Source organism: Acomys russatus, unplaced genomic scaffold (assembly GCF_903995435.1).
Source record: "Acomys russatus unplaced genomic scaffold, mAcoRus1.1, whole genome shotgun sequence".
Taxonomy (NCBI): Eukaryota; Metazoa; Chordata; class Mammalia; order Rodentia; family Muridae; genus Acomys; species Acomys russatus.
In genome coordinates, this window is record NW_026131404.1 from 175,075 (window position 1) to 246,831 (window position 71,757).

At 44.2% G+C, this 71,757-nt stretch overlaps 2 protein-coding genes across 3 annotated transcripts; one reads left to right on the forward strand and one right to left on the reverse strand.

The window, feature by feature from the left end:
• Window positions 1–10,204: 10,204 nt before the first annotated feature.
• Nsdhl (NAD(P) dependent steroid dehydrogenase-like) lies at window positions 10,205–24,241 on the reverse strand. Its single transcript, XM_051142644.1, has 6 exons — window positions 24,005–24,241; window positions 19,068–19,214; window positions 15,981–16,109; window positions 13,786–13,928; window positions 11,809–11,911; window positions 10,205–10,939 (listed from the first exon to the last, which is right to left on the reverse strand). Exons 1-6 carry the CDS (start codon window positions 24,224–24,226, stop codon window positions 10,607–10,609), a joined length of 1,077 nt encoding a protein of 358 aa, XP_050998601.1. The 5' UTR covers window positions 24,227–24,241; the 3' UTR covers window positions 10,205–10,606.
• Window positions 24,242–35,731: 11,490 nt separating this feature from the next.
• On the forward strand, window positions 35,732–40,807 carry Cetn2 (centrin 2). 2 transcript variants are annotated; one of them, XM_051142648.1, is made up of 5 exons: window positions 35,732–35,850; window positions 37,892–38,050; window positions 38,353–38,481; window positions 39,701–39,838; window positions 40,263–40,807. In XM_051142648.1, exons 1-5 carry the CDS (start codon window positions 35,848–35,850, stop codon window positions 40,350–40,352), a joined length of 519 nt encoding a protein of 172 aa, XP_050998605.1. In that variant the 5' UTR covers window positions 35,732–35,847; the 3' UTR covers window positions 40,353–40,807. The 2 variants fall into 2 exon arrangements, with proteins under 2 accessions (XP_050998605.1, XP_050998606.1); XM_051142649.1 differs by lacking the exon at window positions 35,732–35,850 and adding an exon at window positions 35,859–35,986.
• The last annotated feature ends 30,950 nt before the right edge of the window (window positions 40,808–71,757 follow it).

Genomic DNA, 71,757 nt, shown 5'->3' on the forward strand with positions numbered 1-71,757 from the left:
CTGGGTTGGGTATCAGTCCCAGCAGCAAAGAGCAGCAGCAGATCCATCCTCACAGACAGATCTACTGAGAGGACTTGGCTTGTGTGATGGTGTGGGTTGCCCAGGGAGCTCTAACTTTCAGAGCATTAGTCACCAGGAAGAGTAAGCTGGGCCTTTTGGATATGGGTCAATGATGCAAACCACAATGATCATTTCTTCTTTCTCAGAAAAGCCTCCCTTCTGCTCTTAACTCTTCTGGCTGATTGGCTGAGGCTGAGCTTCCAGAACCCTCTTTCTACTTTAGTGTCAAATCAGAACAGACTTGAGGCACTCACTGCTGCAGGATAGCTCACAGGAACACCCAGATTACTGCTTGATTGAATAACTGGATTCTCAAAGGACTCATACTGATGCCTCCAGCCCATATGTGCAGGTGTCTCCCTCTGTCCAACAACTGGGTCTCTAGAGAACAATGCATGCTCTGTAATGAGATTCACCACTGACACAAAGCTACCAAGAGTTAGCCCACCATGCACAGGGCTGCCTCCACTTCAGATGCCAGTTCAAATCCTAAGTTCCTACCTGCCCTTCCAGATGGCTGGCTACAAATTCAGGGCTCTTATCACCCACTCCCCAAGTTTAATAGTTTACTTGAGTGGTCCACAGAACTCAGGTTTTGATGTTGAGTATTCATCAACGGACTACGTGTTAAGGGGTAGTACTGGTGGGTGGTGATGAGAGTCTTTAGAAGATGGCTTTTCATGGCAGGCTTTCCATTACTGTGGAGAGGGCCCTAGAAAACTATTATGGTGTAGAGGAATTTTAATCCAGCAACATGGCTGCTCTGGCAAGGAATCATATCCAAAGACCCTCTAGCCCTATGAAATCCAGCTGGAATGCAGACACACTCTGGATTACAGTATGATCTGGCTGGAATACAAGCACTCCCTTAGTACATGCCTGTACTCCTGAACAGTGAGGGTAAGGTCAGTCTATAGAAGGATACTGGGACAGTTTCACAGTGAGAGCAAACTAGACACAGGTAAAGACAGAAGGAGTCAGAGAATGAGAAGGGGCCAGAAGATTACAACATCATACCAAAGTTAGTTTGGCAGAGCGATTCAGTCAGAAGCTGAGAGAAGGCAAGAGAAGCCAGTTTGAATCAGTCAGTTTGGAGAGGATTTTGGGCCAGAACAGGTGAGTTGTATCAGCCAGTGAGAGTTCAAAAAGAGCTAGAAAGGCCTGGAGATGGCTCTCAGCTCATCCCTTCATCTGAGGAAATAAAAACAACATTTACATTATGGATTCTTTCAGCCTCTTTCTGTTTTTTTTTTTTTTAATGACAAGATGAGTGGTTTTGTTTGTCACAAAGTCCCATCATATGCTACCTCATAGGCCCAAAGTAGTGGGGCCAAATATTTATGGTCTGAAGTCCCTGAAAGTCAGACACAAAGCAAAGCATTTCCAGATCTGGGTGCTTGGGAGCAGCCATCAAGATGAAACGTTATGCATGGCTGGGCTCTCCTTTTCTGTGTTATGCTTTAATACAGAGTAAAAACAAGAGCACATGGTTTTGAGGTTGGAGAGTTTAAGCTTGTCTTTCCCTTCATAATGCGAAGCACAGGAAGAGAATCCAGCAAGGATGGCCTCCCTTCCTTTGCTTGTGAACAAAGAGAGTCTTTCCATCACCAGTGATGTTCAGGTCTGCTGGGACACACAAGGAAGTTCTCAGTAAACTGAGCCAAGAGCGGATTTGCCTGGTACGAAGTGATCCAGGCTGATGCATGAAGGGTAAAAGGATGATGACTTGGAGTCTGGGCTGGCGGCATCAGGCTAACTAGTGGCACAGTTAAAGGCAGTTTCCTGGCCCTTACTGATTATGACATGGTGGGGACAGCCCTAGGCCTGGCACTCCTCATCAAGGCCCACTCAATCTCTAGCTCCCAGCAGCCGTCTTCCTCCAGGCCTTGCAAGCAACTTCTCACCCACTTCAAATACTTCCTGCCTGTTGAGATCCTGAACAGAAACACCAGAGGGATTCTTCTCCTTTTGGTTCTATTAGGCAGGAGCCTCACGGGTCCTCAGGGCTCACAGGGTAGAATAAATGGAAGAACAGGAGTTTTTGTGACTGAAGCACCAGTAAGACCGCCTTGCTGCTGTGGTGTGGCCGAGTGCGGGGCATGTACTTAACATCCCTGCACTCCTTGTCATTCTCACTCACAGAAACCATTTGTGGCCTGTGCCGACTAAGTACACACATAGCTAGCCAACCTTAAGTCTGTGGAATGGAGGTGAGTGGAGGGCCCTCCCCAGCCATTTCTGTGGGACAGCTGGGAAAGGCTCAACATGTTACCACAAGACAGGGCTCCAAGCCCAGCAGTCACCAGACTGTGCTTGTGGCTAGATCTGGGCACAGGATGGAGATGATGTCACCAGAGTTTCACATTATTTCACCCAATTAAGTGAGAGTTAATTAGTATTTCCAAGGTGCTTTGAAGGGGAGGAGTGCTGCTTATTCACCGTGGGAGTGGCAGCAAGAGGCTCACTCACTTGCAAGACATGCAACACTCATCCCTCGGCACACATACAGCACAGGGTAGTGATCCAGGGCTGCCGGAACAAGGAACCACAAAGCAGGGTGCTTGAGCCCATGGAAGCGGAGTCTCTCTCAGTTCTGAAGGCCAGAAGTGCTGGCCATGCTATGCTCCTTAGAAAGCGCGTAAGGCTGCTTCCTCTGTGTATCTTCCAGCCTCAGGAGCCCGAGTGTGTCCTGACTTGCAACCACATGGCTCCCATCTGTTCTTTCCTCAGTCTTTTCTTCTGAGAACACCATCATATTAGAATTCAGGCTCGTCTAATCTTGATTTTTATCTACAAAGACTATATACTAGAAAGGCCATCTCACGGGGTTAGAACTTTGACATGGAACCATGGTCATGAAGTCAGGCTTGGCAATGTCTACCTGTCTGCATATTTTCCTTCCTTGTTCTTCTGTCCTTCATTTGAACAGCCTCCAGTGACTTTTGGCATCGTAGCTCTTATTGCTGTCATTGGTGCAGGGCTTTTTACAGTCTTGTTGTCAGGGTCACATAGTCCCAAGTTGGAAGCCCCTTCCCCACCATGTTAATCACAGCCCCACATAAGGTACAAAGGTGTATGCCCAAGTCTCGGAGTCCCATCCTTGCTGGCGCTGGAGACCTGGCCCTAGTGGCAGAGGCTCCAGTCCAGAGGCTGCAGCCGTGTGGAAGGAGCCCTTGCTCACCCTGGGCCACTGGAGTCTGGAGGATCCACCCACGCCTCTCAGCTCTGTCCTCTTGGTGACCTCTATTTATGTTTTGCAGTAATCAAACCAGCCCAGTGGATGATCTGAATCGTTCTGGCTTGGGGCTGAAGGTATCTAAGTTTCCTCAAGGTCCTGAGCCTAGTGGGCACCTAGCAGGTGTCCCTGTGGGGCAAGGAGAATAAGGGAAGCAGCCTTTTAGCACTTTCTTTTCTGAGCACCAACTTGCCTGGCTTCCCTGACCCAGAATTGTGGCAACTGAGCCTGTTAGAACTTGCCTGCCCTTTGACCTCTTTTCCAAGTGGAATTTAGCTTCAAAATGGAAGCTCCAGTATATTTCATGCCTCAGCAGGTGGCTTGGTACTATTCACCTTTTTCTCCCTAGGTTCCTTTGGCTTTTGGGTCATCTGTGAATCTTCACGGTCTGATCTTTCATCTGCTTACACTCCTACAGTTGCAATAAGAAGCCAAAGCGCTGCAGTTACCTCTCCTGTCTTCTAGACTCTTATATGTAGAAACTCCCAGGTTCAGCAAACTTGGCAAGGCTAGGAATTTGACTTCTTCTTTGCCAATGTACAAATCCTGTCCCATTATGGGTGCCTAGTCTACTTAAAGGCATCACTTACCACGAATACTTGGAGTGATGCTCCCAGATAGCTTAGCCTCATCCCTCTTCCTTAGTCCTACATGCAATTAATAAGCAGCCAAGTATTGTGTATCCTAGTGTCAGAGCACTCCTCAAATGATATTGTCACCCTGTTACACTTAACATCAGTCCTCTAGGTTAGATAAGTATACTTCTTCCTTTATTTCCTGGCCTCTGCTCTGCCTCTTTCCTTGCACTTGCTCAAGCATCCAAACACAAATGTACTGGATCTCTCCTTCTTCCCCAGCCCCTGCCACCAGCACTGTCCTACTCAGTATCACAGCTGTTCTATAGAAGTGGAATCATAGGTGACTTGTTCTTTCGCAACTAGCTTTTCACTCTACATAATGTTCCACAGTTCGTCTGCGTCGTAACATGTCTAAATTCTCTTCTTTTAGAGGGATGCCTATCACTGTATTGCACATGTACCACATTTTGTTTATTCATTCTTCTGTTGATGAACACAGGCTGTTTCTACTTTAGGGCTATTTTAATTAAGCTGCTACAAACCTGGGTCTACAGATATCTCAAGATTTTGTTTTCAGATTCCTTGGATATGTATCCAGAGGTGGGATTGTTGGATTACAGCATAACTCAGCAGTGGACAAAGATTCCAAAGCTTATCAACATCTGTGCTTCTGCATTTGTACATGTGTGTGGGAGTATATATGTATGCCCTCTGGTCTGCATAAAAATGTACATACATGTTATAAATCTTCTTTTGTTGTCCATCTTGGTTTTTGAGGAGGGGTCTCTCAGTGGGCTTGAGGTTATTTAGGGTAGACTAGCTGGCTAGTGAACCCCAGCCATCCACCTGTCCTTCCCTCAGCAGATCAAGGGTAACAAGTGTGTGCCAGCATCCCTGGCTGATTTTAAACTTACTTCTTCATGCTTGTAACACAAATCCTGAACTATTACCCTTGCCCATGAATACCAGCAGCCCTGATAGGTGTGAGCTGATGTTAATTTACACAACGGAGTAGAGCGCCTTTTATATTTTTTAGGTAAAAATTTTCATATATTTTGGCCATGTTTTCCCCTCCTCTTACTCCTCTGAAATCCTTCCAATGTGCCCCCCATAACATTTTGAGTGTCCTTTGTCCTATAAGTCTTTTTTCCCCCAGACAGGGTTTCTCCTTGTTAGCCTTGGCTGTCCTGGACTCTCTTTGTAGATCAGGTTGGCCTTGAACTCACAGAGATCCACCTGCCTCTGCCTCCCAAGTGCTGGGATTAAAAACATCTTAATTAAGCAGCAGTTTATACATCTTTACTGTGAAAGGGAGACCAAGAATATTTCAGGGTGCCTATATAATGCACAGGTGAACAGCTGTGGCTGCATACCAATACAATGCTACACAAGCCGGTGTTGATCAATGTTTGAGGTCAGCAGTTACCCATGCTTGAGCATAAGAGGAGGGATGCTTGGGCTCTTTGGCATCTCATCTCTTTGGTGGGTATGTGGACTCTTTGAAGGCAAGGGCTGCATTGCTCCTTCCAGTTTCCTTTGACTAGAGCTAAAGCTTTCTCTCCTCCCATGAAGAACAAAGCTTTGTTCCAGGATCTCAAAGGACTCACTGGGAGACAGCATGCCTTCACCTTCTTCCCGCTTTTGTGTCTCTGCTCAGGACATGGTGACATTCTCTCCACCCATTGAGCTGATGGGAACCAGCCTCCTGGCTAAGGGAAATCTCTGCTGGCCATCAATCATCATGTGGAGCGTTCCAGCCAATGGCTAAGCAGTGCTAAAGAGAGGAGCATACAGCAATGAGAGACTCCAGTGCCTTTCACAGTGTTTCTTTTCTTTTTTCTTTTTCACAGTTGCTATATGTGCTTATGTGTGCATGTACACACATGTTCAGGTGCACACTCCTGTGAGTGCATGTGTGGTGACCAGAAGAGGACACCAGGTATCTCCCTCCATTGTGTATCTTCTTCAATAGATTTCTATCTTATTTTGTTGAGACAAGGTCTCTCAGTGACCCCGAAGCTCACTGTTTTCTGGCTAGGCAGCCAGCAAGTCTCAGCAGTCCTCCTTCTTCTGTTCCTCACTCCTAGCACTAAGAATGCAAGCACATGCGACCATACCCAGCTTTTATGTGGGTGCTGGAGATTTGAACTCAGGTCCTTACGCTTGCATAACAGTCACTCTTACTCACTCGGCCATCTCTGCAGACCCTATTTCTGCTTTTGGAACCTTCAGGTTAGAACGTATCAGATTGAAACCTGACGGAGGCTTAGGAACTCTTTGCTAGATTAGGCTGGCTGAATATGAATGTGAAAAGTGCTTTCCCCCCTAAAACAAGTGGTCCCCATCCTGGTTCCAAGAAGGATCTTTGGGACTCCCTCAGGTGGCTATTGTGGGAACTATTGGTTCCCCCCTGCCCTGCCAAGAGTCCTCAAGTCTTAGCATACTTGCTGGGTACCTTTCCTGGGATAGGTAAGGAATAGGAAGCCCTTGGCCTCTGGGTAGCAAGGAAGTCTATAATGGACGGTGGGCAGTTGGGCTAGTGGTTATTATATTATTGAGGGTATAATTAGATGGACATGTTAAGAAGTGAGGGAAGCTCTAAGGAAGAAATTATGTTGGAGATAGAGTTTGAAAGGCAATCAGCTGCTGCCTCCCCCATAGTGAGCTGTATGCTGGATATAAGAGAACGCTGCTGAGGCAGCAGGTGGAGGGGGCCACAAGCTGCACTTCCTGGGGATGAAAGAGGAGAGTTGGGAGGGAGAAAGCATATCTTCCAGCATGTGCTACCTCACAGCAAACCTGGAACCTCTGAAGGACAAAAGACCACTTCTGCCCTTCGCATGGGTTCCATGACTACCATTTTGGAGTCATATACCCCCAGTGGAAGAGCTAGTTCAGAGACTTGCAGACAGGGATGCCTATTGACCCTTGGTTTCTCAGTTTCCCCACAGCTGCTGAGCCTCAATTCCCTGGCTTGCAATTTTTATTAGGTCACAATCTTGTCTGGCCCGTTGGTGACAGACACCTGGTGAAGGGCTAACTTATGGTACTCAGAGGTTGCAGACCCCACCACATGTATGCTCACATGGTGGCCCTGCTCTGTCCCAGCCTGGCTGGCTGTTCCCTTTTCTGGTTACTGCTGATCCACTAGGATACAGGATACTAGGAAAGACGATCACCCGTGCTTATTCTGTGCTGACAGGAACACTGGCTAGCTCTGGCCCTGAAAGAGCTATTGGCCTGGTGGAAGTGGAAGAAAGTGAAGCCACAGAGCAAGTGAAATGAGGTGAAGAGCCACATGCTGGGATTCTCGGAAGGAAAGGACTGGCTGGCTACTCTAGACCTGGAGACAGAGCCACAAATTTTCAGTGAGCAAGCAGGACAACCTGAGCAAGGACCTGGATGACAGGGCACGAGTCACAGTACAGCTTTGTTGGACTCCAGCAAACGTCAGTGTAGTGGTGGTAGTGGGAAGGTAGGCTGGAGAACAGTGAGGCCTGCCAAAGCACTGTTGGGTAGTGAAGCAGAATTTACAATTGTTTCAGCTCTGACATACTGGGTGGAGAGATTGGACTGGAGAGGGACAGATCAGCTTGCTGTCACAGCACACCTGACTCAGGTGCACATGGGCCAGGAAGAACTAGGTCAGCAGCCATAGAGATGAGAAAAGGGATTGAAATGGGAGATCACCCCAAAAGACACACAGGGGTTCAGGGAGTTAACTACTTTCCTCTGGCCTGGTTCTGCAGAGAAAGGACCACACGAGAGGTAGAGACCTCCATGCTCTAGGCAGCTGCTGTAGGCCACCAGTCATCAGGTGGGATGACCCCTAGGACTTGGGCCTGTGAAGAGAGCAAGTTGTGTCTTGTAGTGGCTAAGGTGAGGCTCTAGCTGGACTCAGTGACCGGGAGAGGCGACTTCTGTGGTTGGAACTATCTGCAGGGCGTGTAGACATAGTACCAGGCCCACCCTTAGTCTCGGGTCAGTGTGTTTGGGGCGTGGTAATTGCACTTCCTCCAAATGGACCTGAGTGAGGCATGCAGGGCATGCAGGGACAGAGTGGCCAGCAGGGAACTTAGGGTCTGTCTGGATGACTTCCCCAGTCTCTTCCTAATTAACTCACCTTATCTTTTAGGTTTCCAGTTTCTATCTGAATCAGGTTCACTCATAGGCCCATCTCCTGCCCATGGTACTGTGTACTTTTCCCTTTTATTTCATGTACATTGGTGTTTTGCTTGCATTTGTCTGTGACGGTGCCAGATCTTTCAGAACAAGAGTTACAGACAGTTGTGAGCTGCTATGGGGGTGCTGGGAATTGAGTCTGGAAGAACAGCCAATGCTCTTAACTGCTGAGCCATGAGCCATCTCTCCAGCTCCTACTTTTCCTTTAAAAAAGAATATATATAATACATATAATTATATATAATATATAAATTATAAAAACAAACATAGTATATATATATATATAAAATGAATGAGTGTTTTGCCCGCTTGCATGTACGTATGTGTATGCATCTCATGCATACATGGTACCTATGGAAGTCAGAATGGGCATTGGACCCCCAGGACTAGAGGTACAGGTAGCTGTGAGCCACCCTATGGGTACTGGGAACTGGGAACTAAACTGGTCCTATGCAAGAGCAACAAGTGCTCTTTACCACTGAGCCCTGTTCTTAGCCCCCATCTTCCCCTTTTGGAATTTGGGACAGTTTTCTGTTATATATCATCGTGTGATGCTACTCCAATGTCCACGCTACACTGGCAGCATCTACGCCTGTTGTACTCACTGCAGGAGCTCAGAGCAGCACCTGCTGAAAATATGTGGACTATGCAAGTAAACAAAAGCCATAGTTTGTGAGTCTTGAACATTCCCTACAGGCCTCTGTGTTGAAGGTTTGGACTCCGTCCCACGGAAGTGGTGGATTCTTTAGCAGATGTGGCCCAGTGGGAGGAAACGAGGTCTTTGAGGTACCGTCCTTCAATGGGATAGGGTACTAGAGTCCCAAAAGCAACAGAGCCAGGTGACCATAGAGGAAGTTCTTTAAAACTATGTTCCGAAACAAACATTTCCTTCTCTCAAGTTGTTTCTGTCAGGCATTTTGTCACAGCGAGAGAAGGAAGAACACAGTGGACAATTGGGCTTGACAAGGGCTCCAAGAGCTGTTAACATTTTCGAGGAAGTTTCAAGGCTCTTGGTTCTTAGTGTTTGCTACCTAGGGCTACTGCCTCCTCATGCAGCCTTCTGAGCTTTGCTCCCATCTAAGGTGCATCTTCCTGGCTTATGTTGAACTATGATTCCCTTCTAAGTACTTTCACTAAGTGTGAAGTTCTAAGTTACTGTAGTCAGGAGGACTTTCTTGATCTTTGCCCTTTACTGAGTATGAACCATCATAGGTTGCCCATATTTACAGAATAAAGGTCACTCCCTGCCTCTTTTTTAGCCTGACCAATGTCTTACTGCTTCTCAAGCCAGCCTTCCACTGTGTCTTTTACTGAACTGAAGTGATACCAGTAAGTGCAAGATACACTATTATTTCATATACGGTCAAGAAGCCCATGCTGCTGAAAGCTCTTGAGTATGAGACTGGCCTCCTCAGTTGGAAATACTAATGGGTGGGTCTGCACTCAGTGACCATTTCTCCATCCCTCCAGGTTCAAGCTCAGTGCATCACCTGCTCTGAAGAAACCATGCCACTTCAATTTGTCTTGCATAAGTGCATAAACACATCATTTTAAAATCATATTTCAGGGGTTTATGAATATAACTCCATTGCTGTGAGCTTTGTTTGCAAAGATGGCATCTTAATTACATTTATAGCCAAATGCCTTGGCAGCTTAGTATGGTCTCTCCCCCAGCAGAGCTAAGAAGCCAGAAATACAAACTGTATGGCTTTTATATCTTTATTATACTTTCTTCCAATCACCTTTGTAGCCTTGAACAATGATGAAAAGAACTTACAATTCTTCAAGAATACATTTCAATGAGTTCAGAGAACAGAAAAGGCAGGATTGTTAGATGGGTTGTACTCTTTGGAAGGTGGCCTGATGTGTTCTGCATCATTTCATGGAGGAGTTTCTCTCAGACATCATGGAGATGAAGGAGGCCAACAAGCCCAACACCCTATGTTCACTGGGAGCTGACCAGCTAACACAGCACACGCTGTACCATATCAGCACACACTGAATCACATTACCACTGACCAATAACACTCTGTGGATAAAGGGAGATGTTTTATGGAAAAACAATGCAGGCAGACACTGTGACCATCTTTGAAAGTGGCACTGACAGCATACAAAGGAGCAAGGACCCATTAGTGAATTTGTCCTTAGGGATTACAGTCATCAATACTTAGCTGTTTTACTGTGAGTACATGAAATGTATGTCTAATGTCTTACTCTCTTTACAATTTCTAGTTTTGCTTCCATTTTGAAGACCTTGTATGAAGTCTTGTGGCTTTCACTTTAGTGTTGGTGTACTTAGGGCTGTCTTTATGATAATGAACCCAGGAAAGAGAAGTAGGGGGAGGAGACATAAAGAATAGGAGTCTGCCTGCATAAAGAAGTCCAATGATCTCCTAGAAGAAATGTCTCCTGCTATTGTCACCTCCAATGTCATGGGGGGGGGGGTTGGGTATGCTACCATCTAACTAGCAAGGGCCACATAGTTCACTTAAGGATTATTAGTTCATCAGAACAAAGAGGAGAAAGTTATTGGTGAAGGCACTGAGGGACCTCACTTGTCTTTGCGCAAGTGGTGAAAACTTTGCACAGTCCTTTCCACGGCGTCATCCATGCTGACCAGTGGCCGGTACCCCATGAGTTTCTTGGCCTTCTCACAACTGTAGTAATGAAATGTGCCAGCCAGTGCCACCCGCATTGGTGTAAAAGTTGGCTGGATTTGGATGAAAGGACGGACCACCATCACCAGCAGAGACAGCAGGAAAGCAAGGTAGTAGGCCACCCAGTAGGGGATGTGGTACTTGGGAGCCTCATAATTGAGGCCTATCAGAATGCGGGACAGGAACGTCCAGAAAGGGATTGGCTCATCGTTGGTAATGTGAAATGCCTGGTAAAGGAACACAGAGTTAGAGAGGCCTGCACAGCTGCAGAAGTGAACAGGCCACATGGGTCCCCAAGCTCAACTAGCTGCTGGCACCACCTTCATTCAACTCTGTGGGAAAGCAAGGGCATGCTGCCCTGCCTGCCCTCTCTTCTGCTGGGGCACCAAATGGTTTTGGATGTGGTATTATGCCTCACATGCCTAGCTGCGGCAGTGTAACACGGCCTGTCTTAGACTCAGAACGGGCAGTGTTTAATTAAGGGCAGAGAGGGAAGGTGCTACAAAAAGGCCAGGACTTTCAACGAAGCTTAGGTTGGTTTTAGGAAGTTACATTTTGTTTTATCTTTGCATGTAACAAATAGTTCTTATTGGATCTTTCAATCCAAAAGCTATAACCATGCCATTTTCAACTACCCCCAAAGTAGTAAGTGGGAAAATGGAAAAGGTTCAGGGGAGAAAAGAGCGCTGAGTACTCAGGGGATTACGGAGCTGGCAGTGAGAGTCAGGGACGAAAGTGAGCCTGAGAAGTGGGAGCAAGGTGAGGGTAACCCAGTACATTTTCTCAACTCTGCTGCCTTCTGGAGGCCAAACGTCAGGGGATTCTTAAACCTCACTTGCTAGAGGAGTGTCAGGCTTGAGCAATGTGAGCCATGCGTGGGTAGAGAGGGAGGATGGATGTGGCATATAAGGAGGAGAAAATGGAAGAGGACACATCTCCCTAAGGCACATGTGACCACACCTGAAGTGAGCATGGAGCGCTAAAGAAAAAAGCCTGGCTCTCGGCTTCTAGATTTTGACTGTCCAAAGTAATGATGATGCAATGGTGTCAAACTTCCCAGAGGGTCCTAAAGCGCTGGGAGAAGCAAGTGTCTCACCTTCCCACCTACAGCTGCATCTCTGGAGAGGTGCTCAGCAGCCAGGATATGTCCATGAACCACATTCTCCACGAAGGTGAAGTCCACCAGGTTCTCCCCATTTCTGTCACACAGGAACCATTTCAGCCGTGCTGAGTGCTTGCCTGCCAGCCCCACCAGGTCCCAGCCCCACCAGGTCCCAGCCCCACCAGGTCCCAGCCCTGGACCTCAGCAGACTAACTCACTTCTACCTCAAGAGTGCATGCATCTGGGCCACCTAAATGATTGCAACAGGGAAGGAAGTGTGGCCATACAGAACTCCTGGGGCCTTTGGGGGCAGTGAACTACTGACTGTGAGCGCGTCATGTCCTACATGCCCCAGCAGGACCAGCACCAGTGTGTCTTCTTGGGCTCTGATTTGGGGTGTAGATCTTGAACACTTGCCCAGGATATACCCTGCCAATGGTCTTGCTGTTTTTTAGCACTGCCTCTGTAATTCCTCACAGTCTTAAATCAGGACATTAGTGAGAGTTAGTAAGTACAGGAAGACAAGACACTGGGAATACAAGAAAAACAAGAAATGCGAAGGAAAAGGCACTGAGCATGGTGACGCACACCTTTAATCTCAGCACTTGGGAGGCAGAGGCAGGTGGATCTTTTTGAGTTCAAGGCCAGTCTGGTCTACATAATGAGTCTAGGACAGGCAGGGCCACATAGAGAAACCCTGTTTCAAAAACAAACAAACAAACAAACAAACAAACAAACAAACAAACCAAAAGTTGAGCAGCCAACCATACCCGTTGTCATCTACTTTTTAAGTACACTAACTGTCTTCTATGAACAAAAGGGTCAAGGGTCATTGCTTCCCTCTAGAGCTTCAGCTTCTTTAATTTCTAAACAGGGTCACACATCTTGTCCCAGTGAACTTGTAAGACTATACAGCACCGAATAGTGTCATTCCAAAACGTATACCACACTGGAGATTGTGCAGGCGACCTTATGATTCTGCAGATGAAATCAGTTATGCACAGACTAGAGTAGAAGTCTTAGCTCAATGCTGACGTCTTTGTAAGAAAGGGAAAGTTGCCCACAGATAGCACAGAAGATGGCTATGTGTAGACACAGGCAGAGGTAGGAGTGACGCAGTGGCATGCAAGGAGCAGCAAAGAGAAGGCCAGAGCCTGGAACATATTCTCCTCACAGCAGCCAGAAAGAGCCAGTCCTGCCTGCCAACAGCTGCATTTCACACTTTCGGTTTCGGTAAGTGAAAATCCATTTTGTTTTAAGAACTGTTTGTGGGCGTTTGCTACAGCAGTTCCAGGAAATCAACATGGAGGACAACCGAGCAGGTCACATGAATGGCCTGCATGTTTCTGTTTACTCAACACTCTTGTCAGAACCGAATCTTCACTGTGCTGGTGTTCTGAGGTGGAAACTTTACAGGGTAATTAGAACATGAGAGCACTGCCCTCAGGAACGGGGTCAATGCCCGTATAACAGAGGCTTGAGGGAGCCTGCTTGTCCCTTGGCCACATAAAGATACACAGCAGGAGCCGGGTGGTGGTGGCGCACGCCTTTAATCCCAGCACTCAGGAGGCAGAGGCAGGTGGATCGCTGTGAGTTTCAGGCCAGCCTGGTCTACAGAGTGAATCCAGGACAGCCAAGGCCACACAGAGAAACCCTGTCTCAAAAAACCAAAAAACCCAAAAAACAAACAAACAAAAACAAAACAAAACAAAAAGATACACAGCAGGTAAAAGGACTAGACCCTTAATAAATAGCAATTTTGCTGATGGCTGATCTTGGGCTTCTCAGTCTCCAGAACTGTGAGATGGGAGTTAACTCATGCTTGTCAAGTTGCCCTGGCTATAGTATTTTGTTCCAGAAGTCTGAACAGACTCAGGCACTTATACAGTGCTGTTCGGCACTCTCAAATTGTTTTCTGCATGTGTGCTCACCCACGCAGAAGGGGACAGAGAACAATGGGAGTGGCCTTACCCAATTATGAACTTCATTTTGCCCTTTCTAGCTGCATCAATAAGGATGGGGACCATCTGGGGGTCCCTTGGGCCGAAAATGCCATGAGGACGAATGGCTGTGGTTAAAAAATTCTTCTCAGGGTTGTTGGCATCCAGTACTGCCTGAAAGAGAGCAGGAGAGAGGGGGACACTGTAAGACTTTTCCTTCCTATAGGCGACAGACTGAAGAGAGTGCAGGCCACTGGACACTTGTAGCTCACACTATCACTCTATCCCATCTGGACATGAATAGCCAACAATGCAGGAAAAAACTGGCGAGCCCCTGCTAGGATGAAATCAGAAAGCTCAGGCTGGCTTCAACGGCCATGTAAATGTGCAACCAAAAGGTGTAGCCCAGCTTCAGGCTTCAGTTTATGGAAAATGTCTGAGAATTCTAGAAGCCTCCAGAAAAGCTGCTACCACCAAAAGAGCTCCTACATTCAGTGGCATGCACAAAGCTTCAAGCAGACTCACGCATCATGCACCGAATACTCCGGGTGACAACAGGCACAGAGTTGGGGAGCTGGCTCCGTCAACAAAGCTTACTTTGCAAGCACAGGGACATGAGTTTGATCCCCAGAAACCATGGTAAAAATGTGTGGAGACAGACACAGGAGGATTCCCTGAGGCTTGCTTGACAACCAGTTTAGTCCAACGAATAGGCCTGTCTCAAAGGAGGTGGACAACATCCCAGAAGATGACACCTGGCTCAATAGAAACATATACACACACATGTCCATACACATCTGTTGTTGTGTAGACATACACCTAGACACACAAAGACACATACCGATGGCCTCGTATTGCTAGAGGTCCCATAGCTGTCAGAGCTTGCTCAGGTATATATTCTATGTTCCCACAATGACAAGTCACTCAATGATGCATTTCTCTGAATATGTCTCCATCCTTACGGTGCATGACGATATGAAGAAACGGATTTTGCCTCATAAGTAATTTCCCAAGTGATTTGTTATATTGTTATTAAAAACAGGGTGGCAAAATACGTCTACAGGTTATAGTCCCACCCACTTTAAGCTAGTTATAAACTGAGTGTACGGCAATCCAAGCTTCCTGAACCCTTGGCCGTCAAAAGGCTGCTCGGTGTCTGTGGTGCTGAAGGGAATGACCAAGGCTTCAAATGGCTTCTGTCAGTCAATGGCATCTCTATTACTAAAAAGAATGGAGTTTGAAGACTTTCTAGACTAGTCCCAAAGTTGATTCATTATTATTAAGAGGGTTTAAAGGGGTATTGATCCAGAAAGCAAGGTAACTTACTGTTGGAGTCACCTCCAGTTTTTCTGATTTCTCGTTGAGTACCCAGAAGTCTATGCCAGTGACACACTGATGGCTTGAGCCCAGGTGACACTGCACAAGGCCTCTGAGGTAACTACTATTATGTGGAGGCTCACTGTATGAAGGCTTTGGTCTCCCTTAAGCCTAGATCCATGGAACAGGAGGGCATAGCCTGGACCTGGGACTTCAGCATGCCGACGGTCTCTTAACTAGTTACGACTTCCACATGACTGTGTCCTGTTCTGAGCTGGGAGTAAGAAAAGCAGAGCAGGAAGGCCTATGCAGTTCAGTGGAGAGCTACAGTCTATGGGGACCAGTTTGGAGATCCCCAGTGTCCTGATAACACAATCACATGGAAACTATGGGACCCCTGATGAAGACTCTGGATCCCTCTGGGAATCAGTGTATTTTCCTGTAATATGTGATCATTTTGGAGTTTAAAGGAAGTAGTTTCCAGAAAATACAGAGAACAGTATTTGGCCACATTACATTATTCTGTCCTCTTGAAACTTCAATTCGCATGTGAAGTTACATGTCATCTTGGGTTCTCGGGCCTCAAAATACTAACTTTCCCATGTTCACAGACAGTTTTCTTCAAGCATCTGCTCAGCTAACCGGCTTTAAAGTACATACTCTCAGACTGGAGAAATGGCTCAGTGGTTAAGAGTACTGTCTGCTATTCTTGAGGTCCAGAGTTCAATTCCCAGCAACCACATGTGGCTCATAACCATCTATGATTAGATCTGGTGACCTCTTCTGGTGTGCAGGTTATACATGTAGGCAGAGCACTGAACACGGTATATGTAATAAATGTTTTTAAAAAAGCAAGAAGAATGTTAACTTAAAAAAAAAGAAAGAAAGAAAAAAAAATAAAGTACATACTCTCTCTTGCAAGATCTTGGTCTCTGTGTAGTAGTCAATGGGCCTCACGGCATACGGGAGATCTTCAGTTCCATTTTTTATGTCAACACCCTCAAAGACGACACTGGCACTGCTGGTTAAAATGAGTTTCTGCCAGAAAACAATTTAAAGGAAAACATAAGTTAGGAGTTACTGCTATTCCAACTGGCTAAGGGTCATGTAGAGCAAGTCCTACCTATAAGGCATTTCCAAGTCACTGGCTAAGAACGCGTTTTCATTTAACTCTTCTAAGATAAATCAGAGATCACCACCTTTGTAGACATAGGGATTCTAGAGTAGATCTTGTTTTCCCCATCCTATCATGTCTGAGGGAGAAAAGAAAACTAACACTATTCATGGCACATCTTTTGGAGAGTCTACATGGATGGAAGGATGGCCCACCAGCCTGTAGGGAAATGTCCACTTACAAAGTTCCACTGGATACTCTGATACCAATCTTGCCACGTGACCATATCCATCAGTCCTCATGTTGTGGTAACCCCAAACCATACAACTATTTTCACTGCTGCTTCATAACTGTAATTTTGCCATTGTTGTGAATCATAATGCAAATAGCTGCTATGCTGAATTCACAACCAACATAGGTAAATTAGGGGCTGGAGAGATGGCTCAGAGCTTAAGATTCCTTAGTGCTCTTGCAAAGAATCTCAGTTGGATTCCCAAGTGAGTATGGCACGTGCACATGAGCATGCACACACACACCAATAAAAAATCCAGAAACTATCTATCTATCTGTACACACACAAACAAATAAATACGAAATAACCCCCGCAAACCACAACCATCTTTATGTATATATGTATAAAAATTAGCCATATTCCTAAACATTAGCAGTAACTGATAATTTAGTATAAGTTGGTGATTAACAAATGATGAAGTTCACTGAGTACCACTGCAGATTGAGAGAGATTTCATCTTTATAGTAAGGAAGACTTGCTGGGTGGTGGTGGCGCAGGCCTTTAATCCCAGCACTCGGGAGGCAGAGGCAGGTGGATCTCTGTGAGTTTGAGGCCAGCCTGGTCTACAGAGTGAGTCCAGGACATCCAGGACTACACAGAGAAACTCTGTCTCGAAAAACCGAAAAAAAAAAAAAAAAAAAAAAAAAAAGAAAGAAAGAAAGGAAAAAAACCCTCAGTATTAGAAAGATATCAGCTCTTTTTAAAATTTCCCAGAACATAAGTGCAATTGCAGTAACAATCCCAGCAAGCTTCATCGAGGATCTCAACAAGCTGATTCTGTAGTGGATGGGAAAATTTGAACAAAAGGCTCAGAGCCACTGAGGGAGCTTTGAAGAAGTTGGTCAAGGAGTGAGCTGTAGAGGTACTGAGATAGAGCCTACAGCCATGAGGTCAGAGGTCAGTGCAGTAGACAGAAAACCTAGGAACAGAATCAGGCAGGACAGGATGCCCAAAGTATGCTACAGGCAGTGTATATTTGCACAAAGGTTGGATTAAGCCATCAGTATGCTGAACTGGTTAATTATACGGAAAAAAGTCAATCTTGACCTTGTTGCATATAATCATAGATTCCTGGTCAATTGCTGTTAAATATGGGAAGTAACACTTTAAAACCTTGACATAAAAGGCATTAAATACTTTTTCTTTTTGGTGTTGGAGAAAATGTTCCGTAAATCAATTTCTTTGCCCTTACATACCAAGCTATCTACCTCTCAGAGGATGAATCAGAGCTTCATGTATCAAGATACCTAAAGCTTCAAAACTCAAAACTAGTGGGAGAAAAGTTTCAGAAAGACATGTTGAGTGTGATACCATTGCTGTAAATTTCTATGACATGCAAGCAAGCCAATACCTTATACTGGAGGTGCATGGAATTAATAGCCCCTGGCTAGTTAAGAAGAGGAGAAAAAGTAGGTGACAACTGCAGAGGGTAAGGTGTCTTGCCAAGTATAAAGCACGGCTGAGTACGACAGTCAGTTCTGATGGTCAGCTTGAAGGGGTTTGAAATCTGGGAGGTACACCTCTGGGCGTGTCGGATTACTGGGAACTGGCCAGAAGCACCCCGAGGAGAAGAGGCCTGCTCTCGGTGCCCTGTTTCTCAGTTTCAGAGTATTTTAGCATGTAGCTCTGTGAACAAGTGAGCTGTTTCATCAAGGAACCAGATTTTTAACAGTGTTGTAAACTGATATGAGAACTTTGCATGCCCTTAGGTCTACGTCAGGACAGGCTTCCATCAGATGTAAGCAACAGTGCTTTCCTTTTAAAATTGAAATAAAGCTAGTAAACAATGTGATGATTTGTTTTGAAAGTTCAGCAAAAAGTTGGTCCTTATGGTCCAAGAATTCCACCTCTGGGTAGAGACCCAAAAGAATAAAAATCAAGGGCTGAGGCAGGTATTTTCATGTCCTATTCACAGAATTATAATTCACAACAGTTCAACGGTGAAAGCAACACAGACGTCTATTGATGGATGGATGAATAAATAAATTATGGTCCATCCATAAAATGGAATATTAGCTTTGAAAAAAAATGAGGGAAATTCTGACATGTTCCAATGTGGACAAACCTGAGAGACACTATTATAAGTAAAATGATAAAAAAGCGAATGTATTTATGTGAGCTCCCTAAAGTCATCAGACAGGTAAGCTGGAGAGTGGGGGCTGCCAGGCGCTAGGGAGCTGCCAGAAGGTAGAACTGCTGCTGCTGATGTGGGTAGAGACGGACAGTGCTAATGGTTGGACAGAAAGTGAATGCATGAAAGGGTTACAGTGGTTAAAGGGTATGTTGAAAATGTTAAGTATCTGTTGTTTCAACAGAGAAAATAAGCAACGTCTAAATTTCATAGTGTTTAAAGCAAAGGTCAACAGGCCTTAGCCTGTCTGAGCATTCAGTGGTCTATCTGTATTGGAAGAGTATGGCCCCAGCTGGCCCTCTGTGACAGCAACTGGTGTCCAGGACTTACTTTTTATTACCTTTTCAACATGTAAACCTGGGTAGGCCCAGGGAGACAGTAACAGGAACTACCGCCCCCCCCCCCCTTAAAAAAGCCTGCACATGCTTCTGGTACTCGTCACTGTAGCATTCCCCTTACCTGAACCCCAGCCTCTTTGCAGGTTTCAATGACATTCTTAGTGCCAATGACATTCACTTTATAAAAGAGTTCCTTGTTGTTACTGGACGGTGGGGGTGACGCACAGTGGAAAACTGTGCTTACACCTTTCAGAGCTGGGTACAGGTCCTGGAAAAGCACACAAAGACAAAAGAATCATTCCGGCTTAGGGCAGGTCAACAGCCTCCTCATGGTCTCTGTCATCTGCGGCCTGTAGGACTTCTGGCTTTTTATAATTATATAAGCAACACAAAACACACTCTTTGTAAAAAACTCAAACTACACAAAAGCATGTGGGATAAAACCAAGTTTTGTTTTGTTTTTTAAATTGACCCCTTGTTATTACCTTGTCCTGAATAAAAAGAGTATGAGAAGCCAGACAGTGTAGTGACGGGAAGGAGGTTTATAAAGCGAGTCAGTCTCACTTGCTTCTAGAAGGCGCCTCTTAAGACAAACAGGTAGCTACAGATCTGGGACAGTAAACATACTAAATGAACTCGTTCTATCACACCTGCAAGTACAGAGGCTCTCCACGCCTGCTTGGGGACTAAAAAGACGTTGGCTTCTACTGGCCAAAGAAGAGACAGTTTGGTCACCAGTAAGAGTAACAGTTGTTAGAGAAAGTAGGGAATAGAGGAAAATAAGCAGATTAACTCTTGACAACAAAGAGCTGAGGCATGAAATGACCAGGACAGCAGCACACTGCCATTGTGCCAAGTCTCTACAAAGGGGTAGGTTTTAGGTGTAATTCATGGTTATCACCAGAAGAAAATCACCAGATGACATAAAATCCCTTGTCATTAGAGACAAACATGGCAGCGCTGGGAAACCACTTGAGAGTAAGGTGTCATCTTCTAGGTATGCAGACTTTTGCCCACATAACTACCAAATGATGAACAGTAGGCACATTCCAATAGATAGGGTATTCTTTTTAAAAAATTAAATTTTATATTGCGGTGTGTGTGTGTGTGTGTGTGCATGTGTGCGCACACGTATGTGCACATCTGAAGACCAGAGGAGGAAGTAGGCTATCTTCCCACCTCTATTTTCCCCCCACAGGGTCTCACTATGCGTCCTCAGCTGGCTTGGCACTTGCTATGAAGAGTAGTCTGCCCTCAAACTCAAAGAGATCCACCTGTCTCTACTGCCTACATTTTAAAAAGATGCCTTGTTATTTCAGGTCAGTTGGCTCGTCAACAAGCTCCTGAATGTCACCCATTTCTACCCTTTTCATGTTTGTTCTGCAGGCCTGCATGGCCATAGATAACTTTTTGTTATTTGTGGGTTCTGTATCTCCTTAGCCCTTAGCGACTCTTAAGTAAGTTAATACATATTTAAGCTTCCCTAACAATAGCCTTTATACCTGTTTCTATTTGGAATCCAAAAGTGGACCGTGCATATGTAATCTGTTTTTCCATTTGATTTAATTTGGAGCGATTCCCTGCAGTTTACTTTCTGCCTTCTGTAACCCTGTAGTATTCACAGGGCCAGACATGTTATAGATTTCACAATTTGCATTTGTCTGTTCATTCATAATTTTACTCAGGTTTAATAGCTCTGGCAAGCCTACCACATCAGTGCTGCTGTGTCTGGATCAGGACACTGCTGGCAATGCCAAATTGGATCATTCAATGAAGGCGATAGCCGCTAGATTCTTCCCTAATCTGTAGGGTGATAATTCCATGGGCTGGTTACAGCACCCACTGATGGCTCTGTCCTGTAAATTTCTCAGCAAATGATGACAATCTCACTTGAGAGTGCCCTATACATTTATTGAGTTGACATTTATCTGCCAAGTAGACCCCTGCCCATCTGAATGTTCTTTTTAGTAACTATGGATGCATAGGTTCCCTTAATAATGTGTTAGATAAAAAGGAGTCTATGCACACAGAGCTGCTACACTCCTAGCTTCTCTTTATGGCTTTGTTTAACTTGCACATGTGGTTAACAGAACTCAGGTGAACACATTTCCTGACTCACTATAAAGGAATTACAAAGGATACAGGTGAAGAGATGCACAGGGGGACGTGTTGAGGGAGTGCTGTGGAACTTCCACGCCCACCCTGCACCAGCCTCCAGTCTCATGACTGAAGCAAATGAGAAAACCCAGCAAGGCCTGTCTGGTGAGATTCTTCTCAGCTGCTCTGTGTAGCATTCCTTCTTCCTAGGTGTGGGGATGGGTCCCTTCTGACACTGGGTGGGGAGAAGAGCAAATGACTCATCTTTAGAAAGATGAGCTGTCGTTTCTGTAGCCTGCCCTAGAGAAGCAGCTGTGAGCTAGGAAATGTGGATGAAAACAGATACTCACTCTCCTCTCTAACATATATAATATTGCTAATATATCTGTTTCTTTCTCACATGTACACATGTGCGTGCACACGTCTGCGCACACACACATACACACATGCGCATGCACACTTACACACACGCATACAGGTTTGTAGTCATGATGCACTAGGATGGGGGACTTGAACTACATCAAATCTTTACCTTGTTCTTATTTGGGAGATGGAAGCAAAAAGATCACTGCGAGACTGGGTTCAATATCCTTGACATAGTGAGTTCCAAGCTAGCCTAGACTACAAAGCAAGACCCCATCTCAAAGGTCCCCCTCGGTCTTAGATCTAGGGGAGGGGAACAGGGTGAAAGCGGGAGGGAGGGAGGAATGGGAGGATACAAGGGATGGGATAACAATTGAGATGTAATCTGAATAAATTAAGAAAAGTAAAATCAAAAAGACCCCATCTCAAAAGAATGTATGTGAGTGTAAATCTATCAAAGTCTAGATTTTATAGCACCTAGACATAATCAATATAAAACTATTGAGATACTTATTCCGTGCACAGGAGCATGTCTGTAACGCCAGGGCTGGGGAGGCAGAGACATGTGATCCCTGGAGTTCGCCAGCCAGCCAGCCAGCCAGCCAGCCGGGCTGAGTCTCAGCAGTGCCACCCTGCTTGATGCATGTTGCTTCCGCCTGAGTGGCTGAACGTGACTAGAGAACACGCTGTGCTAGGAAGGGCTTCCTGTGGAATCAGATGCAGGTGTGGGCAAACTGGGACGCCAGACGGCACCATAGGAGGCCGAGGGCCATGCCCAGAATAAAAGCAAGCAGTAGTGAGAATTTATTTGCTAGCCAGGGAAGCAGAAGGAGAAGACATCAATGGGTTTCACCAGTGCTGGGGTTATGACCTAAAGAAAAGTGTCATGTATCGCCTGGTCCGTATCTAGTCCCTAGTGACGGCACTCAGAGCTGGTTTAGGGGGTCACTGTGGCAGAAACATCAACAGTCAGGTGGCTCAGACAAAAGAACACATTATCTTTAAAAGTCTTAGTGAAAAACCCTATGAACAAAGCAGGTTTCTGTAGGAGGCAGGGGTTCTGACCGGGGCACCCAGTCAGTTCTGCCCTACAATCTTCACAGTTGTCCCCGCAATCACATAAAATCATTTTGTGAATTCAATCTCAGTCTTTCTCTCTTTCCTGCCCTGTGCACTGTCCCTTTCCTTCCCACTCGGGGTTGTTTCTCTGGATAACCCTGGGTGACAAGAAGAGACCGGGGCAGGGGGAATCAAAGTTACACAGGACAACAAGGAGGCTCTGGAGCCAAAGCTGCAGAGCGCAGTGTGTGCCATAGATACAGGTCCGGGCTAGGAATAACGATGGGAATAGTGGACTAGAGTATTCATTCCAACGGAAGAGACAAGACCAGTAAAGTTATTTTCTTAATCATCCACATCAACGGTAAAAGCAGAAATGTTGATGGGGCCACCATGGGTAAGGAGCTGAAACCACTGTGGAATGCAACAAGTCACCTTGTGGCTGTGGACGGCTGCCATAAACAGACCCAGCAGTTTTGCTGAGCAGCTTGGCAAAACCTAGGAAGAATCAGAATATAAATACCTCATAGAACATGGATGGAACTTGGTAAAGGAAAGAAGCTGCAGACCAGAGAGATGGAACGCTGAACATGGAGGAGCAGTGCTCAGGGCCCGGGGCAGAGGGGAGGGGAACAGGACGCTTGCCCTTTGAAGGGAAGAAGATGTCCTGGAAGTAGATAGTGGCGAGTGGTTGCTGAGTTTTGGGGAGCTGATGAAAATTCCTTCAGTGTGCATGTCAAAATTGTAAAGTTAGGGCTGGAGAGGTGCCTCTGCAGTGAAGAGCATGTCCTGACTGATCCCAGCACACACATCACATGGCTCACAACCACCTGTAACTCTGGCTGACAGGGGGTGGGATCTACCACCTCTTGCCTCTGCAGACACATGTGCTCACATGCACATACCAACATAGACATGCATACATAACTAAACATAATAAGATATTTTTTAAAATAAGAATTTTATGGCATGTGAACTATATTTCGGTTAAAAGGAAGGAACACCATATCACCTAGCACCTGCACACTCCAGGACAGCAGCTTGCATGTTGCAACCCATAATATGTCTGGAAAAAATGTTTTTGTAAAGTCTGGTTGGCATACAGCCTTGTCTGGCCCATGGGTGCTTTTGTGTCCTTGTGACACAGACAACAGCTGTTCATTCTGAATATTGACAACATGGTACGTCAACTTATTTCCTAAAACTTTTACATTTTTCAAAATAGATTTTTAATTTTTTTATTTAATTAATATATTCAGATTACAACTCAATTGTTATCCCGTCACTTGTATCCTCCCATTCCTCCCTCCCTCCCGCTTTCACCCTATTCCCCTCCCCTAGGTCTATGACTGAGGGGGACCTCCTCCCCCACTATATGGTCATAGGCTATCAAGTCTCATCTGGGTAGCTTGCTTATTCTTTCTTTGAGTGTCACCAGGCTCAAAATAGATTTTTTTCTCAGTATAATTACCCTGGCCTCTGAGCATTTAGTTTCCCTTTGGGGTCGGGCAGATTGGTGAGGCTGAGTGGGTCCTTTACCTGTTGGTTGCAGAGGTCGCCTATGAAGAACTGCACCCGTGGGTTAGCAAAGCCTTGGTGGATATCAAACACATTGACAGAGTAACCTCGCGCCAGCAACTGCTCCACCAGGTGCTGCCCCAGAAACCCGGAGCCTCCGATCACCGTGCATTTCTTAGGCTGGAGAAAGAGGATCAGAGGGTCAGACTTACCTGCCCTGAGCCATTTCAATGACACACACATCTGCCTGAGCTCAGGGAAGCTTGATATAATTGTGTTTGCTTACCACTGTTACCTCTTTTCCTGGGTTCAACAAGGAGGAAGAGAAAACAAATGAAACTACATTAGACTGGGAGATCTGATGATGTAATCCACCCTTTGTATTTACTGGAAGGGAATGAAATCTCCTATGGTCACACCAGGGCAATCTAAACAAAGGAAAAAAAGAGCCGAAGGCAATGCTTTTTTGCTCCTGATTGGTGATCCCCGGCCAGGGAAAAAAACACCCTAGCCATTTGAGAGTTTGGAATGAAAGCATCTGCCCCCAAACTCACAGGATGGTGATTTTTCTTTGCCTCCATTCCCACAAGGAGGATGGATTTTCTGGCTGTGAGCTGACTACTTAACCCCTTCATGCCTCAGTCCATGTATTAGGGGCCACTCTGATGGGATCTCTAGGCAGAAGCAGGCAGCCATTCATTGCTCAGACCCAGGGATTTGTGGTGCCTTCTCTGAACTTGGAGGAGCTGATGACTCAGCACTGGGGTGTGGTATGTGGACTCCAGCCTCCCCAGCGCGCACCCAATTTCTTGGCTAAACTCCAACTATGGGAAGTGGAGTAATGGACGGACAGCATGCCACCTGCAGGATGGCAATGCAAATGCCAACTGACATCTGTGCAGTAATCTGGCTCCTTGCACCAGCTACCTGCTCCCATCACGGTAAGAAAACACCTGCCAGCTGCAGCTCCAGGGCAGATGGGCTTCTTGTGGCTCAGGGTTTAAGGGAACTGCCCATCATGGTGGGAAGGCATGATGGCAGGAGAGGCAGGTGGCTCCACTGCATGCCTTGTCAGAAAAGAAGGGCACACTCACACTCACACTCACCCACCTGGGATTCTAGCACATGGGATGCTGCCACCTATATTTAGGGCAGGTCTTCCCTCGCCAGCTAAATATATCTGGAAACAACCTCACACACATTCCCAGAGGCATGTTTCCTAGGTGATTACAAATCTAGTTATAGTATTAATGAAGATTACCCAGCACACTGTCACTGTCCCTAAAGGAGTGCCTGGGGTCTTTCCAAAACTATATCTAGGCTTCCCTAAGGTGACAGAATCCATGTTTCTTAGCTTATATACTGTCAATCAAGGTAGGCTATGTGAACAGTCAATATAAAAAAGAACCTGTTTCTTATTACAAAAAAAAGTATTCAACTTCCCCTCTTTTTTAATAATTTTAAAAAGGTTACTTTATCTTTATGTGTATGGATACCTGTATGTGTACCTGTGCACTGTATACATGCAGTTCCTATGAAGGCCAGAAGAGGGAGCCAAATTGCCGGGAACTGGAGTTATGGATGGTGGGGGACCACTATGTAGGTCCTGGGAACTAAATCTGGGTCTGGAAGAGCATCAGTTGCTCTTAACCAGCCCAACCTCCCTCTTGTACCTTCAACACTGGCATAATTAGTCAGGTGCCTTCTGTAGATTTACCTGTCTTACTCTGGGTGTCCATCCAGTTTACAAAGTATAGTGGCTTAAAGAATGTTCCCCATAATCTTGGGCATATGAGTACCTTGTTCCCAGCTGGTGATGCTTTTTGGATAGGTTTAGGAGATATGGCCTTGCTGGGATGGGCTTTGAAGTTTCAAAGTCTTGTCATTCCTAGTGCTCTCTCTCACTTCATGGTTACGGTTCAAGATGTGAGCTCTCAGTTTGCTGCTCCAGTCACCATGCCCGCCTACTGCCATGCAGTGATGGTGATGGACCCCGTTTCCTCTGGAATCAGAGGCCAAATAAACTCTTCCTTCTGTGATTTGCCTATGCTATGGTATTTTATCACAGGTATAGAAGAAGAATATGGTAAAAGAAAACAAAGCAGAGGGGCAATAAAAAATACTCAATGTCTTCCTCTTGCCTCTTTGTGTAAACATGGGTGTGCACACCTGCACACTCATGTGCATGAGCCATACAAGTACAGGCATGCACACACACATAAAAAAGTAAGTAAAACACCTTATAATTTTGCTATTGATTTCTCCAGTGAAATTTTATTTCCTGACTTTATATATTTATTTGTTCATGCATTTATTTATTTTTCAAAACAGGGTCTCTTTCTGTACCTCTGGCTGTCCTGGAATTCCTTATGTACACCAGGCTGGCCTTGAAACTACAGAGATCTCTCTGCCTCTGCCTCCCAAGTCCTAGGATTAAAGGCATGCGCCACCATGCCAGGCTCTCACTTCCTGATTTTAAATGTGACTAATCATTAATCTACCTTTGGATAGGCTAGAGGAGACCATGTGAAATAATCACTAACTTTTGTCACCATAGCAGACAAAAGGCAGAGTAAGTACTGATAAAAATGAAATCCCAGATAGGAAGCAAGTAGTGAGACTCCATGGATTAAATGAAGAAAATGAGCATCTTAGAGACTGTTAGTGTTAAAGAGGACTGGGCTTAGAATGGGGTATAGAGTTCAATAGTAGCGCATATCTGTTAGGCTATATGTCTGATTCCCAGCACCACAAAAGAGCCGAATTAACTGTAATATAATCTCAAGAGCATGGCTAGTGCCTCTGAGTTTTCTCCAATCTTCCTGGTTTTACTTACTCTTCAGCAGGATGACTTTTAGAGCAGCCCAATGTAGAATTTGCAAGTGTTAGTAGCTTCAGTTTAGACACTTATGTCTTAGGAAGCCACCCAGCAGAAAACAGAGCTTATTCCAAAGCATTAAGGAAGCTGAAGCCTGATGAGCCTAGCAGCGTGTTATGATGATTTTTGCATCACCATTCACAGTAGCATCTTGCTTTACACAAAAAGGACAGAGCACTGGTGCCCGGCTTCAACCAAAGGTGGCCAAATGAACTCTACAGCTGAACTAGAATGATTTGGAGGCCCCAGGATTATCTTGGAGAATATCTAGTTTACTAATATTTGATAGGCACATTTTGGAAATGTGATGGTCATAAAGAGTGAACTACATCACAGTCAACTTGATGACGTATGTTAAGAACTTCCGGAAGGCTTGACAATGATGGGACGACAATTCCTTCAAGTCTCCTCTGAAACTCGGGATACTAGATCTGAGCAGCTACTACCACCATCTGGGAACACTTTGCCACTCTACTAGGAAGTCAAGGCTACCATCCTGGAGGCCACATGAAGACCATTCACCATGTCTAGCTGACAGACAGCATTTACCACAACAACATACATTAGTCCTCTGTGGTTGCAGTTACACGAAAAAGCCCAGGGAAGACCAGAGTCATGAGCAAAGATGTTACTGCTTTAAACATTTATTATTATATGTATCGTATGGATAGGTGTTTTGTGTGCATGTATGTCTGTACACTATCTGCATGTAGTCCCCTTGGAAGGCAGAAGAGAGGGATCCTCTGGGACTGGAGTTGCAGGTGGTGGTAAGTCGCCATGTGAGTGTGGGGACTGCACCCAGGTTCTCTGCAAAAGCAGCTGGTGCTCTTAACCACAGAGCAATTGCCCCAGCTCTAATTATTGCTTTTAAAAACCCCTGCTTTCTCATTTTTTTGTTACATAGAAATAAGTAACTGGCATATCTTAAGCCAAGGTATCCAATACATAAAAATATAACCAGGCAGCTCTGATTGAACAAATGGATTAAATACACTTTACAATGTACAGGTAAAGCCTTGATACGAGGGTTTGTGCCTAGTCTTATTGCATCTTCTTTTTCCATGTTCCTTTGAAATCCCTGGGAGGCCTGCTCTTTTCTGAAGGGAAACAGAGGAGAGTAGATCTAGTGTAGAGGGGAGGTGAGTGGGGACTGTGAGGAGTGGAGGGAGGGGAAACTGTGGTCTGGATGAAATACATGAGAAAAGAATAACGACATTAAAAATTAAACAGGTAAATATCAATGGCTTGACTTTCCCTTACTTCTTTAATATTAGTACTTACTTTGTAAATGTCCTTTGGCAAAAGGACCTGGCCTCTCTTTGACCCACCACAGACAGCTTGTTCCATCATGGCTCAAACTAAGGTCTTGGTGCAATCAACTCTTCTTCCTAAAGACATAAGTAGAGAAAGACATTAATAGTGTGTGAAGCAAAGGATCTTTAGCCATTGTGAGTGTTTATACATAGCTAAGCCATAGCCATTATACCTACTGGCCAAAGTGCCCTGTGCATATCCCCATTAACTTAAAGTGCTCTTGGATTAGAGGCAGGGCAGGAAGGCAGGTGAATAACCTCCTTTACTGGTCATACCAGAAACTTTTGGGTAGTGGTTGGAGAACATTGGGGACCAAGAACTTCATAATGGGAGACAGGAGTAACCAAGTGCGATGATACTACCAAACAGAAAAACGTACCCCAGGCGCAGGCGTTATCATGTACTCCTTTCTTTCTTTACCCACAATACCAAGTTGCAAACACGAAGAATATATTTACTGATGCAGTATTTGTATTTGGAAAAATGTATCAGAAATAAGAGCCTACCCATGAAAGAACATGCAGAGAATGCCACTGGGGAAAGAAGAGTCGTGCTGTCAGCCCTGACTGAGTCTTGTGAAGGCTTTAATCCAATTTCCACAGCTTGACACTTTCAAAACAATGGTTGCCATCATATGTCTCTATAAAACTTGATTTATGAGTGTAGAGATTTTGTGGTCATATCAAAGGCTCAAATGTCCTTGCAATGGATATTACAACTCTCAATATTTCATAAGTCATTTAGAGGGACATCTTCTGAACTCATAACGGAAGTTATCAGTTGTAAATATGAACCTTGTCAGACTGACAGGACTTCGCGCCATCTCTAGGAGACTTCTAGGCATGCCTGGGAGGGCCTTTCCAGAGAAGCTTAACTGAGGTGCAAAGGCTACAGTGAATGTGGATGGCACTATCCCATGGGCTGAGACCCTGGACTGAGTAAAATGAGAAAGCATTGGCGATGTGGCTTAGTGGTTAAGAGCACTTGCTCCTGCAGAGGAACAGTGTTTGGTTCTCAGTACCCACATGGCGGCTTACAACTGTCTTTAATTCCAGTGTCGGAGGATCTGACACCCTCTTTTGACTTTTGTGAGCACTGGGCATGCTAACCATACACGGTGTACATATATACAATGCAGACAAAACATTTATACACATAAAATGAAATGTGAAGAATCCTAATCTTTTTAAATAAAAAAGAGAAAGTGAGCTGAGCGCTAGCATCCACCTGCCACCTTTTATGTCTGCTGTGATGACAGGCCTCATCATGATACACTGTACTCTCACAATGCACTAAAGCTCTGCCTTCCATAGGTTGCTTTTCTGCAGGTATTTTCTCCCAGCAGTAGGAAAACACATAATATATCGGAACTTGCCTTTTTGTGGGTCTCCGCCTAATCCATCTAATGAATATGGATAGTTAACCTGCAGCACTGTGCCTGCTCCATCCCTTTCTTTATAGCTCACTGCCCCAACAATTGCATGGCCCTGATGTCTACCCACCTCCAACATACGTGGCAGTGCCTGACTCATGGCTCTACATTTAGCAGGACAGAGGTGGCTGGAGAATGAGACTTTGTACCAGTCTTCCAAGCAGTCTTCACTGGTGTGCTCACCGCTGAATCACAGGCTTGCGAGACAGAGCCTATCACACAGCAGGCACTCGCACGCAGGCCTGAGGGCTGCATTGCGTTTCTATATGCAGAGCCTCTACTGCTCTTCCTCATGTCTGCAGTAACACCATCTAGAAGCTTCCCTGAGCAGCTGATTTTGTTCTTAAGCTAGTGTGCTACCAGTCACGAATGCCTACTCTCACTTTGCAGAGAGATTCTTCAGATCCTCAGGGAAGCATAAGCAAATGAGAAGATGGATGACACTGATGGATCAAGAGGATTCTCATGTCCAGCTTGCAACCCTGCCAAAGTCACTGTTAGCCTCTCTAGCAAGGGGCTGAGTTGTGTATCTGGGGCCATGATGGTCTTCCCCTGCCCGCCTGTGTGGAAGAATGCGTCCTACAGGTTTGGAGCCCCTGTTGTTTTAGGTCATGCTGTATGTGGTTAGGTGTTCCACAGACGTAGGGGATGAAGGCAAGCTTACCAATCAAGTCCATCCCTGCAGGATGCTGTGCTCACCTACACTGCCCAAGCAAATATCCCTCCACTCTTTAAAGCTATGGACTAATGTACCCAGCGCCTGTGCCTGTCTTCAGATCTCAGTTCTCCCGTGTAGTGGTAAGTTCTCTTGGGAGTCATTAGAAACAATGGCACCTGCGTCTTCATTTGTAAAACAAACAGCCTTATAAGATCACATTGAGAATTAAAGAAAATTAAATGGAAAACAAAGACAAAGGCCTTAGAATAGTGCCAAATACCCATTAAGCACCCTGTTAAAAGCAGCTATTATCATTATAAATATTATTTCCCTAGCAGCAGCCTACCTTACTTCATCTCCCAATGGTCCTCCTCTGAACTCCTAAACCACGCTATACCCGAGGCTGTGCTGTGAACACTCAGTTCAGGCCGCTTAACGTGCACAAGGCCCCAGCTTCGACCCCAGCCCAGAAAGACGAGTCAAAAAGCTAGAAAGTCTCAGACAAGCATGGGTAGACTCCCTTTCCCTTCCCACTTCAGTCTTGGTAGAATGAGCACCACATTCCACCCAAAGCACTTCACTCTCTCTTTTTTCCCCTGCTGTTTGTTTATCTATTTCTTACATCTGAATGCAGTTTCCCTTCCCTCCTCTCATCCCTGCTCCTGCCCTACCACCTCCCCCCACATCCACTCCTCCTGCATTTCTCTTCAGAAAAGGGCGGGCCTCCCATGGATATTAAATTACCAAGGCATATCAAGTTGCAGGAAGACTAGGCACCTCTTCTCCTACTGAGCATAGATGAGGCAACCCAGTAGGAGGAAAGGGTCCCAAAGGCAGGAAACAGAGTCAGAGTCAGAGGCCACCCCTGCTCCCCCTGTTAGGAGTCCCACAAGAAGACCAAGCTACGCGACTGTAACATACTTCACCCAGTTCTTTTGTTTGTTTGTTTTTGTCTTTTGAGACAGGGTTTCTCAGTGTAGTCTTGGCTGTCATGAAACTACCTCTATAGACCAGGCTGGCCTTGAACTCACAGAGATCAACCTGCCTCTGCCTCCTGAGTGCTGGGATTAAAGGTGTGTGCCACCACAGCCTGGATATTCACCCAGTTCTTTTTTCTTTTCTTTTCTTTCTTTTTCTTTTTCTTTTTGATTCTTTGAGACAGGGTTTCTTTGTGTAGCTTTGGCTGTCCTAAACTCGCTTTGTAGACCAGGCTGGCCTCCAACTCACAGAGACCCGCCTGCCTCTGCCTCCTGAGTGCTGGGATTATAGGCGTGTACTACCATATAATCATCCCACTACTTGAATCTTTGTACGTACGAAAAAATTGGGCTAACTGGTGGGGCATCTATGGATGACAAAAATCCACTATGGTCCTCCAGTGATGGGGAAATAAGTGACCTCTTCAGTGAAAATCTGTGAGAGTTGCAGGGAGGGAAAACTTTCCACAGGTTTGGTGTCATAATGCTTTAAGCCATGCTGTGTTGTGTCTGGTTACAAAGATCTAGCAGACGAATTCTGTGCAGTCTAGAAACACAGGGCCCAGCTGCCAACCCCTCCCCCACTACTAGTCAAGGCAAGAGGCCAGAGGAGGATATGGGGGAAAAAGTAACATGCCCCACCCTGGTGCAGCCGCAATGCTCAAATGATGATCACACAGGTCTTAGCACACCAACTTCTTGTCCAAATTAAACCTTTACTACCTCAAATTGTACACCCTCTATTGCTGTCTGTGGGTCTTGGGGTATCAGAACTAGTCTAAGAATAAGTCAAACCCCACTGGAATTCCCTTTCCCCTGTCTGCTGTCTGCAATATAAGGGTGTTTTCTCCTCGGTTCAAATGCGTATCAGGAGTGGCTCTGAATGAACACTTAACAGACTGCAGGCATGAAATTGACAACACTACCAGTCACTAGAGAAATGCCAATCAAAATCTCAATAAGAGCACCCCACACCCATTGGGAGGACTACTATCAGAAGTCAGAGAACAGAAGGAAGTGTAAGTGAGGTCATGGAGAAACCCAAATACTTATGTGAGGGTTAGGGTAATAGAAGATGGCTTATCCACTGTGGAAATGTGGCAGCTCCTTACAGACCCCAACAGAATTACCATGTCATCCAGCAGTTTCACTTGAGAGTATGAACCCTGTAAATCGTATGCAGGGATGTGGTGTTGACTTTCCTATGTCTAGCTCCACAGTAGCATTGTTCGCTGTAGCCAAAAGGTGAAAATATTCTAAATTTCCACTGATGGATGAGCTGACAAAATATGGTTCATTTAGACAATACAGCAGGCTATTACACAGACATAAAGAGGAACAAAATTCTGAATCATGCCACAAGCTGAATATACTCTGACGATACCGTGCTAAGTGAAATGAGCCAGGCACAAAAGAATAAGCACTGTCTGACTCCATTACCACGAAGTACTCAAACTCACAGAAGCTGAGAGTAGTTGGCAGCGGTGGGATGAGGAAGGGCAGCTCGTGCAGTTTCAGTTTTGCAGCCTGAAAATATTGGAGTAGAGTTGCTGTCAGCTGCCCTACAGGAGGAACAGAGTACACACATGGTCAAAATGTTGCATTTCTGTTACACATATTTCATCACACACCGAGAAAAACAGAACTGCTTTGAACTTCTGAAAAGTGGACCTCAAAGAGCAAAGTCCTAGGGGCTTGTGGGCCGACAATTGCCACACCAGAAGCCTCAAGTCTGCTCCATTTGGAATGGACTGTGAATCCATTAAAAGCCAAGATGTACCTCCACATCTCACCCTGGGAAAATGGAAGAAGCTAGGGACTGTTTGAGACCACCAATTGCTGAAGGCAAAAGGAAAGGACAGTGTGTTTCCAACCCCACAAGGATGGAAGCGCCCCTCCTTTTCTGAGGAAAAGGAACACGGAGGGCGAAGCTAGATTGTGGCCACCTTCAGCTCTTTACTACCTGAGGGTAGACTGTGCTGATCTGTGTAAGAAATACACACTCCAAAGACAAAATACCCTTCCGAGGCGAGCCATCAGTGGAGTTAGGAAGCCTTGGAGACAGCTGTCTTAGTAGCACTCACCTCAGGCTTAGCACCCTGTACAGAGCGGGTTTGCTGAGCCAGTGAAAAGGAAACAATCCCCACGAAGCTGGCACCTACTTACCCAATGGAAATATTGTAAAGCAGGGCTCCTGTAAAAAAAAAAAAAAAGCTTGCCTACTTACTTTAGGACATAGAAGGGACCCAGCTTTGACTTCGCTGTGCATCACTCTGAGGCCCCTCGCCATGCCTGAGCCTTGTTTCTACTGTTCCTTTCATATTTCCTCTCCTTGCCAAGGTGAAGTCCCCCCTATCCTTCAAGGCCTGGCTCAGCTGGCCACTGCTAACCCTGCCTCTACCCCCTCAGCGCCTGTCCCCGGGGCTCTCTTGCAGACTTAAAGTGATTTCTACTGAATCCCTCTGTTGCTGTTGTTTTAGAGGCTGCACCTGGAAAACTCACCCCTCCTGCCTACCTCAGAGTTGTTTGGGGGCTCAAAGCAGTCCACAGGACTGAAAATGGGGTTGCAACTTACAAAACACCACTCAGACCGTCAAAGACACCAGCAGCTTGGGAGGAAAACAGAACGCTTCCAAGAATGACAGAGCTGGGTTTGGATCCTAAGGAGGCCAAGGCCACAGAACTAACGTAGGCTGCTTGGTCACATGAAGTAATCTGAAAACTTGAGTTCTAAGGCCCTAGGAAGAGAGGATGTGGGAGTCTTAAAAGACAGATTACACCCAAGGCTGGCAGGAACATGTCCTGGTAACGATGATAAGTTCTATCTACACAAGAACAAAGCAAAAGCATTTGGTCAGGGCCACAGAACTGGCATCCAACGCAGGAAGAAATTTGTTTGTCCCTTCTTACTCTGCTGGGCTGCCACCCCCAAATTGACTGGGAAGCCGAGTGGTCAGTCACTATCTTCATTACTATAACACAATATCTGTTCAGTCACTTAAAGCGATGCAAGTATAGGTCAGCTTATGGTTTTAAGTTCAGGCTGTGTTTGGTTGACCCCGTTGCTTTGGGCCTATGGTACTACATCACAGAGAGGGTGTGGTAGAGGGATCTGGAATCTGTACACCTTTCAGTGGCCAGGAAGCAAAGGAGAGAGAAACAAGGACCCCATAATCCACTTTCAAAGGCATGGCCCTAACGACCTAGCAGCCTCCCAGCATATTCAGGACAGCCAGGGGTACATAGTGAGAATTAATCAAAATATTATAGATTTTAAAAGTTCCTGGGGACTGTATAAGGAGTGAATCAGCCAGAAAACCAGTGTCCTGAGTGGGAGTGAGGCGGAGGTGAGAAGACAGGTAGCAGCCCGGGTATGAGAGGAGGAGCCGGTCCCTGCTACATTTTGCATACTATGGTGAGAACTCCCACTCATATTGCTGAGGAAGGACTGGGGCGGAGCAGAGGGACAAAAAGACACTTCAAGGACAGAGCTGAGAGAACCCAGAGGCTGGATATGGGGGAGTGCTGCTGCAGGGAACAGAGGAGTCAAACAGGACACAAAAGTTTTGAATCTGGTTCCTGGCTCAAGGGAAACAGGGCAAAGGGAGTACATTACATTTATGGAGAGCTGTTAAGTCTCATGCTTTTCTCAGTTTGAGAGACTGATGCTGGGCCCTTAATATTCCTAAAGTGATGTGTGCCTCGAGGGGAATCTGTGGCTGACTGTGGACCTGCATTACTCCTGGCACAGTTCCAAGAAAGCCCATCCCTTGCACATATTAAATCCCTTTAATTCTCCATGCACCCCACACTTCCAAAACTCTTGTGGCTTTGCTTTCAAGGGGTCACATTCCCATGTTACTTGAGTGTCTGCTCATCTAACGTGGACACATTTTGAGGACTTTTGTAGATCCAAAAGTTCCGAGAGCTTAAGCGGTTCTTGTAGCGCTAACTTCAAAGACACTGCCTCGCTTGGACTGAGTTTCTAAGCCCTAGCCCAGTGTACGCTCTGCACGCCCACTCTGCTCTCGAGCCCTCAGCTGCACCACGCACTGTTACCCCTCCAAACCGTTAGGTCTCCTATCTTTCTTAGCCCCTTAGATGTTCTATGTCCCCAGGTCAGTTTTAAAAGGTCCCACCCATCCCCTTGCACTTCCTCCCAGTTCGGTCGCCCACATGCAGCAGCCTCCAAGGGCAAGGCCGCAGCTCTTACCCGGTTTAGACGCTCCAAAGGTCGGACTCAACTTGCAATCAACCAGCAACCAGCAACCAGCAACCAGCAAGCTCGAGTCTAAGACCGGGCACCCTTTTCTACCGGGAGGTATGAGCCCACGGTCAGCCGAGCTTCCTTCATTATGTTCATTGGTCTAGCTCGGCTCCGGCGAAGCCAATTGTCGCTCGCAGCGCGATTTTGCCCAATGAGGCCAGCCTTTGGCCGCCGCCGCACCGCCCTCTTGTCCTGGGGCGGGCTTTGCCAGGTTAGTCCCACCCGCTTTGTCCCCAAACCAATGGGAAGCGGGTTGCTCGCGCGCGGAGCGGTGGGAACGGCGCCGGGGCCGCGAGTACGCGGTTGCCCTAACAACCGGTTGCAGAGTCCATTCGGTGATGGTAAGTGACGGGTGCTCCATGGACCCCACGCGGTGCCCGCGGGTCTTTCCTAGGCCTCGGTGCAGCCCTGCAGCCTTTCCTGCTCGGTTCTTGGCGTTGATGCACTAGTTCTTCCTTGGAGCTGTATGCCGGAAGGGTAGGGGAGAAAATATAGCCGGCGGCTGCTTGGCAGGCCTGCGCTGAGCCACTGCCCCTTCCCTGCCCGCAGTAACCTTCAGCCCCCGCCACCCCCACCCCCCACCCCCCGCTCGCTTTCCGGAAACCTTAGGATGGCCATTCTGTTGCTTTCCCTAGACTCCGGCCCCAGTCAAACAAGGCCTCACGGCTTGTGCCACCAGATAAAGTTTATGCATGGTGCGAAGAGGTTTACTGTGTGTGTTCTGATGGTCGCAAAGGACTTTTCTGGGGATGCTTGGAGCTTCTCCGAGAAGGCACGGGACTTGTTCTTACCACTTTATACTGGCATACTATTTATTATAGTAGCTTTATATTTGGCCAAATTTAGGCATAATTAATTGGGACAGCATAGTTCATGGGAACCAGCACCACAAGTAAATTTTGTTGTTGTTGTTGTTTTTGGAGACAGGGTCTCTCTGTGTAGCCTTGGCTGTCCTGGACTCACTCTGTAGACCAGGCTGGCCTCGAACTCACAGAGATCCACCTGCCTCTGCCTCCCGAGTGCTGGGATTAATAAAGGCGTGCACTACCACGCCTGGCACAAGTAAATGTTTTAAGTACATTTCTACAACTGAGATTCCCGAATTCGTGGACACTTGGTCATCTATATTCCACAATTGATTTCTCAGCTAGCTTCTAAAATCAATAGTTTTTGTTTGTTTGTTTGTTTTTAAGAAGAGGTAAAGAGGTTCATGGAAGGATTATTTGGTCTTTCCAGCAAACCTTGTTCTCTCTCAATTTATTAAGCAGAACTTTAGACTCAGTTGGTATAAACTGCTTTTTCATTAATTACCCAGCTGTCTGAGTTAGCAGTGGCCTTCGAACAGGGATCGTTTTCCTTTTCATCTTTGATACTGAAAACTGAAGCCATACCACATTTCCTAATTGAATATGCAAATGGAACAATCTATTCATAATAAAATGATAAGCTTGTTCCTTACAAACAGACACAGTCTCACTTTTGCTGTTTACTAACTTTGGAAAAGAAGAAACTTCAATCATGTTGCTCCTTTAGGCATAAATGATACAGTCATTCAAATAGCTTTGATGCAGCTGCTTTATATTGAAAAAAATATTTAAGAAATTCAATTTCCTAAAGTGACATGTCAATTAATGGTACAATTGCATAAACTTTCTGTAGTATAAACTTTAAGACAGTAGACATCAGAATTATATATATCCCATTATAAAGAACTGGTCATGTTAACACCAGAAATTATATTCATATATTCACTTGCTTTATGTTGATCCATATAGGAACAGGGAGAAAAATAGTAATATATTAATTTAAAACAAAAAGTCACTTCAATTTGGTGGTTCCTCAGTGAAATACAGTTGGGTTAAGTCATGGGAGACATCACATTAGTAGCAATGATGATTTAAGCTTCAGTTACATTAGAAAATAATCACATTTAACTAGTGCATTGCTGATTTTCTATTTTTTGCAACGTGGTGGTAAAAACTAAAATATATCAATTAAAATAGTTTTTTTAAGTTGAGAGAAAAATTTTCTCTTCACAGAGGTTTATATATATATATTTTTAGAGTTAGGATTAATTTTATTTTACTTTTTACACTTATTTTTGGAGAGAGAAGGGAAGCACAATGTAGCCTGAGTGTGATGGTCAGAGAACAACTTGGAAGAGTCTTTTTTTTTCTACCATGTGGGTCCTGGGTTCCCACTTAGGTTGTCAAGCTTGACAACAAGACATCTCACCAGCCCACAGAAGTTTATATAATAACCTAAGTACATTACAAAGAATGGAGCCTAAATGAAAAAGATACGGATGTCTAGAACCATCATAAATAAAATCTGGACTATGGCTTGTAATACTGTGCTTCTGTATTTGCATGATGTCTGAAGGCCTCTAATTTGAAGAAGACAAACATGGCATCCAGTGGCCAGAGAAAAAGGATGAGCCCTAAGCCTGAACTTACTGAAGAACAGAAACAGGAAATCCGGGAAGCTTTTGACCTCTTTGATGCTGATGGAACTGGAACTATAGACATCAAGGAACTAAAGGCAAGCTAGCTCCACACATTCCTGCTCTGCGGTTCTGTGCTTCCCTGGAGCTTATCCTTTACCTGGCACCTTTCTTCTCTCTTCTTCCTGTAAAAAATAACAGAAAAGGGTACCCTGTGTATATCTTACTTAAAACAGTGATCTAATTAATAAAGGGGACTGCAAATATCAATTAAGTCAGCATTACCCTGTTCCCCAATCTTTTTCATCTTTTACCAGGTGTTAGGTTAAATCCTCAACAGCCGTTTTTGCTTCTATACCATTTACATGTGTCTATTTAAATGATCCTGTTTTCATTGTAGGTGGCAATGAGGGCCCTGGGCTTTGAACCCAAGAAAGAAGAAATCAAGAAAATGATAAGTGAAATTGATAAGGAAGGGACAGGAAAAATGAACTTTAGTGACTTTTTGACAGTGATGACTCAGAAAATGGTAAGTGAGCCCATAATGGTAGATACATGGGAGTCTAGACATAAAAAGAACTTCATTCAACAAAATCTAGACCATTCACATGGAAGAGGATTGGATTTTGATTGAGAGGATCCCTAAGTTTCACTTGGCTTTCTTTAAGGTCACAGCATTATAGAATGCTTCTCATTCTTATTTTTAATTTTATTATTAAAATTAAATTAGCATTCAATAAAACAGGTATCATTATGACATTTTTAGGCAAGTGTTTGATGCTCAAGACTAGTTCCTAGATTTCTCTTCCGAGGGGCTCTTTTCTCCAGTTGTAGCTTCTGGCAAGGACCTTCCCAAAATAGTTGAGCTTTGAATGCTTTTGGAAATTTTACTTCCTTCTGTTGGAGTACTCAGGGCCCCAGTAATTCTTTGAAGGCCGTTGTGCAAAAACACCTCTCTCCTCTGCCCTTGTCAGTAGGTGTGTGTCTTCTGTTAACATAAGCAGTGTATTTTCCCTAATTATAACCCTACTTACTGCTTCTGTATTTTAAAAATGAATCTTGTGTCTCCTTGGCTTGTACAGTATTTTAGATACAATTACATTTCCTCTGTAACCTCTGAGTTTATGTTAAGTTTACGAAGTTTGGTTTTCTACAATGGATCATACTTGTCTTCCTGTGACCAAAGACATATATCATGACAGCTCTCGCCAGGACCATGTGATGATGGGGATGGAGCTAGGAAATTAATCTAAGAAGGTAGTTTTCCTACAGCTCCCCCCCTCAGCTTTAGAACTGCAGAAAGTTCTAAGTAAGTCAAAGCACAAAAGGGACAGTCAGTAGTACAGCTCCCTGGTGATGGCCAGTGTTGGTGTTGGGAAGATGCCCTAGCTCCCTTCGGGCGTTCCTGTCTTCTACCTGTGAAAGTAGCATGTGGCTGTCCAGCCGCACCAGGAGCATGTCTGTACCACATGATACTTTGGCCCCCAAAACAAATCCTCATGACCATTTATTTTTCAGGGCGTACTGGCGTTTCCAAAAGTAGCCATCCTTTCCTACTGAATTCTGAGCTGATTATGATAGATGGTGGGGTAGGAACTACACAGGGACTGTATAGCGCTGTGGGGAAGCGAGCCTGGCTGGCCTGTATTCCAGCATTGCTGAGGTCAGGCTTTTGGAGACAGAAAGAAGACCAGGAAGCAGCAAAGCTGCTAGATATGAGTAACTATCTGTTTTATGTTCTACTAAAGTCCGAGAAAGACACCAAAGAAGAAATCCTGAAAGCTTTCAAGCTCTTCGACGATGATGAAACTGGGAAAATATCGTTCAAAAATCTGAAGCGTGTGGCCAAGGAGTTGGGCGAGAACTTGACTGACGAGGAGCTGCAGGTGAGAAATGCCTCAGGCAGAAACCTGAATGCCCACCTTGCAGCCCCTGGCTTTCCCAGGTTCTGTTTCTCCACTAGGACAGCTTCTCAGAAGGAAAGCTAGCATCCCTTTATGCCTCTGGCGATCTTTACCGCCCATGGACCCTGCTTCCAGAATACACGGAATACAAACTTCACTAGAATACAATGTGCAGTTCAACTTATTCTTTTGGGTTTTAGGTCAGGGAGACTTTCCAGCTTCTTTTCAATTGATGCATGTGACAATACATGTGATTTGTTTTTCAAATAGCTATCATAAAAAGGGGCGCACTCACATGAAATGGACCATAGCTATCTTTCCTCATAGCATTACTTGAAGTTTCTTATTAATGACTTTTCTGTTTAGTTTGTGACTTAACCTGAGATGAACCCTTACTGTCATGCAGGAAATGATCGACGAAGCTGATCGAGATGGAGACGGGGAGGTCAATGAGCAAGAGTTCCTGCGTATCATGAAGAAGACCAGCCTCTATTGAGATCAGCGGTTCCTTTTCTGCTGCAAGCACATGTAACTAGATTTAGTGCCTGCCATTTTGTGAAATATGGCTTTTGATAGCCCCCTCCCCCCCAACCTCTGGGGTAACTTTAGCCATGACCTTGAATCTATTTTTGACTTTTGGAAGTGGTCTTTGATATTAAGTTCTTTGTACACTTACCTGCTGACTAATTCAATAGGGCAGAACTAGAGCACACAGAGTGGGGAAAGGGTCTGAAAGTGTGACTGCAGATACTCCGTCTCCCATCACTTTACATTGCTCATGAATTCCCATACAAATACACAATGGCTTCTTAGATGTCCATGTAGCCATGTCACCATAAGCAGTGGTTGTTCTAAAATGGTTCTGGTTTTTGTTACACCTGAGTGCACTTTACTCTTATAAAACCCAATGAATGCTTGCTGTGGCATTTGTATGTGTGTTAATGCATTTTTTTGGTCCTAAAACAATAAAACCTTTCTTAATTTAAACGCTCATTCTTTAAAGGATTAGTATTTTTAGCTGTGAGTTCATTTTGTAAACAATTGTGTTGAGGGCAGCTTGGTAGATGTATAAAATTCGCCATCATGGATAAAAGGAAATCATTTTTTTTGTCACTTTTCTGTCGTAAGTGGTTTCTTGCCTTCAGAGTGTGTGCATTTTTATAACTGGCAGAATTCCCATATGACCTGAGCCTAGCAAAATGTGAACCTGATAGAGCCTCGTGGGTCATTTGGTTGGCCAAAATGGAGCGAGACAGGCAGTATGTAAGACTGAGGCAATCTTAGGAGTTTATTTGCTTGTAGCATTTCATAGAGTCGTGGGGTTGGATTGAGAAGGAAATGGGTTATTGTCCAGGTGCCATCTGGGCCCTGCACACAATCACCTATGAGACAGGCCCAGGTATGTGATATTAAAGTCCACTCTAGGGTAAGGAATAGGAAGGGCTGAAGGGAAATGGAAAATGAGCAGTGATTGAATGAACACACACACACACACACACACACACACACACACGGGAGCCAGGCAGGTGATCAAGTGTGTAATCCCAATACACAAGTGGATGAAGCAAGAGGGTTGCCATGAGTTCACGGCATGCTGGGGGTACATAATGAGTTTCAGGACGTTCTGGGTCACAAAGTCTGATCCTGTGTCAAAGAAGTAATAAAACCATATATAACTAGGTCACTTTGACTCAGACCATCAATGGGCTATATCTACATACATTTTTATATTTTTTTAGACTTATTTATTTTATATGCATAAGTATTTTACCAGCATGTATATATACATACTGTATGCGTGACTGGTGTCTGCAGCAGTCAGAAGAGGGTGTAAGATCCTCTATAACTGCAATTAGTGTCTTAGCCGCTAAGTAAACTCTCTCCAGCCTCTTCCCCTCTCTGTCTCTGTGTCTATCTCTGTCTCTGTGTCTCTGTCTCTGTGTCTTTGTCTCTGTCTGTGTCTGTCTTTGTCTGTCTGTCCGTCCGTCCCTCCCTCCCTCCCTCCCTGTCCCTTCTCTCTCTCTCTCTCTCTCTCTCTCTCTCTCTCTCTCTCTCTCTCTCTCTCTCTCTCTCTCTCTGTTTAATAGTAAAGACCTCCTGCTCCTCTTGATTGAATATCAACTCACCTAGGCATTTTGTATTTTCAGCTGGGAGCCTGTTAAAAAGTTGTGCTCCTGGACGCACCCTTATACCTGGCAGTCTTGAGGATGGAAAGTCATTGAAACGAGTGATGGATTACTCCTTGAAAACACAGGGAGGGAGACAAAAAGCCAAGAGGAACCTCAGACTTAGGTTATAACACGGGGCTCACTTAGTTCCCTGATGAACAATTTGGGGTAAGTTGCTTCTGTTGGTGCCTCAGACTCCTTGTTTGTACAGTGGAGAGAACTGTTTAATTGAGAATTTCTGTGGTCAAATGAAAATTTCCCAACAGGACCTTGCTTTATGGTACTCAAGAGTGTGATGGTTCAGAATGATCTCATTCCTTTGTTGTTGGTGTTTAGTTTGATGTAGCCACAGTCAGTTGATAGGCTTTTTTAGAAACATGTCTACTTTATAAAGTAGCAGAATCAAGCTAATTACCCTGAAAACATTCTCCTCCTACTTACTGTTCCCAAGTATGACATCAAATCTCTTTAGAATTTCTTGAGGGAGGTGAGAGGGTGGCAAGTTGTGTATCATCCACAGTGATAAAAACAAATATAAGGAAGTCACCATGTCCTGCTGTGCAGCCATCCTGTAATTATCAGTGCAGGAAACAGACAATAGACAAGGTGAGACATCCAAGGAAGGAGGTGGGGCCGAAGCACAGGAGCCATGTAAGTTCAGTTCCTGTGGAGCCAGGCAAGCGGTACTGTAGGGATTGGGTGTGCAGGACAGAAAAATAACTAAGGAAAAAAGATGGGATGTGCAGTAGAGGCAATTTGACGTACCAGAGCGATGTGGGCACCCAGGAGGAGATGGAGAGGCTCAGCCGTTCATGTCAGTGGGAGTGTGTGCACAGAAGCCGGAGAAGCATCGGGTAAGGGAAAGGAGGGGAAGAATGGACCAGAGATATTTTAGAAAGTAGGAAGGGAACAGAAGGGGCAGCAACCAAGGTGAGTGCAGTGCATTCAGGACAGAGCACAGTGGTGGCTGCTGGGGAAGAAGAGAGAGAAAGTGGAGAACATAGTTCATCTTAGGCTAGAGCACATTTTGCTTGAGTGGGAGTCAGTTAAGATAGTAATGACTAATTGATGCGAGGTTGGGTCAGTTGTGGGAATAGGGAGGGAGCAGATTTGAGTTTTGGAAACATGGTCTGGGGAGCTATAGGGGAGGAGAAGAGGTCCATTCATGTTGGGCTTTGTGCCTCCTGAATGACTTAGAGACATAGTAAATGTTCATGAAAGACTGTCTCAGTAGACCAGTCTTTTTCTCTCTAAGGTGTTATGGAAGGCTGGACTCTGAAGACACTGGGGTTGAGTTCAGAATCTAGCGGACATAGCTGTTTAAAGACAAGAGGCAGTTGCGTTGCACTCCTTGCAAGACAAAGACACTGGAGGAGGAGGGCTAAACGCAGGCTGGCTTCTCTAGCCGTCTTCAGGTCCTTTTACCTTCTAATAGGTCTGACGTTGTTTGTGTGGGGACTATTTTGCTTCGGTCTCATATGAACAGCATCTGCCTTTTCTTGCTCGGCATGCTACAATTTCTGTGATGACTGGGATAGCAAAAGAGAGCAACGCTTTACTGTTTCCTGGTAAATTGCCTCTTTGGGAAGCCTAGTAGTTAAGAGCGTGTGTTTAGAACTAGGCCATGTGGCTACAATCTCCTGGGCATGTCCACCACCTCCCAGGAGGAACTTCCCTGAAGTTTAGTGGCCTTGCAAACCCAGCATCAAGCGCAAGCATTTTGGCTCCCCTCCATTTCTGCTTTAGCTACACTGTGTGCCAGGGCTGCTCAGTTGGCTTCATTTTTGTTATTCTTTTAAATGCTAAAATGTTGGCAGCAGGGCCAAAGAAAGTAATAGGATCAAACCCACAGTTTAATTACAGTTGTGACATAGTCAGTAGTCCCAGAAGACATCGCAGTGCTCACCACTAGAGAGGCATCCATCAGTTTTGTCTAGCATTGTTCATTGCTCTGATGGTGTTTCCCTTTGAAGCCAAGATCACCACCACCACCCTCACCTAGTCCAGGAAGTGCCCTCTCTGAGCCCTTTTCTATGATGGACATTGTTTTTTGTTTGTTTGTTTTTGTGTTTTCAAGACAGGGTCTCTCTGTGTAGCCCTGGCTGTCCTGGACTCACTCTATAGACCAGGTTGGCCTCGAACTCACAGTGATCTTCCTGCCTCTGCCTCCCGAGTGCTGGGATTACAGATGTATGCTACCATACCTGGCTATGATGGACATTTTCCAGTAAGTTTCTGCCTCCTCCATAATCACAATGACTCTTTTTTAATTTTTAAAAACTTTTTATCGATTCTTTGTGAGTTTTACATCATGCATCCCAGTCTCACTCATCTCCCCATCCCTGCATATCCACCTTCTGCCCTTGCAACCTCACCCCCAAAAAAAACAGAAAATAAAAGAAAATAAAAATAAACAAAACAAAGCATAAAAAAATCTCGCCAAGGAAGCTGTAGTGTGTCACAGTGTGTCCCACAGCATACCTGTTTGTCCACACATCTTACTTGAGAAAGGTTCATTGCAATAGTCATTGGTCTGCTTCTAGATCCAGCTTCTGCTGTCATCGGGCTCCTCTCCGATATCCTGTTGTTGTGCTGTGTCATGGCGCTCCTTCAGCCTTGGGTCAGTAGGATCCCTTTCACATGCTTTAGCAGTTCATAGATGAAGTAGATTTTGGATCTGGGCCTGGTCCGTGTCTGAGCTGGTCAGCCTGCCAGATTGCCCACATCCACGTCACCAGGGCAAGCTCTCCAGCACTGCCCCAGCTGCAGGCAGCAAGGGGCAGGGCCAGCTTTCCTCTCCTCCAGCTCTCTCAATTACCACAGGGAGTGAGGGGCAAGGGGCAAGGGAGTAGAGGGTATCACATCTGCTCCCATGCCAGTCCATGGCACTAGTGCTCATTCCCTTGGAGTAATCACCTGTGCACCCCACCCCCACCCTGCCACCATGGCAAGCTCTACTGCGATGCCCAGGCTAGGTGCAGGGCCTGTTCTCCCAAATGCTACCATCTGAGACCCACCCCATGGGAGAGGGTCCATAATGACTTTTATGAACTAGTTTGTTCACTGTTCCATATACTGGAATTTGCTAGAATATCTTGCACCTTCCATTATAGCCAAAGTGATCAGTCTGCACTAATTGTAGTTATGAAGCCGAGTCACCAATCTAGTGTGCCATTCTGCAATATGTCATATCTCTCTCTGTCTCTGTCTGTCTCTCTCTCTCCCCCCCCCTCTCTCTCTCTGTGTGTGTGTGTGTGTGTGTGTGTGTGTGTGTGTCCATACATGTAGGTGTCTATGCCTACAGAGGCCAATAAAGGGCTTCAGATCTCCTGGAGCTGAAGTTATAAAGCCACTATGAGCCACCCATCATGGGTGCAGGGATTTGAATTTGGGTCCTCCACAAGGATTCATACTCAGGCTCCTCCTCAAGAACAGCAAATGCTCTTAACCACTGAATCATCTTTTCAGCCCTGCCTAAAATGCTTAGGAGAGCTCTGCTCATGGCTAAGAGTATCACTGTCAGCCTTTGAGGCATTCAAAAGGAAGCCTCCCTCTTTTTGCCACTGAGGATCTTCTGTCTGACCCTTAACTACTGCTTTCTGCATGTCATTTACCCTTCCTTTCTGTTCTGTGCTCTGACCACCTAGGCTGCCACCAAGACTTACTCTATAGAAGTCTGTTTGACCTACCCCTTCCTTTTAATTTCTTTAAAAGTATTTATTTTTATTTTTTTGTATATGGTTCACTACCGTGTATGTATGTGCATTGCGTGCATGTTTGGCACCCTCAGAAAGTGTGGAAGCTTCTGGAACTGTAGTTAAGGACAGCTGTGAGCCACCATGTGAGTTCTGGGGACCAAACCTGGGTCCTCTGCAAAAAAAAAAAAAAAAAAAAAAAAAGTAAGTGCTTTTAACTGCAGAGCCATCTCTTTAACCTCCATCTTTAAATTTTCTTTTTAAAAGTTGCAATTACATTTCTTTTACTTATGTGGGTGTATCTGCCACAGTACATGTGTGTTCAGGGACAACCAGTCCCTGGGTTATCTCCTCCCACGTGAATTCCAAGGACTGACTTCAGCTCATCAGACTTGGTAATAAGCATCAGCAGCACAGAGCCACTTCATTAGGCTCCCTCCCCTGTTAATTTCTGAAGCTACCTCTCAGTCCAAACACACACTGGCACGCTGTTTGCCAGTGGGCTCTCTATTTTGTCTTTTCCCAAGACCTCCCTCTTACGTTATCCTGTTCTCCAAGGGCATACGGCCTTTAGTTTTGGTCCCATTTGCTTCAGATTGCCACTTTTCTACTCAGCAGCTGTGGCCTTGGGTGCCTAGGACTTGCTCTTCTTCAGCCTTGCTTTGTAAGCCTAGAATATGGGTGTGCTGTGAGAACAAAGGGAGCTGGTGAATGCCAGGCTCCTACATAGCATATTGCCAAAAAACCTGGTAGGCACAGTGGATGTAGGCCTCACCACAGCCTTCAGCAGATGAGTGCCGTCGTTTCTGCCACTAAGATCATTTTCCATGCCTTTTTTCTGGTTTTCCTGAATTCAGATATTCTGTCCTTTCTAAGAGCCTATGTGGGCTCTTTTCTGTATACATACTAAATGTCTGCCATTTCCTCAATTGAAGTATCCATGTCTTTGTCCCAAACCTACATATTTCGTTTTTTTGTTTTTTTTTTTTTGTTTTTTTTTTCTTCTTGTGAAGCTCTTCAGAGCTCTCCTTCCAGAAAACGTTTGTTTGGAGGAGGGGCGGGGGCGGGGGCGGGGGCGGGGGCGGGGGCGGGGGCGGGGGCGGGGGCGGGGCGTGGGGCAGGAGCAGGGGCGGGGCGGGCGGAATTTCCCCGCTGAAATTAATGTAAGACAGCGGTCATGCAAAAAACATTCGTGCCACTAGATGGAGTGCCAGGACTGAGGCCTGAAGGCAGCAGCAACAGTAGTTTCAGCGGGAGCTTCTTTCTGCTCAAACAGCCTTGGCACAGTGGAGAGGCTGCTGGGGGAGAGGGAAGGGGGAATCCTGATGGGGCTGGGAACCCCGCAAAAGTACTAGCAGGAGTGGGTTCTCATGATAGCTCATTTGGATGGGTGCCCTATTGAGTATTTAGAAGAAAACAACGACAGGTTTGCAGTCAGAATTGTTTACCGGCCGCATGGCTTACTGAGGCTCCCCCACTACACTTAATACCCCTCTAAGGAGAGCACAGCCCCACTCTGGGCCTAGTGCAACGCTCCACCTAGAGTCGGACTTATTTAGTGTTTATGGATCATAAAGTAAGGGCTTACAAACTCATTGAAATTTTCTAGCCTTCCAGGACTGTTTTTCTTACAATTATCCTTTATTGCAGATTGAATTAGGCTTCCCTCACTGTTGTAACTCCTGATACCCCAGAATGTAAGCTCATTGTGGATAAGGGCTTTATGGTTGTTCTCAAGTTAAGATGAGGTCATGAGTGTGGGCCTGTGTCTGTGGTTCCCTGTCACCATCATCCGTGCCCGGAGGGGGCTCATTGGCCATAGGCTCTTGAGGAAGTCTGCTTCAGAGAGGCAGCTCATTTTATTGTTGAAGGGTAAGGTTATATAAGGGCTCTTAGGGTTACGGGCTGCGTTATGATTGGTCATAACACAGTACCTAATTATCATATGGGCAGGGGAAAGAGCAGTGCTCCTGTGCTGAGTCATGTGGTGCTTGCAGGAGGCTCTATGCAGTGCAAGGCCAGCCTCCAAGCAAGGCCAGGCATCTGTGCCTAGAGATGCTCTCCAGATAAGGTCAGGCAAACAAAAGGAAGCCCACTGAGAAAGGGAGTCCTCCATTTTGTGCCCAGCTTGGGGAGCTATCTGAACATGGTGGACTGCAATCATAATAGCAGGGTCTTCCGACACGTATGCAGTGTTACAGAAAAGGGACATGAGGACACAGAGGGAAAGTAAATTGTAAAATAGACGTCTCTGAATAAAATAGCTGCCACATCATCTGATCACCTGTGCCTACTTCATAAGAGCCCATCATGATCAGGCTTGTTAAATACTGATGTTCCCTTATAGAAGGGGTGGGGATCCGAGATTCTAGCAGCTCCTCTTAGCCCTGTGTGTGCAGCTCTGCCCTCCCAGCATGCAGCTTCCATGTCTGGGGTGGGGAGTATAATAGGCTGTGGAAGGTGAACAAAGTGAGGTTCTAGCCATACAGCTCTGATGAAGCCATCAAGCGTGCTGGGAGAAGACTTCGCAGGGCCTCAGCGTTGACGTCACCCGCACTCCTGCCAGTAGCCCATTACCCAGTGCTTTGTGAGCAGTCACCATAAATTCATTGGTTCTCCACATTGAACTTTGGTGGAATTGTATTTTGGTTTGTCTTTGGGACCTCACAAGTACTGGTAGAAGTTGCTTTTGCCTCCCCAGGGGAAGAACTTTGTGACGTGTGAGAGACACGAAGAGAAGGGTGGTTGGAATGCCTGCGAGCTGTAGAGGCATTCTAGGGCCCTTCCTTCCCTCACAGCTTTAGAAGGAGCTGGCCTGACTACGTTCAAGTCCTGGGTTTCTGTGAAAACAAACAAATTTTCCTTGCTGTAGCTTCTGAATTGGTGGAATTTTGCTACCAGACCTCTAGCAAAACACATATATCCTTCTCTTACTGAGGAACTTGCCCTGCTCCGTGAGCTCTTCTGCCAGAAGTACACACTGTCAAGGAATCAAAACTTGAGCCTAGAACCTCTGCTAGAGAACTCTTTTTCCCTTAGGAGGCTGTGGAGAGAGTATTGTTGTCGTGACTGCTTTTACTCAAATTGTAGACTGAGTTTACAGTACAACTGCGTGGGTGGACTGTCTCCTTTTGAGATGAGATGGTTGATGTGGGAAAATACTGATCAACCCTCATACAAATAAGTTCCAAAGCCAGGACACAGTGGTCACAGGCATGGGAAAGATGAAAGCCAAAGCGAGTTACCAGAGCCTCGGAGTAGCCTGAGCACTGGGCTTGCTCTTTTTAACCTGCAATGTGCAGTTTAAGAGAAATGCTTTTTGAAGGAACCTAGCTAAGCTGGCTGTGGTGATTCTGGACTGCCAGCGCTACAGAGGCAGAGGCAGGAAGATCAGGCCAGTTTGAGGTGCAGAATACTTTGAGACTAGTCTGAGTTACATGAAATCCTCACTCATTAAACAAAACACCCCAAACAACCCCCCTACAAGAAAGAACATATGGTGCAGTGATTTTACCAGTAAGGCCTAATAATGTTTAATATCAGGCCTATAGTTATTATTACAGCAGTATTTCCTAACCTGCTAGCAATCAATCAAGACACAGACACATGTTACATTTTAAAATAGCCTTACTTAACCTGGTGCAGGGTAGTTATTAGTCCCCTAAACTATTTCCCATAGTGGGGCAGGTATGGGATACCAGCCCCAATCCCATGCCATCTGCTTCTAATAATTTCTATCATGCTGCCTCCCATCCGTAATCCCATATACTTGCTAATGTTCTTCATCTGGGCCAAGTCTCCATCCACACTGGCCATGTGCTTCTCCTCCACTTAGTCTACGGTGCAGGCTTCTTCTCCCCCCTTCTTCAGTCTCTCTTCCCCCCAAGACTCTCTTGTTTCCCCAAGCCCTGGAGCCGTAGCCATACCTATCCCATTTGCCCTGCCCAGGTGTGATGGCCTTTTATTGGTCATATAGGTTAGGCTCATAGGCAAGGTACAGATGGGCCACAGAGACTGCAAGCAGTAATTAGCATCAAAGTGCATCAGGCCAACCTCCAACAAACAGATTTTTGTAAAAGCAGAGAAAATCTTGTTGGGGTAGCAATGCAATGTTGAACTTTTGTGTCTGATTCGACTGCATCTACTTTGACCTGCAGCAAGTTACCCAAGGCCCTAGGAGCTCATTCACTTCATCTGGCTGCAAGAATTGTGTTAGTATACACTTAAGAGCAATTGTGAGAGTTACAATCAAGCCGATACATCTAAAGGGCTTAGAAAGGCGGCAGACATGGCACTCATTTAATAAATATTGTTAAATTAATATAGCAAGAATCTGGCTGCAGTCTTTTACTGCAGAGTTCAGTAATTACACTGAGAATCCCAGTGTTGCAATTAAGGGGTTATCCTGGCTAGTTTTTATGTCAACTTGACACAAGCTAAAGTCATCTGAAAGGAGGGAACCTCAATTAAGAAAATGCCTCTATAGTGTCCAAAAAGCCATATCCCTTGCAATTTCTTCCTGCTTACTTCCTAACTGACTCTATTCCTGGGAAATTTCCTATTCACATAAAGCGTGAAAAAAAATACTTCTTTCTAAGATGGACTTCAGAAAATTAAACCGTCTGGATGAGTGTGGGGAACACAAGAAGAAGTAATATTTTGAATATAATTTTCTAAATGATTGATAACAGAGATGACCCATTTATTAATCTGAAGCCATATTAGAAACATTTCAAGTTCAGATGATTCATGATGTAAGTGCTATCATTCAGAGAGCTTTCAGAATTATTTAGAGATCTTGTAAGTTTGACACTTACTTTTTCACTGTGGTCCCCAAATAGAAGTATTTTAGAAATTAAAAGAATGGCATTGATGCTTACAATTATGTAAATTATACAGTTTAGTGTTGCGCCTAATACAAGTCACATTTAAAATTAGCTATGACTGTTCAATGATAGGACTTTAGACATATATAGATGTACTTGGAATCCCAATGTCACTAGAGACAGGATTCTTTTTATATGGATGCAAAGATCAGATCAGACATGGACCTGACCTTGTTGTCCTGCTTTTGAAGATTGTGTGTCTAAAAACAAATGTTATGACTTGGCTGGAGTATGTTTATACAGGCGTCTAAAATCTTCTGGGAGAGGTATTGTATTTCAGTCCAAGAAAGTTTGAGAGAAGTTTCCAAGTTTATTAACATTAATTTATAATTGATGGCTTCATAATTAAAAAGAACTGTAAGTCTCTGCAGTTTATGGTTTCATTTGCTGTGCCTCCACTTTGGCATTATTCTCACATGAACGTAAGGAAATTTAGGAAAAAAATTAAATGTGTGTTTTGAAATTATTGGAACAAAATAAAAGTAAAACAGCAAAAAAAAAAAAAAAAAAAAAAAAAGAAAAGAAAATGCCTCCATAAGAGCGGGTTGTAGGCAGGCCTGTAGGGCATTTTCTTAATTAGTGATTGATGGTGTGGGCTCAGCCCATTGTGGGTGGGGCCATCCCTGTGGTGATAGTCCTCGGTTCTATAAGAAGGCAGGCTGAGCAAGCCATGGGGAGCAAGCCAGTAAGCAGCACCCTCCATGGCCTCTGCATCAGCTCCTGCCTCCAGGTTCCTGCCCTGTGTGGGTTCCTGTCCTGACTTCCTTCTGTGATGGACAGCGCTGTGGAAGTGTAAGCCAAATAAACTCTGTCCTCCCCAGCTTGCCTTTTGGTCAGGGTGTTTCAATGCAGCAATAGTAACCCTAAGATAGGCTTATACCTTTAGAACAAGGGCTTCTAATCCAGGTTACATGGTCATTAGGATTTCATGAATTGCTCTGAGGAAGTTCCTAATCTTCTGACGTTATATGTTCAGTTTGTGGGTACATACAGGTGGGCAGTTTGTGTCAGATTTGTTCAAAGACTTCCAAGAGCCAAAAAGGATTCAGAACTGGAATTAGGCATGAAGTGAAATATGTAAACTTATAGCACTGTGCTGCAGTCGTATGTATGCATGTATGTGTGCACATGTATCTGTATGTATATGTGTGTGTGCATGAGAATGTGTTCACATGTTTGTGTGTGGAGCACACACCTGATGTTGAGATTCTTTTTTTTCCTAGACAGGGTCTTTCTGTATAGCCCTGGCTGTCCTGGAACTCACTGTGTAGACCAGGCTGTCTTTGAACTCACAGAGATCCTCCTGCCTCTGCCTTCCAAGTGCTGGGATTAAAGGTGTGCGCCACTATGCCGAACTGATTTTGAGATTCCTTATCCACAGAAATTCTGAGTCTCACAGGTTTCCTAACCTGCCTTTGATTTCCCCCAATGCAATGTAGCCCTGATTCCATGCCATGCTGGAGGACCCAGGACTGCTGCTTCCTGACTGCTCTGCACCCTGGGGACCACCATGCCATTGGCTTTGCACTGGCCTACATGCTTGTGCACTCATTTGCTCCTTAGAGCCTTTGGGACCAAACAGCCTCATCCCTTGTATGATTTTTCTGCTATTTTCCTCCCCTCTTCTCTGACAGTTTTAGCTTGAAGATTAATCTTGTTGAAGGAAAAATACCAACAAGAAGATTTATTTTCTTCTAAGAAATTGCTCTCTCCTTTCCCCACACTGACTAAAAGGTATTTTAGTTATCTACCTTGAGCATTTTTCGAAAGCTTCATTCTCAGCTTTAGCCTTCCTAAAATTAATTACTGAGTACAATCCATATCATCATGTGCATTAATGTATATTTCCCTTCAGTGGGTATCTTCTCTTCTTTTATTATTTGGACTAATTCATCTTTTCATTTACTCAGCAAAGACTTCATACTTACTCAGAATTCCAAAGCAGGTGCCTGCTCCACACCCCACACATATACACACATTCATGCACATGTACACACATGCATACATATTTACAAATATACCCAGGCATGTAATGTAAAAACAAAGCCTCATGACATTTCTGGTCTAGTGAAGGAGACAGAAAATCAGCTCAAGAAAAATAAAAGAGGACACAAAGATAAAAAGGCATGGAGACAGATGACCAGGGAAGGAAGGCCTAGCCAAGGAAATGGCACTTGAGCAAAAGTCTAAAATCTTAAATAGACTTGTGGGGAAACTGCCCAGTCCAAGAGGACAGCAAGTTCAAAGGTCCTGAGGCAGAAGCAGCCTTGGTTGGCACAGTGGGGAGCTATGAAGAATCCCATGCTGAGTCTTGGGCTAGCTAGGAAGTTCCAGATCGCATCACTATGCTTGAATATTTTATTTTATTTTATTTTATTTTATTTTATTTTATTTTATTTTATTTTATGGAAACATGTTTCACTATGTAGCATGGAACTTGTGATGTAGACCAGGCTGGCCTTGAACTCACAGAGATACTTTTGTCTCTGCCTGGGATTAAGGGCTGGGGATTAAGGGCATGCACCATCATGACTGGGGATTTGAAGTTAGGTCCTCATGGTTGCTCAACAAGCACTTTGTGCAGTGAACCATCTCCCCATCCCTTGTTTAGAATTTTTAATTGCCTGCAACAGAAGCATGCAGTTTCTTTTGCTTGTGGATTTGAACTGTGACGTAGGCTGTTCTTGGGCTTTGAGCCTGCTGTACCAGAGGCTTAAAGCACACATCAGCTCTCCTGGGCCTTCAGCTTGCTGATTCAACCTGCAGGATTTGAAATTTCCCAGTTTCCACGAGGAAACCTACATATGCATATTTTATAATATATAATGTACGTACTTATGCATGTAACAAAATATATAAATGTAATTATAGTTTTAGATTATTCTTATTTACTTGGCTAACACAGCCAGCAGAGGGCGATCTTTTATCAAGCTAGGCTTGTTTCCCGTGTATCTATGGTTGGCGTTTCCTTCAAAAGGGAGAACAATCCTTTTTTAAAAATTACTTTTTTAACCTACAATAGATTTTGATCGTAGTCTTTTCCCTCACCCAACGCCTCCCAGATCCTACTTACATACTCACTCAACTGCATGTTCTCTCTTAAATAAAACAAATAAAACAGGTCAAAACAAAGAAGACAAAAAAAAAAAACAACCCACAATTATAACAAAACAAAAACATTACATAAAACCCATGGAATCCATTTTGTGTTTGCCAACTCCTCCCAGCTGTGAGGCATGCCCTGGAGTGTGGTTTATAGAGTCAGTCCCACTCCATTGAAGAAAACTGAGTTTTCTTCTCCCAGCAGCTGTGAGTTACACATGGACGCTTGCTTAGGGGTGGGAATGTGTGTCTACTTCCCCCTTTCCATGTTGGGCTCTGTCTAGCTTCAGTCTGTTTATGTCTTGAGCATACTGTCATAGTCTCTGAGTTCATATTGTAGTGGTATCATTGTATTTGGAAGATGCTGTAATCCTTTGAGTCATCCACCGCCTCAGTCTCTTACAGTCTTTCTACTTCCCCTTCCACATAGCTCTCTGAGCCTTGAGTGGGGGGTTGATACAGGCATCCCATTTACGCCTGAGTGCTCCAAAGACTCCCACTCTCTGCATGTTGTCCAGTTGTGGATCTCTGTGTTAAATAACATCTACTGAAAGGTGAAATTTCTCAGATGAGGGTTAGTATAGTAATATGTCATTATGAATTATTTATTACTGTGTTGATTTAGCACAGTAGTAGTATTAGGTTTTCCCTTAGTCCCATGACTGATCTAGTCTTAGGAGAATAAATTTCTTTTTCCCCGAGACAGGGTTTCTCTGTGCAACAGCCCTGGCTGTCCTGGACTCGCTTTGTAGACCAGGCTGGCCTTGAACTCACAGTAATCCACTTGCCTCTGCCTCCTGAGTGCTGGGATTTAAGGTGTGTACCACCACGCCCAGCAGTAGAATAAACTTTTTTTTTTTTTTTTTTATTAATTTATTCTTGTTACATCTCAATGTTTATCCCATCCCTTGTATCCTCCCATTCCTCCCCCCCCCCCATTTTCCCATTATTCCCCTCCCCTATGACTGTTCCTGAGGGGGATTACGTCCCCCTATATATTCTCATAGGGTATTAGAATAAACTTTTAAATTCTTGCTTTTTATCTGATAAAGAAGGCAACACCAAGGAAAGAGAGTACCATAGAAGGTTATTAACAAAGATGGCATGAGGTTATAGTCTAGAGCAGGCCTTCAGTGACTGAGGCATTGTGTGCTACCCTCAGGCAATGTCAGCCACTAAAAACAATACCCCCCCCCCAACACAGTTTCTTTTCCTCAGACTCAAAGTCCATCTTACAACCAGTGGGATAAATTTTAGGTCAAAACAATACAAGCTCAATGTCTTTAACAGAATGCCCAGTGAAATAGGTGAGATGCAGAGAGGAACCAACTGGCCTGACTATATATATGCGTGGGAGTGCCCACAGAGGCCAGCAAAGGTGTCACCCCACACAGCTGGAGTTATAGGTGATTGTGAGCCAAGCTCAGGTCCTATACAAAGCTGTGGTGCCCGTGCCACCATGGTACCGAGTCAAGGGCGAGGGACTGAGGATTTAACTCAAACACACACACACACACACACACACACACACACACACACACACACACACAAACACACAAACACACACACACACACTCTAACACAGCGGGTCCTTCGTGCTAAGAGAGCAGCAGCTGCTGCAGCAGCCGCAGCAGTGGTTTATTATTCTTGTTCAGAGTTCCAAAGAGCCTTCTTATAGGCGGCAAAGCAGGAATGCTCCTCCCAGGTGAAAGCCCTCAAGAGGTGATTGCACACAGGAGGAAAAGTCTTGAGGAAGGGAGGGGCGTGTTCTCAGAGCAGTAAACATGACTAGCTAACCAAGATTAACACAGACATGGAAGCTGTTAGAAACAGGACATGAAACAGCAAGACAGGCAGGCAGCCCAGTGGGGCCTGGTTCCTACACAAAGCAAGTGCTTTCAACACTGAGCCATCATCTTGCCCCAGATGGATATACCTTTTAAAAAGGAAATATCTGCTGTTAATGTGGAATGACTGCAATTGTAATCCATTACACGTGCGAATGTAAAATAGTACGGTGGTGCCTCTGACAGGTACACTTCCAATTCTATAAACCAAAATAATCAAAGGCAGGACTTGATGAGCTCTGTACATACATGCTCCTGGCACATTGCTCTTCCTAAAACTGCAAGTGACTCAAGCATCTGTTGAGGGGTGAATGAATAGCATGCAATCTATCTACCTATAGAATGGATAAAATTCATTTGAAAGCAATTTTATTGGCATATATTTATTGTACATGTGCTGGATTTCATAAGGATATTTCTAAGCAAGTATATAATGTATCTTAAGCATGTTCCTTCATGATGTGTTCCCTCACATTTCTTACCTCTGTCACTTCCTGTTAGGAATATTTTCTCCTCTACACAGTTTCATTTCTAATTTCATGCCATGTATATATAGCTAATTTTATAAATCTAAGGTCTACAAATCAGAGAAAATATTTTGTATTTGCCTCTGTGAGACTGGCTTAATTTGCATAATATGATTCTCTCCAGTTTCGTTTTCCTGCTTTGTTCTTTATGTTGGAAAAATTTCTCTATATATGTAATTTTCTCTATATGTGCAACACACACACACACACACACACACACACACACACACATATACTCTTCTTACATGGATCATAAAAACTATGCTTTTTGAGTAAACCCAGACATTGATGACAAATATATTATGATCATACTTACATATGATACATCAACAGGCAAATATATACAGAAAGTAAATGAGAGGTTACCAGAGTCTGGGTGAAAGGGAAGTGAATGACTATTTAATGGTTATTGAGTCTTTGTTGGAAATGATAAAGTTTAGGGTAAATACACTGGTAATGGTTACACGGTATTGTGAATATATTTATTATCAATGAATGATTTAGTTAGAAGTAGTTACAATGATAAGTGTTCCAGAACATCATTCCAGAATAAGGATGAAAACTATTCTTAACAGATGGAGTGTTTTGCTATTATTTCTAGTTTAAGCCCTTGACAAAGTGGGGGTGAGTGCGTTCTAGAGCTAAGGAACATCAAATGCTGTGAACATCTGTAGCCATGAAATGATGTAACAACCGTGCATTTTCTATCATTTAGTTAGGGAATTTGTTAGCACAAGGACTGGATTTATCCATGCTCATTACTGTAACTTTGGTGCCTAATATGGTATCTGGTACACTGTGAGTACCTGATACATATTTATTGAGTGATTAAACGAATAAATATACAAATATTTGTAACTTCCTAATCTACTTAAACAAATGACTGTATAGCCTGTCATTTGGGGCACCTTTGTCAATTATTTGATGTACATTTAGAAGCATGAGCCTGGATTTTAAATATTTGCTTGTAACTAGAAAGTATATTAGTTGGGCTAGGCTAATTGCCGCATCAAATAGCTTCTGCATCTCAGTGAATTTATTCAAGAAAGGCTTATTTTGTATCTGTGCTGTGTCTCAACGCTGATGGAGGAGGGGTAGGATGGAGGGACCCAGCTTTTTCTTGTCTGGTAGCTCCAGTGACCCGTAGATAGTCACAGGTCTTCATAGGGTTTCCCTTTTGTACCTGGTGATAAATGAGAGGAGAGCACATGAAGGGTACTATGTGGCCTTTCAGTAGCCAGACCTGCAGTGTCATCCAGCCTCTGGTCCACATCACATCGGATGGTGCATGGCCACCTGATTACTCAAGGGAATCCTAATAATGAGATTTTGGAAAATGTGGTGTAGCTCCACGTAAAGGAGGAAAAGAGAGTGGTGTCGGGCGAAGGCACTGTGAGTGTATATGTCATGGGTATTGAGGAAATGTAGAGAGATGAGGACGCTCTCCCAGGGAAGCTGTGTGCTGGCAATGCTGAGAGAAGTACCAAGGGCAAACATCCCAGAGCCTCAGTGTTGAAGAAATAGGAAGAGGAATGGCAAAGACAGGAGACGAAAATGAAGTTAAAAAGCCAGCTGGAAGGCCACAGGGCTGAGAGGACACTGTGTGAAGGCTGGAATTTTCTGTTTCGATTTAGTAGCACTGAGAATATATATCTAAACATCTCTGTCTATATCTATACCTATATGTATATATAAAAGAATATTTTTGAGAATTTGTTTATAAAATGGTGAAAGGACATAGGACAGTAGCTAGTGGTCAGACAAGGTGATTGACACTCAGGATGGGACTAGAAAAAAATGGATGGGAGAAATTTGTGAATGCTTGAATATTACAGAGAAAGAAGCATAGTATATAGACTCAGGAACAAGTAAACAGACTGTTGGACAAACAGGAACTAGCCTTAAGCAGACTCCTGAGTGTATGGCCATTTGGTTAGGAAATGGCCTGTTCCTGACACAGACATGTGTACAAACACCAGTGTGTGTGTGTGTGTGTGTGTGTGTGTGTGTGTGTGTGTGTGTGTGTGTATACTTTACTTTTTCTGGAAGGGATTTTAAGCAGCATAAAAACACATTCCAGGACATAGGATGAAACAAGTGTCTAGAAACTGAGAAAATGGTATGTTCGGACAATTATGTTTGACATGCATTTAGGCGTTATAATATCCATAACTTGTCTAGTGGCATCATATCTTAGGGAGAGATTCACTCCTGTTGACTCTAGGCATTGCACACAAGAGTCCCTGGGCACCTGCTGCTTGCTCTTTGTATTTTACAACAGCCATTGATCGCAAGAACTAAAGCACGATGCAAACAGCAACTAGACACTGCCTGTTGGAGCCCCAGACATAGCCTGAAAATATAACAGCAAGCTTCGTGTTGTTTCTCTTCGATTACACTTTGATTTTGGCCCTGTATAGCATTCTCTGAGCCAATGTTTATTATATTTTCTGATCTCTTTCTCTGGAACTTTTGGTACTCCAAGGGCTTTGCTTATGCATCCTTATGTCTACAGTATTTCCTCCTGTCCCTTCCTCTCGGCATCTTGTTCTGCAAAGTGCAGCTTACTTGTCATATGTTCTAAGTAGGTCTTTCAGGGTTCCTCCAGGCTGGAGGGGTGCTCTATGTGTTTAGTAAGCCCCTGTTCTTCTATCAAGAGATCCAGGTTACACTTTCATCTCAACTTGGGATACGGGTGCAAAGAAGAAAAATTTCAGAAATTGTAGCCCACCCACAGTGATACAGAGGGAGGGATGTACCTGGAAAAGGGCTGAAGATTTTCCAGATTGGGTGAGCTGGGGGTACAGTCTTACCAAGGCAAGTTGTACGTTCACACATACTTGAGGTCAGGTCAAACCAAATTCCAGAACTGTGGCTGCCACCGAGCCTGTATCATCCTTAGCAAAGTACTTTACCTCTCACATCTTCAGGTCCCACTGAAATCGCCACGAGAGAAGGTTATTATACTGGATTTCCAAAACAAGGCAGTGCAGATTGGGTGATTTATACAGCTGTGCTTTAAGGCACTGACTTACTGATTCAAGTTTTCCAGGCCAGAAGTTCAATATCAAAATGTGCACCGTTGCTCTCTCCCGAGCCCTTTCTCTTCGGCATACAGTTAGCTGGTTCATTCTCTCTGTATCAGTATCTGTACCATCTATGTCCTAAGGAGACAAGTGACACTTCCTTAGGGTCTACCATACAAACCTTACTCTACCTTGGGTACTTACTTAGTGCTTTTTTCTCTCAGGACAATTAGATACTGCAGTACTACTGGGAATTAGGACTTCAGAATATGAATTTAGGAGAGGGAAAAATTCAGTCCTTATAAATGTCACCTTAGGGTCTGGCACGGCCTTGCTGAATGTGTGGTTTTTCTAATGGCCCTAGAATCAGTGATGAAGGAACAGAGATGAAAAGTGGCCACTGGGGACAGAATTCAGGCCAAGAGGAAGCAGATGGAGTTTCTGAGACATGGGAGGGGACATTTTCCAAAATCTTAATTTTTGCATGTCTGGGTTGAATCCCCAGAACAGGTGAGGGGACCATGCTTCCTTCAACTGCTAATTTGTTGCTGTGGCCATCCCAGGACGGCCTTCACACTGATGCCTCTTTGGGTCAATATCTGGCTACCGATGCCTGAAGATCGTGAGGGACAATCCACTGGTCCTGAAAGTGTGTTGACACGTGAACTTAGGGTCATCAAACATTCCCACTAGTTCAGTTTTCTACTTTGTAAAATGGCAGTCCTAGGAGTTATATATACTTTGTGGGACCCACTGCAAAACAACAACAACAACAACAACAACAACAACAACAACAACAATCAGGTCCTCCATTTTTAGGAAGCCCCTGTTGTAGTAGATTTCCATTTGGCATTTGAGAATGTGTTTAGTGCTATTTATCCCTTGTCTTTTAAAACAAGCTAAGGTGTTGGGGTAAAGTGCTGGCTGCACAAGCATGAAGTTCTTGGTTTGTGAGTTTAGATCCTCAGCACCCAGATAAAGTCTGAGTAAGGCAGTATGTACCTATAACTGCAGCACTGGATGGGGGAAGTAAAGGTACTTGGATCCCCAGAGTTCATTGGGCTAATTAGAGAGCACATAGCTAATTGGTGAGCTCTAGGTTCAATAAGAGATCTTGACTCAAAAATATTGATCTCTGGCCTCTACACAGATGAATACACACATGAACATGTATGTTTATCTCACACACACACACACACACACACACACACACACACACACACACACCACCAACCACAACAACCAAAGCAGAGTTATTAATCACTTCAAGTCAGTGACAGCTGAATCTTAGAACTAAGTGTATAGAGTCCATGTGTGGCTACATTTAGACTTCTCTGATTAGTTTGCACACCAGTACCATTCCTCAGCCCTTACTCACGATTCCCTCACCCAGTGTGTTCCCCCCTCCCCTTTCACTTCACTTGGCCTTGGATGCTTTTAAAGAATCAGAATCAAGGGTGAGCATCAGTCCCCAGGGGCTGAGAGTCATAGTTGAGCTTGCGTTTGTGCTGTAGAGCTATAGCACTTTTGTTCTTTGGTAGCCTGGGAAATCCCCATGTTCCCTAGCAACAAGACCCATTTGGAGCTGTTGCTACGGAAACCCTGGGATTTCCATAGTTACTGAGAGCTCATGCAGCATCTCTTTTCCTATAGCTGAACATATCTGGTGTCAGCAGAAGAGGGGGAAGGGAGCTGATCTGGTGCTGCCAAAGGGGACAGGGCTGTTTTCCCTGTATCTTATGACTCTGCGCAGAGGGGCAAACAGATGAGCAGGGACAGGGCCTGACCGCAAGGATTATGAGTCAGTAGTGCTATTCTCACCACGTAGAAACCTCTAAGTAATGAGTGATCAATTTGGAGTGATGTGGTCTGCTGGGTTCCCATGGTCCCCAGTGACCCAGCACAGAAATCACCGAATGCATTGTATCTACTTATCTGAGCAGGCACCAAACCTTGTTTTTGGTTGTTTGGAGAAAGAGGAAGAATATTTCTGAATGCATGAAATAAAACAGGTATATTTTGAATTTTAATTGAAATATACTACCAAAATATTTTTCTTACAGCATGGTGTTGTCATAAAACATGTGTGTCTCTTCTTTAATGCATCACATAATAAAAGGGAGTGGCAGATCTAATTACTGTAATTTCAAAGTACGGACAAATGTAAAAGACATTTGGAGAGAGTTGCTGATTATTATTATCTTGTGACTGACTGTTTACACCCTTAATCTAATAAAGCTAAGTTTCAGTTAGAGGCTGGTAAAAACAAAATACCCTTTACCAGATTTAATTCCACAGACTCTTTAAATTTTATGGATGTTGTGGACTCGGGGCTGATGAGTCAGTCTGTGCCCAGGCTCTGTGAGTGAGTGACTCAGCAAGAAGAACAGAGGGCCTCCTGGCTGGGCTCCTGCTACTTCTTAAAGAGCTGGGCTATTTAAACAAATAATGCTGGGAACAAGTGAATACACATAAATCAAGGAAGCATGCTGGTGCCTCACTATACACCATGTATATAAATTAACTCAAAACAAATCAAAGACATAAATTATAAAGCATAAAGAAAAAAATGGGAGAAAAGAGCTTTATGACATTGGATATGAAAACTTTTTTAAAAAATATAGCATCAAAAAATACACATGACCAGAGAACAATTAGATAAATAAGGCTACTTCAAAAGTAAAATACGTTTACACTCCAAAGGAAACCATCAAAAGAGTAAAATGGCAATCCATGAAATGAATGTGTGTGTGTGTGTGTGTATGTGTGTGTGTGTGTATGTGTGTGAGATAATTTATCTGTTATCCACTATATGCAAATAACTTTTACAAGTGGACAACAACAAAAACTCTTTTATGTTAAAAATAGATAAGGGGCTAAACAGATGTGGTTAAAAATACACACTGCTTTCTTAGAAGACCCAAGTTTGTATTCTAGCATCCATATGTAAAAGTAACTTTTATTTTCCTGGCTCAATTGTTGTCTGAGAGGCAAACTGCCTCCTTCTGCTAACCTAGGCCTAGTCCTGGAAGCTTCTGGCCTCCATACAGTCTAACCTAGGCCTAGAATAGTTTCAGCCCCTGAGACTTACTGCTGAATAAGCTCACCCTTACTTGTTTTTTTCTGGTTTGTCACTTTGTCTGCCACTCAATAAAACATCATTTTCAGACATGGGTACTTCCTTCTACAAACTCACTTTACCTTCACTGTTTGGGATTAAAGGTGTGTATCACCACACCTGGACCTAAGCTTTTCTTTACCTGAAACTTGCTCTATACCTGGATGGCCTTGAACTCAGATCTGCTTGCCTCTCTGTCTCTTGTAGTAAAGGTGTGTTTGTATTTCAGCCGGATCACACTGACCTAGAAGGCCTTTGGATGTGATCTTTTGCCAGAGAAGCCATATTCCTATTCCATATGGCACTCAATGTGGTTGGTAAGAAAACCTTATCTGCTTGAAGGAGGCCCACAAACATTGCAGAAGCAGAGGACATCTGACAGAAATGTTGCAGGGGACAGGGCACATCTGATTGAAAGCCACAGAGGAGAAAATTGCCTGAGATCAGTTCTGGCTGCCCAGAGAGACTCAGGAGACTTCATAACAGCTGAGTTGATCCAGTCGGCCCAGAGCTCAGAAAGAACAAGAAAGGGTGAGCTTATTAAACAGTAAGTCTCAGAGGCTGAAAACATTCTAGGCCTAGGTTAGATTGTATGGAGGCTAGAAGCTTCCAGGACTAGGCCTAGGTTAGCAGACAGAGACAGTAAGCCTTGGAAACAACAGTTAAAAGAAATTAATAAAAAGTTCATTTTTACACATATGGCAGCTCCCAAGCATCTGTTAACACCAGCCCCAGGACATCTGATACCCTCTTCTGGCTCTGCATGCATGTGGTACACTTACATGGAGGCAAAACACTCATACATATAAATTAAAATAGACAGATGATTTAAGTAGCTATTTCACTAAAGAACATATATAATAAAGTTTTATTCAGTCAAAAGAAGAATAGAATTATGTTGTTTGCTGGAAAATTGATGTGACTGGAGATAATCCTACTGAGTGAAATAAGCCAAACTCAGAAAAGCATGTATTACATTCTTTTTCTCATTTGTTGATCCTTGGTCTTATATAGATACATGAAGTCATTTATATACACGTGACATGAAAAAGCATAAGGGAGACAGGAAGAAGGAAAGAGAGTAGGAGGAGGGGGAAGAGGGAGTAGAGAGAAAGGAGAGACTGTGGGGAGTGTGAACATGGTCAAACTATAGATATACTTGAAATAATCCTTATGAAACCCAGCATTGTGTACAATAAGTTTATGACAATAAAGTAAATATGGGGCTGACAAGGTGGTTCAGTGAGGAAAGGCACTTGCCTCCAAGCCTGACAACTAGAAAGAGAAAGATCCCTGGGACCTGCATGGTGGTAGGAGAGAACTGACTCTAGGAAGTTGTCTTCTGATCTATATGTGTGCCCCTTGCCCACTATAAATATCATAAAAAGTTTAAAGTAAATATGGAAAAAGTAAAATACAGATGCTCAATACCATCAGCCAATCAAAGTCCTTATGAGGTTCTACTTTATATCTATCATAACGGCACCATTCAGAAAATAGAAAATATCAAGTGTTGATGAGAATGTGGAGAAATTCGGACACTTGTGTGCACTGCTGCTGGGAGTCTGAGAAGGTGTAGTCAGCATGGAACACAGTATGAGGATCTTTACAATTATTATAAGATTTGTCAATCTCAGTTATGTATATCAATTCAAAAGATTCAAATTTAGGGCATAGTGACACTTTTATACCATTGTTCTGTATTTTTCACAATAATCAAGAGGTGGAAGTGATGAGACAACTGTTCACAAGCAGATGAAGATCTGAATAAAATATGATGTATACAGGCGGAAAATATTATTAAACCATAAAAAGTGATATGAAAAATATTGCAACATAAATGAAAACATTTCCCTAAGTGAAATAATCAAACTACTACTAAAGAGTAATTCAGATAGTAGTTTTCAAGTTATGAGTCTTTTACCATAATTGAAGATGAAGACACAGACATGAGGCTTGAAGAAAGCAGTCTTTTGGCTTGAAAAATCCCTTGTTACGAGAGATGGGAATAGCCAGCCACTGCTGGATTTAAGGCCTACTCCATGAGATGTTGACTCACACTTAATACTGCTAAAGTAGCCATGAATCTGAGGCTACTTAGGTCACAGGCGTAGGAGAAAACCAAATACTATTATTTTACTAAAGGAACAAAACAAAAAGTGACTCCTATTGACATACTGCTACACCCATAGCACACGACCCTTATCAGAGAGGCTGCTTCTTGAAGTAGATGGGAATTAACAAAAACTCACAACTGGACAACTCACACAGAGTGAGAGACTTTGGAGCATTCAGTCCTAAATGGACTGTCTTCTTCAAAACCCTCCCCTCAAGTCTCAAGGATCTATGTGGAAGAGGAGGAGAAAGATCGTAAGACGCACAGGTGATGGATGACTCCAAGGAAACAGTTTTCCAGGCACCACAGGACTGAACCAATCTGAACTTACAGGGAGTGGGAAGCACACACAACACCTGCAGAGGTTAGAAGTGCCCCGCGCTGGGAGAGGGTCCCAGCACAGAGGGCTGTGGGCGAAGTGGACACAAGCTCTCAAGAAATCATTTGGAATTGATACCTTTTAGGAAAAGGAAAATCTGTTCTCAGAACAGTGTCATTGGGTATATCAAGAACCAAGGCAAGCACAGCCAGAGGAGCTATTGCGCCACACTCTGCAACAGAATCTCTGGAGATGGAGCCTTAAACTCTGAGCCACTAGAGACACCGTGCCCCACTGCGCTGACTGTAAACTTTTGACTTAGCTCCAGTACCCTTCCTGATGCTCCTTTTATCCTCAAACTGTACATTTTGTGTTTTTAAATTTTTTTTGCTCAGCTTGCTCATTTTCATTATAGATTGGCATAAGACTGAACACTAATAATCATACAATATAGTCAATACTAGACTGTCCTGAAATCTGCTCTGCTAACACCACTAATCCAAAAGCCTTTAATTAGCTTCAGGCAGCCTTTTTGGACAAGAACCAAAGGAAACCACATTCCTCACCAAAATATCATTAGAAAGACCTTTAAGCCACTTATAGTGGGACTTCCCTGAACCTGCCAGGTGTTAAAGACACAGAGACTTATTAATATTTAAACGCTTAGGCCTTAGCTGGGCAGACTCTCAGCTAGTTCATCCCGAGTATTCTAGCCACACGGCTAGTTCTTTTTTCTTTTCAGCATGCCTCTGTTCTGTTTGTTTTTAATTTTTACGTAATTAACTTTACATCTCGATTGTAGCCCCTTCCCTTGTCTCCTCCCGGTACCTCCCTCCTTCTCTCATCCTCCCCCCCCCCTCATCCTCAGAAAGGAGGGGCCCTTCTTCCCTATCAACTGACCCCAGCCTATCAAGTCTCATCTGGACTGTCTGCATCCTCTCCCTCTGTGGCCTGGCAAGACCACCCCGCCATGAGGAAGTGATCAACAAGTGGGCCCCAGAGTCCATGTCAGAAGTAGCCCCTGCTCCCCATATTATGGGACCCACAAGGGGGCCATGCTGCCTATCTATTGCATCTGAGCAGGGGTCTAGGTCCTCACCATGCGTGGTCCTTGGTTGGTGCATCAGTCTCTGCAGCCTCCACCCCCAGACACAGATTTGTTGGCTCCACTGGTCTCCTTGTGCAATTTCTGTCCCCTCCAGGTCCTTCTATCTCCAACTCTTCCATAAGACTCCCTGCGTTCCACCCCAGAGTTTGGCTGTCTGAAAAGGGGTTAATATCCAAAATATATGAAGAACTCAAGAAATTAAACACTGCTAAACAAAATAATCCAATTAAAAGTGGGGTACAGAGCTAAACAAGGAATTCTCAGCAGACAGATGTTGAAAGGCTGAGAAATACTTAAAGAAATGCTCAATGTCCTTAGTCATCAGGGAAATGGTCACGTCTACCTTCCATGCTTCCATGCTTCCATGCTCTCTGCTATGGTGATAATGAACTAAACCCCTGAAACTGTAAGCAAACTCCCAATTAAATGCTCTTTTATAAGAGTTGCCTTGGTCATGGTGTCTCTTCACAGCAGCAGAATAGTTTCTAAGATAAGCCTGCTTTAAACATCTTATACAAATATTTTGTGTAAATATTTCTGCAGATTATGTCCTCTTTATTTTTTGAGTACAAATCTCAAAACAGACTTTCTGAGATGTATGATTCATGTGTATTTATCATCTCCATTTAAAAGCTATCTGTCTTTAGTCACATTCCCAAGAGATTTGTTTGAAGTATGATTATTGGAAGCATTTTGGGAACATTATGCATTAGGCAGTGCAGTCAGTAGGAAGTACAGGGAGAGGTTGAGCTATGACTCAGTCACCATAGTAACACAGTTTCTCAATAATGTGGAGAGTCTTGGAGCTGGCATGACCCTTCAGTATTGTCTTAGGTTGAGACAAAGGGCTAGTCTATATGCCCCTACATTAACTCATCATTAAAATAGGTTTCTCCTAAGGAGATTAAACAACTGGGGTGTTCTGAATGAAAATGGCTCCCATAGACTTACAGATGGTGACAATATTGGAGATGTGCCCCTTTTGGAGTAGGTGTGGCCTTGTTGGAGGAAGTGTGTCACTAAAGGGTGTACTTTGAGGTCACAGAAGCTTAAGGCAGGCCTATTGGCTCACTGTCTTTCCCTGCTGCCTGTGGATCTAGATGTAGAACTCCAGCACCATGCTTGAATGTCTCCGTGCTTCCTGCCATGACGATGACGGACTAAACCCCAATGAAATGTTTTCCTTTGTAAGAGTTGCCGTGGTCATAGTGTCTCTTTACAGCAACACAACACTAACTTGGGTTAATTTAAATCCTCCAATAAAAAAAAGCAAATTTTGTGGCTGTCTCTGTGCCTTAGTAATAGATCATTTGCCTAGCATGTAAGCAGCATGGCTTCAATTCTTAGTACTGTCAAAATAAAATGTAAAGTTTGACATATCTGAAAAAAAAATGTTCTAGTTATATTTTTCACCATGGCAGGGAGCATGGCATCAGGCTGCTGAGCTATTGTTGTGGGGAGCGTGGCATCAGGCTGCTGGGCTATTGTTGTGGGGAGCGTGGCAGCGTGCAGGAAACACGGTGCTGGAGAAGTAGCTGGGAGTTCTACACGCAGCTCCCCAGGCAGCACAAAGAAAGAAAGAAAGCCACCGCGCCTGGCTTGGGCTTTTGAAACCTCCAAGCCCACCCCCAGTGACACAGTTCCTCCAACAAGGCCACAGCTTCTAATTGATTCTTTTAAATAGTGCCACTCCCTAAGCATTCAAATAGATAAACTTATGGTGGCCATTCTTATTCAAGTCACCACAGTCACTCTGAAGAAGAACTTGGTATTAACACTAAATATGCCATTAGTATATAACTCTGACTTTGAGCTGTTAGGTATTTATCTCAGAGAAGTAAAACCTTAAGAGGCTTCATTTTCCATCTCTTAAAGCCTTCAATTAACTGCATGAGAGTGACCAACATTATGGGTAATCTGCCTCACCGGATTAGATATTAATCATGCGTACAAAATACTTTCACACACAGATCAATGAGCGTTTGAGTATATATCTGTGTACCATACCATAATCAAGGTGACACACAAAATTAAGTACCACAAACCAGACTGGAGCAACATCTGAGTTAGCTATTCTGAAACAACTTCTCTGTGTACTTTTTGGTAGACATTGTCACCATCTGCACATCACACCCTTCAGGTTACCTTCACATACACACAGAGGTAGAAATTCCAACTTCTTTATGGGTCAAAATATTAAGGCAAAATTGGTCTTCAGTAGCATGTTCTGACCTGGTCATTATCTTCAATATCTGGTTCCCTGTGGACCTGACATCAGATTCCATAGAACCCACTTTTTAACCTTCCTACACACTCAACACCCCCACTCCTTGCCATAAGATCTTGGTTTTACTTTCATTATTATTGACCACTTGATATAAAAATCATTCCTTTGTGGTTCCGACTGTGCAGCAGTCAAGGCTCTGGAGAATTACTAGATGGTTCTGAGGTCTCCTACTTTCTCAACTTCCTTGCTGTCCAGGTCATCCTCCAGACAATCGAGCTCTCACTGTTTTGGTCAGCCATGGCTTACCTTTATTCAGCTTTTCAGCTGCTGGTTTGTGGGCAGATAGTACTGGCTTTCTCCTTTCACGATTAAGAGGAAGGGCCTGAGTTCTGGGGGAGGCTTTCCCCCTCACACTCCTCAGACAGTTTCTGTTGTCTTTGGTGTTATGGGTATGTGGAAGGATAACAGGATAGAGCAAGGATTAAAAACAGGAGATTTCTGGCAAGGTGTATGGCCTGAGGTGTGTGCTCTAGGAGAGGACAGGGTTGGAGTGCTGGGCTAAAGGAATCAAGGAGAACAGGCTTTGGATGGCTCAGCTTGCCTTGATATTATCCCTGGATCTGAGTTGAGGGGAGCTTTCCTTTCCTTCCCTCCTTTGGTGTTTGAAGTCACTTGTTGAATTTCAGGACCATGTGGTGGTGGGTTTCGGCTCATATTTTCCATGTCTACTCTGCCTAAGGCTCTATCTTAGTCCTCCTGCCTTCTGTATATACAGTTCTGTCCGGGGTAGGGGAGGTCACTCCCTCAGGCTTAGGTTGATCAGCAGCCATGCACCTAGTCAAGAGGCGGGTGGGGGGAGAATTTAGTTGTCATTGAATCTGGGCTGGGGGAGGGAGGCCAATATTCATAGTATGTTACTGTGCTGCCTCCATGGAGTGGAATGTACTGGCGCTCTGATACACTTGGGTTCGAGTAAGGGGTCACTTCTTCAGTATCTCTCGGCCTTCCCAACTGGCTTTCTATTTTCAGTATTATGTTAAATTACAGTGAATTACATGGGATTGAGAAAACATTTCAAACAATCATTTTATTTAGGCATCCTATTCAGTTCATGCCTGTCTTTCCCACCATTCATAATTAACTAGTGTTCATATGTCTTCCCTAAAACCCTCCCAAAACTATGGCTACATTAAGCTTCTATGGAGATATGAATCATCCCACATCCTTTCAAAATTACATTTCAATTAAATTAGTGTGTGTGTGTGTGTGTGTGTGTGTGTGTGTGTGTTTATAGTTTAAAAGACAGCTTGTGGAAGTCAATTCTTTTCTTCTACCATATGAGTCCCAGGAATTGAACTCTGGTCCTCAGGCTTGATGGAAAGCACTTTTACTCACCAAGACATCTCACCAGCCTAAAAGCTTGTTTTGTGCATCCATGTATGGCTACTACCAGAGAACTTTTCTGTCCATTTCCTTTTCTTTTGTGCATGACTCGCCTCCATTTTATGTTATCCAATTTGAAGTCAGTGTCTTCCAGCTGCCAGTAAATAATCTCATCCTCTAGGCATCCTCATTTTGCTTCAGATACCTGGATCATGTTGATCTCCTCAGTAGGTGAAATGTAGAGGTTAGGATTTTAATAGTGTAGGGGCTGAGGTAGATACTCCTCTGCTGCAAGTCATGCTACATGAAGCTACTACATAAAAATGAACACATATTGGCTCTTGGAGGGTGCCTTAAAATTTATTTTCTGTCACTATGATAAAATCTACTGACAAAATGAACTTATGGGAGAAAGAGTTTATTTTAGATTGCAGTTTTAGGTTAAAGTCCATTATAGTGGGGAAGTCACAGTGTATAACTTGAGAAAGTTGATCACCTTATATCTATAATCAGGCATGAAAACATATTAGTACTCAATTAGTTTAAAAAAACTCTTATACAGTTTAGAATCCCCTGTCTAGGGAATGGTGTCACCCACAGTGGGTGAGTTTTTCCCACTTCAATTAATATAATCAAGACAATTGCCCATGGCAGAATTCAGTTCTCTTGTGGGTGTGGGTCCCAGGGGCTGAACTCAGGTCATCAGGGTTGACATCAAGTGTCTTTAGGAGTGAGTGTAGGACAGATATGAAAAAATATGTGCACCGAAATATACAGAATAGATAAAATTATAAAAATCTAAATATATAGAGAGATATAGCTTGTTGAAGAATTAAAAGACATTGTTAAGATAAGATTTCCCTCAAATTCAGTGAAAGTTTTCAGGAAATCCTAACCAAAATCCAAATGTAAAGTTTTATCTCAAAGGATATTGGTACATCACATTCTGAGATTTTATAAAAGACACAAACCTATAGCAAGCTACTTCCAGAAACTGAGTGCATCTTAGCTAAAATAAAATAAAAAAATCCATACCAAGACATGTCATAACCAGAACACTAGAAATCTAAATCTAAAGAGAAATTATTTTGTGCATTCTGGAGCTGGAGCTGAGGCAGTTGTGAGCTGTTCGACATGAACTCTAGGATCCAACTGAAGTCTTCTGGAGCACTAAGCACTCTTAACCAACGAGCTATCTCAAACACCAAAGAAATAAATGAGAAAAAATATCAACTTACCTCCAAAGAAACATTTAGTGTAATAAGAGATTTCTTATATGGACCTGGATGGGCAGAGACCATCCACTCTCGTCAGGCTCTAGGTGACATGGTAAAGAGGAAAAGGTGGAAAGAGACTGGAGCAGGGGACAGTTGGTCTGGTCTCTAGGCTGTTTATAAAGACTGAAAAGAAAAAAAAAAACCAACCAAAAAACCCCCTCAGCTACATAGAAGAAAGAAAGAGTTGGATCCTGGAGCTGTTAATCTCTGCAGTGAAGTTGTTCATCTCCACAGTGATTTCCTTTTTAGTTTCTTTTAAAAACTATATCCAGACTTGGCCTTGCTATGTAGCCCAGGCTGGCCTAGTATGGTATCAAAACGTTCTCCTACTTCAGCTTAAATAACAAAGACAACTCAATTCTAGAGGCTGGGTGACTGTAATTAAGGTTTCTTCTGACATCTTTTTAGAGATTACCCCTTCTGTGTTTTCACTTATTTGGTGTGTGCGTGGGCATGTGTACATGCACATGTCTGTGTGCATCTGCGCACGTGTGTGTGTGTGTGTGTTCAGTCTCTTTTATAAGGAACCAAGTCATACTGGATTAATGACTATTTTTCATTAGCTCCCCCATTACAGACTCTGTATTCCTTTATAGCCACAGTCTCAAGTACTGTAGGTGAAGATGTTTAGATAGCTGGCAAATTCTACCTATAACAACAGTGATCTCATTCCAATCAAGTCACTTATCAGCCATACAGTTGTGGGAAAATCACAAAGCCCTGTGAACTCCAGGTTCTTCAACTGTGAAATAGATTTTTTGGTATGTCTGTGGTGCATGTAATGTGCTTCCAAAGCATGCTATGTATTAGAATATTAACATTAGAAAGATATTTCTATGCAACCACTGTTTCCCCACTAGGTGATCTATTATTTAATTTGTCTAGAGCCATTCCTAATTGGACACACCTGAAACTTCTAGAATTTAAGTAGGCACTGTGCCCTAATTAGGGTTTCTATGGTTGCTATGGAATATCATGACCAAAGCACCTTGGGGGCTTTATTCATCTTACACTTCCATATTACTGTTCAGCATTGAAGAAAGTCAAGATAACAACTCAAACAATTCAGGAACCAGGAGCTGATGCAGAGGCCATGGAGGAG

What these genes read in the sequence shown, in the direction of transcription:
- Nsdhl (XM_051142644.1), bottom strand. Translation starts at nt 24,226, where the DNA reads ATGTGTGTGTCATTGAAATGGCTCAGGGCAGGTAAGTCTGACCCTCTG. An exon ending in CCAAGATCTTGCAAGAGAGA is followed by an intron (nt 13,929 to 15,980) that starts GTATGTACTTTA and finishes GCTCTCTTTCAG; the next exon opens with GCAGTACTGGATGCCAACAA. An exon ending in ATGCAGCTGTAGGTGGGAAG is followed by an intron (nt 10,940 to 11,808) that starts GTGAGACACTTG and finishes TTCCTTTACCAG; the next exon opens with GCATTTCACATTACCAACGA.
- Cetn2 (XM_051142648.1), top strand. An exon ending in CAGTGATGACTCAGAAAATG is followed by an intron (nt 38,482 to 39,700) that starts GTAAGTGAGCCC and finishes GTTCTACTAAAG; the next exon opens with TCCGAGAAAGACACCAAAGA. An exon ending in TGACTGACGAGGAGCTGCAG is followed by an intron (nt 39,839 to 40,262) that starts GTGAGAAATGCC and finishes ACTGTCATGCAG; the next exon opens with GAAATGATCGACGAAGCTGA.